General features: G+C 44.6%; 3 protein-coding genes and 3 non-coding genes across 6 annotated transcripts; all 6 read left to right on the forward strand.

The window, feature by feature from the left end:
• The first annotated feature begins 26,079 nt into the window (after positions 1–26,079).
• On the forward strand, positions 26,080–28,099 carry LOC123167407 (WAT1-related protein At3g30340). The gene is made up of 6 exons (XM_044585243.1): positions 26,080–26,325; positions 26,416–26,478; positions 26,608–26,724; positions 26,823–27,225; positions 27,322–27,473; positions 27,665–28,099. The coding sequence occupies exons 1-6, from the start codon at positions 26,135–26,137 to the stop codon at positions 27,789–27,791; spliced, it is 1,053 nt and encodes a 350-aa protein (XP_044441178.1). The 5' UTR covers positions 26,080–26,134; the 3' UTR covers positions 27,792–28,099.
• Positions 28,100–28,676: 577 nt separating this feature from the next.
• On the forward strand, positions 28,677–30,746 carry LOC123167406 (WAT1-related protein At3g30340). The gene is made up of 5 exons (XM_044585242.1): positions 28,677–28,893; positions 29,049–29,228; positions 29,722–30,139; positions 30,241–30,392; positions 30,528–30,746. Exons 1-5 carry the CDS (start codon positions 28,703–28,705, stop codon positions 30,685–30,687), a joined length of 1,101 nt encoding a protein of 366 aa, XP_044441177.1. The 5' UTR covers positions 28,677–28,702; the 3' UTR covers positions 30,688–30,746.
• A 12-nt stretch (positions 30,747–30,758) lies between these two features.
• LOC123167408 (pectinesterase inhibitor 8) lies at positions 30,759–31,915 on the forward strand. Its single transcript, XM_044585245.1, has one exon. The coding sequence runs from the start codon at positions 31,087–31,089 to the stop codon at positions 31,690–31,692; it is 606 nt and encodes a 201-aa protein (XP_044441180.1). The 5' UTR covers positions 30,759–31,086; the 3' UTR covers positions 31,693–31,915.
• Positions 31,916–37,028: 5,113 nt separating this feature from the next.
• Positions 37,029–37,100, forward strand: TRNAG-UCC (transfer RNA glycine (anticodon UCC)). Its single transcript has one exon. It is a non-coding gene; the product is annotated as a tRNA-Gly (tRNA).
• Positions 37,101–60,446: 23,346 nt separating this feature from the next.
• On the forward strand, positions 60,447–60,518 carry TRNAG-UCC (transfer RNA glycine (anticodon UCC)). The gene has a single exon. It is a non-coding gene; the product is annotated as a tRNA-Gly (tRNA).
• Positions 60,519–61,510: 992 nt separating this feature from the next.
• TRNAG-UCC (transfer RNA glycine (anticodon UCC)) lies at positions 61,511–61,582 on the forward strand. Its single transcript has one exon. It is a non-coding gene; the product is annotated as a tRNA-Gly (tRNA).
• Positions 61,583–72,089: the final 10,507 nt, after the last annotated feature.

Below are 72,089 nucleotides of genomic sequence, written 5' to 3' on the forward strand. Positions count from 1 at the left end.
TTTGAAGATGGACTAAGCTCAAGGTTTTGAAAAACAGTCACAGTATTTTCCATGAAGAAGACCTACAGGCAAAAAAATTGAGAACTCGTGGCCAGTACTTACTTGACAGCGTCGTCCTCCTCACTACTGCCAAGATATCATAACTATTTAACCGTGCGACCAAAACTCCACAAGCTCCAGTGTCGATTGCAACGACCCAAGACGAAAATAGAGCTGCCTCCTGTCTTACTCTCATCTATTATATACTTAAAATAGAAGTAAAACAAGCAATCACGTTCGTCCACATATGTTAAATTATATTGATCGTTAATTTTATAGATTAATGGTTCAGATTTAAAGATACAGCGTTACATACAAATATAGTCATCTACAAATAATTTGGCACATCACGTAAGAATAGTATGACACGTATTTCATCCAAGTCATATGTGCTTTCTATAAAAAAAACAATCACAGATAAACGTACGTTGCCATCGGCAAGTAAGGCTGCCAACAGCTGAAAAGAAAACACGGCCGCCAACGGCTAATCAAAAAGGAAAGTACTGCTCCCTCAAAAAAATAAAAGGAATACACGGCTGCCAAGGAGTCCTGGTCCAGCGCTGCCAAAAGGGACGAGTTCGATCACAATACCACATGTATGATGATGACATCTCTGATTTTAGGAAAACAAATACCAGCATATTATTTCAGCAAATTAATCATTTGATAATATTTTTTACTTTAAGGGAAAATCAATCTAGGCTACTCCATCAGTCCTTCATGTTGAGATAACAAACATTTTTTACACATGGGCAAAAAAAAACTTTCTCTATTTTGGGGAAAAAATCTTTCTCTGCCGAGATAAAAAATGTAGATGTCTACGTACATGGAATATAGTGTGGGTGTAAACAAATATAAAAACAAGTTCTTCATGTTGAAATAACAGACATTTTTTACACATGGGCAAAAAAAACTTTCTCTTTTTTGAAAAAAAAATCTTTCTATGCCGAGATAAAAAAAAGTAGATGTGCACGTATATGGAATATAGTGTGGGCGCGAAAAAATATAAAAACACTTTTGTTTAATAATAAAGTATTATAAGATGTTAGCAACTCATACTAAAAATATGTTTACATCTAAGTGCCAAAAAATTATATTTATATTCTTGCATTATTTTTACGAAAGAATTATGACGCGTGTTCTAATTACAATGGCTAACAGTATAAACTATCAAACTTTTCATGACAAATACTCATGAGAAGGACCACGTGAGTGCCAAGAAAAAGAGGGACACTTAAAGTGTAGCACATGTCCATATCTGATACTTGGAACAGGGAAGGAGAGTCCTGGCAGCAATGCATGCGCTAATGTCATCATGACATCAACAAAAATAGGGTCATGTAAAGGGTAATACATGTCCATATCGGACACTTGCAGCACGGACGGAGAGTCCTGGCAAGAATGCATGCCTAATGTATTTTGGGGAAAAATATTTCTCTGCCGAGATAAAATAAGTAGATGTGTACGTACATGGAATATAGTGTGGGTGTAAACAAATATAAAAACAAGTTCTTCATGTTGAGATAGCAGACATTTTTAGGCATGGGAAAAAAATATTTCTCTGCCGAGATAAAAAAAAGTAGATGTGCACGTATATGGAATATAGTGTGGGCGCAAACAAATATAAAAACACTTTTGCTTAATAATAAAGTACTATAAGATGTTAGCAACTCATACTAAAAATACGTTTACATCTAAGTGCCAAAAAACTATATTTGTATTCTTGCATTATTTTTACAAATGAATTATGATGCGTGTTCTAATTACAATGGTTAATAGTATTACTATCAATTTCATGAAAAATATTCATGAGAAGGACCACGTGAGTGCCAAAAATAAGAGGGACACTTAAAGTGTAGCACATGTCCATATCTGATACTTGGAACAGGGACGGAGAGTCCTGGCAGCAATGCATTCGCTAATGTCATCACGACATCAACAAAAAGAGGGTCACGTAAAGGGTAATACATGTCCATATCGGACACCTGCAGTACAGACGGAGAGTCCTGGCAAGAATGCATGCCTAATGTCAAGATTACATAAGGAAACAAGAAAATTACCGATTCAAGACCTACTCTACAATTGGGATGTCTACCTAACGACCCTAACTGCGTAGGGATAGGTAAAAGCATAAACTGTTGGACCAAATACAGTTCTCGATTTTGTTGACTTATTATATTCTCTCAAAAAAAGTCATAGGCATGCATGACTTCTCCAAAAATGGTACTGAGGTGGTAGATTACGAGGAATCAAAGAGAATATACACGTATACGTACCACGCACTAGACATGCATGATGTCTCTAAAATAATAAGTACATAGTAGGAGAGAATACTAATTTTAAGGAGAAAGACAGGCTTAGGCATGGACAGTGGGTAGTCGAACAATCTAAGCTAAGGATCTGGAGCGTACATACAATCTAAGCTAAGGATCTGGAGCGTACATACATGCATCTCATTGAATAAGAGAAGCTGGATAATTGACAACATGCTACTGTGCAAGTGACCATATCGTACCATAGGAGAAAATAATGTTTTGAGATGGAAACCTCAAAACAACATGGTCACGATGAAAAACAATAGGCTACAAGGACAGTAAGTGAGAGAGAATGATCAAGCGACATAACAATTGGCTACAACATATGAGTCACTATTTTAGAAACTGGGCAAAGTATGATGCCACCTTTTAAAAATGCTAGAGAGGAAGCCATTCGTTCAATGGAAGGTTATATATTGTTGGGATTATGGTGCGATACAGTGATTCGTGAGAAGAAACTGACTGAGGACAAGAAGAACATGTAACACATGACAATTACTAAGTTGTTATGTAGTGGGGACTACCGATAAGATGTGTCGTTCGAGGACGATAGCTAAAGACATGTGGCTAAAGAGCCATTAAAAATCAAATGAGAGGGAGGTTCCATTGATGACTGATTTATTGACACAAAACAATACGTAATATGTGAGAGTATGAAAATAATGCCTTCATGCTTGGTGGAGTTTCTGCAACATGTCTAATAGTTGTGAACCAAGGAATGAAGTTGATGCAAAGGGACAAATGATAGAAATTTAATAATTCAATGTGACATATAGACAAAACATTAAATAAATTATAAGTGGTTGAATTTGAAAATTAAAATATGTAAAAATAATAACTAAAAAGCAACATAGCCACTATAATGTGCGGGACACCTAGCAAGCAATTTAGTTCTATATGAAGTAAAAAAAAATCGTTTCTTGATAAAAATATGAAATTTGACTATACAATGAAACAAAATTAGCTATTTAGAATTACATCAATATAAAACTTATAGGTGATATGTAGTTGTAGATTGGAATTTTTTTTAAAGATTATTTCCATGGATGACATGCAATATGTAGTGATGGAAGAAAAAAAAGGCAAAGTAACATTCAATATAAGTATCAAATGCATGTAAATATTACCAAAAATATAAGTATGACGTGCATGTTTACTAGGATTATATCAAGCAAAAATTGTGTGGAAAATAATTGGCTAAGAAACAATGCCAAGCAACTTGGGTATAGGGTTTTAATCATGTATGCACTATCATATCAGTATAAATGTAGAAATCTAGCCGCGCAAATGCGCGGGTCACTCCGCTAGTTCCATGTGACAAGAACATTCAAAACTAATCTGTGATTGAATTATTAGGAGGACAGTGGTATCCTCAACCCACTAGAATTTAAGTCCTAAACTTAATATTGATGCTCGCATTTTTCTGAATTTATTTCAGGTCTTCCGACGTTGTGCGTTCAGCGGGAGCAGACGTTCTCGTCGACTACAAAGGCGTCTGTGGTGACTTTGTTAATCTCAAGATGAATGTATGTGCGTATGTATAAGCGTCTACATCTGTACTTTGTTAGAAAAAACATGGCAACCTCCTGATGAACAAGAGGTCGTCAGAGGTGAGAGAAACCGACGACCACGAGATGAAACACCGAGCCTTTCTCTCATGATGATGGCTGTGACGCCCCTGATTCCACCGTACACTAATCATACACGCAAACGTGTACGATCAAGATTAAGGACTCACGGGAGGATATCACAACACAACTCTAGACACAAAATAAAATAATACAAGCTTCATATTACAAGCCATGGGCTTGAGGGCTCGAATAAATAGCTCGAGAGTCAGCGGAAGCAACAATATCTGAGTACAGACATAAGTTAAACAAGACTACCTTAAGAAGGCGAACACAAAAGCAACAACGATCGAAGAGGCAAGGCCTCCTGCCTGGGACCTCCTAACTACTCCTGGTCTTCGGCGGCCTCCAAGTAGTAGTATCCGTCGGCGGTGGCATCTGGCTACAGGGATCCACCATCTGGTTGCAACAACCGGAAAGAAGGAAGAAAGGGGAAAAGGGGTAGCAAAGCAACCGTGAGTACTCATCTGAAGTACTCGCAAGCATCAGATCTATACTAAGTATGCATTGGTATCAAAGGAAGGTGTGTATTTGTGGACTGAACTGCAGAATGCCAGAATAGAGGGGAAAGCCTAGCCTATCGAAGACTAGCATCTTCAAGCAACTCCAAGCATCATGTAGCATTCAGAAGAGTATAGAATTGTTGGGGAACGTAGTAATTTCAAAAAAATCCTACGCACACGAAAGATCATGGTGATGCATAGCAACGAGAGGGGAGAGTATTGTCTACGTACCCTCGTAGACCGAAAGCAGAAGCTTTTATCAACGCGGTTGATGTAGTCGTACGTCTTCACGATCCGACCGATCCAAGTACCGAACGCGCGGCACCTCCGAGTTCTGCACACGTTCAGCTCGATGACGTCCTTGCCTTCTTGATCCAGCAAGACGGGCGAAGTAGTAGATGAGTTCCGGCAGCACGACGGCGTGGTGACGGTGTTGGTGAAGAACAATTTCCGCAGGGCTCCGCCTAAGCACTAAGAAAACTATGACGGAGGATAAACTAGAGGGGACGGGGTTGCCGGCACACGGCTTGGTGTTTCTTGATGTGTCTTGGCTGCTAGCCCTATCCCTCTACTTATATGTTGAGCCTTGGGGTCGAAACTTGGAGTAAAAGCCTCCACAAAGTCGGTTTCACCCGAAAGGCAAGAGTCCTTCTCGGACTCCAGGGCCAGACGCCAGGGTTCCCGCCGTCTGGACCCAGACGCCAGGGACCCTGGCGTCTCGCCCCTGGACTCCGCAAAACTTCCTTTTGCGCTTTCCAAAAACCTCATGGGCTTTCCCCTTTGGCCCAGATAAAGTGTTCTCGTGCCCAAACATTTCGGGAAACATCCGGAACCCCTTCCAATGAATTTCGGAACCCTTCCGGAGTCCAAACACTATTATCCCATATATCAATCTTTATCTCCGGACCATTCCGGAGTTCCTCGTCATGTCCGTGATCTTATCCGGAACTCCGAACAACATTCGGTTACCAACATACATAACTCATAGATACTATATCGTCAACGAACGTTAAGCGTGCGGACCCTACGGGTTAGAGAACTATGTAGACATGACCGAGACACCTCTCTGGTCAATAACCAACATCGGAGCCTGGATGCCCATATTGGCTCCTACATATTCTACGAAGATCTTTATTGGTCAGACCGCATAACAACATACGTTGTTCCCTTTGTCATCGGTATGTTACTTGCCCGAGATTCGATCGTCGGTATCTCAATACCTAGTTCAATCTCGTTACCGGCAAGTCTCTTTACTCGTTCCGTAATACATCATCCCGCAATTAACTCATTAGTTACAATGCTTGCAAGGCTTATAGTAATGTGCATTACCGAGTGGGCCCAGAGATATCTCTCCGACAATCGGAGTGACAAATCCTAATCTCGAAATACGCCAACCCAACAAGTACCTTCGGAGACACCTGTAGAGCACCTTTATAATCACCCAGTTACGTTGTGACGTTTGGTAGCACACAAAGTGTTCCTCCGGTAAACGGGAGTTGCATAATCTCATAGTCATAGGAACATGTATAAGTCATGAAGAAAGCAATAGCAGAATACTAAACGATCAAGTGCTAAGCTAACGGAATGGGTCAAGTCAATCACATCATTCTCCTAATGATGTGATCCCGTTAATCAAATGACAACTCATGTCTATGGCTGGGAAACATAACCATCTTTGATCAACGAGCTAGTCAAGTAGAGGCATACTAGTGACACTCTGTTTGTCTATGTATTCACACATGTATTACGTTTCCGGTTAATACAATTCTAGCATGAATAGTAAACATTTATCATGATATAAGGAAATAAATAGTAACTTTATTATTGCCTCTAGGGCATATTTCCTTCAGTCTCCCACTTGCACAAGAGTCAATAATCTAGTTCACATCGCAATGTGATTTAACATCTATAGTTCACATCTTTATGTGGTTAACACCCATAGTTCACATCGATATGTGACCAACACCCAAAGGGTTTACTAGAGTCAGTAATCTAGTTCACATCGCTATGTGATTAACACCCAAAGAGTACTAAGGTGTGATCATGTTTTGCTTGTGAGATAATTTTAGTCAACGGGTCTGTCACATTCAGATCCGTAAGTATTTTGCAAATTTCTATGTTTACAATGCTCTGGACGGAGCTACTCTAGCTAATTGCTACCACTTTCAATATGTATCCAGATTGAGACTTAGAGTCATCTGGATCAGTGTCAAAACTTGCATCGACGTAACCCTTTACGATGAACCTTTTATCACCTCCATAATCGAGAAACATATCCTTATTCCACTAAGGATAATTTTGACCGTTGTCCAGTGGTCTACTCCTAGATCACTATTGTACTCCCTTGCCAAACTCAGTGTAGGGTATACAATAGATCTGGTACATAGCATGGCATACTTTTGAAGGAAATATGCCCTAGAGGCAATAAGAAAGTATTATTTATTTCCTTATATCATGATAAATGTTTATTATTCATGCTAGAATTGTATTAACCGGAAACATAATACATGTGTGAATACATAGACAAACAGAGTGTCACTAGTATGCCTCTACTTGACTAGCTTGTTAATAAAAGATGGTTATGTTTCCTAGCCATATACATGAGTTGTCATTTGATTAACGGGATCACCTCATTAGAAGAATGACGTGATTTACTTGACCCATTCCGTTAGCTTAGCACCCGATCGTTTAGTATGTTGCTATTGCTTTCTTCATGACTTATACATGTTCCTATGACTATGAGATTATGCAACTCCCGTTTACCGGAGGAACACTTTGTGTGCTACCAAACGTCACAACGTAAATGGGTGATTATAAAGGTGCTCTACAGGTGTCTCCGAAGGTACTTGTTGGGTTGGCGTATTTCGAGATTAGGATTTGTCACTCCGATTGTCGGAGAGGTATCTCTGGGCCCACTCAGTAATGCACATCACTATAAGCCTTGCAAGCATTGTGACTAATGAGTTAGTTGCGGGATGATATATTACGGAAGGAGTAAAGAGACTTGCCGGTAACGAGATTGAACTAGGTATCGAGATACCGACGATCGAATCTCGGGCAAGTAACATACCGATGACAAAGGGAACAACGTATGTGGTTAGGGGGTCTGACCGATCAAGATCTTCGTAGAATATGTAGGAACCAATATGAGCATCCAGGTTCCGCTATTGGTTATTGACCGGAGAGGTGTCTCGGTCATGTCTACATAGTTCTCGAACCCGTAGGGTCCGCACGCTTAAAGTTACGATGATAGTTATATTATGAGTTTATATGTTTTGATATACCGAAGGTTGTTCGGAGTACCGGATGTGATCACGGACATGACGAGGAGTCTCGAAATGGTCGAGACATAAAGATTAATATATTGGACGACTATATTCGGACACCGAAAGTGTTCCGGAGAAGTTTCGGATTAAACGGGAGTGCCGGAGGGTTACCGGAACCCCCCGGGGAAGTATTGGGCCTTAGTGGGCCTAGAGGGGAGAGAGAGGGCAGCAGCCAGGAGGTGGCGTGCCCCCTCCTAGGAGGAATCCTAGTTGGACTAGGAGAGGGGGGCGCAGCCCCCTTTCCCTCTCCCTCTCCCTCTCTTTCCTTCCCCCCCTCTTTTCCTAGTTGGACTAGGAAAGGGGAGTCCTACTCCTACTAGGAGGAGGACTCCCCCCCTCTCCTTGGCGCGCCTAGGGCAGCCGGCCTCCCCCTTGCTCCTTTATATACGGGGGCAGGGGGGCACCTCTAAACACACTTGATATACGATATTTTAGCCGTGTGCGGTGCCCCCCTCCACCATATTACACCTCGATAATACCGTTGCGGAGCTTAGGCGAAGCCCTGCGTCGGTGGAACATCATCATCGTCACCACGCCGTCGTGCTGACGAAACTCTCCCTCAACACTCGGCTGGATCGGAGTTTGAGGGACGTCATCGAGCTGAACGTGTGCTGAACTCGGAGGTGCCGTGCGTTCGGTACTTGATCGGTCGGATCGTGAAGACGTACGACTACATCAACCGCGTTGTGATAACGCTTCCGCTGTCGGTCTACGAGGGTACGTGGACAACACTCTCACCTCTCGTTGCTATGCATCACCATGATCTTGCGTGTGCGTAGGAATTTTTTTGAAATTACTACGTTACCCAACAGTGGCATCCGATCCTGGTTTTATGCGTTGATGCTATGCACGAGTAGAACACAAGTGAGTTGTGGGCGATATAAGTCATACTGCTTACCAGCATGTCATACTTTGGTTCAGCGGTATTGTGAGATGAAGCGGCCCGGACCGACATTACGCGTACGCTTACGCGAGACTGGTTTCACCGTTGCGAGCACTCGTTGCTTAAAGGTGACCGGCGGGTGTCTGTCTCTCTCACTTTAGTTGAACCGAGTGTGGCTACGCCCGGTCCTTGCGAAGGTTAAAACAGCACCAACTTGACAAACTATCGTTGTGGTTTTGATGCGTAGGTAAGAACGGTTCTTGCTAAGCCCGTAGCAGCCACGTAAAACTTGCAACAACAAAATAGAGGACGTCTAACTTGTTTTTGCAGATTTTTGAAAAATGGGAACTTTTTTTGAATCTCCCGAACAAAATTTGAAAACACCAACATTTTTTTAAAACTCCAGAACAAAATTCGAAGCACGAACAATTTTCTAAATCCCAGAACGAAATTTGAAAACATGAACATTATTTAAAGAAACTGAGAACATTTTCTAAACTCGCGAACAAAATTTGAGAACCCAAATATTATTATAAATTTGAGACAATTTTCGTAATGCTGAAAAAAAATTGAGGAGTTGTGAAATTTTGAACAATTTTTGAAATGCACAAACTTTTTTTCTGAATACAATTTGAAAATGAGTTTTTTTTTAAATTTAAGAACGTTTTCCAAAAACACAAAAAGGACAAAAGAAAGAATAAAGAGAGAAAAGAATAAACAAACAGGAAAAAAGAAAGGAAGAAAAAACATTCAAGAACCTACTAGAAGGTTCCTAAAAGCGGAAAAACCAGCTGGAACCTTCCAGCAGGTTCCCAAAACCGGGATAGGTAGCAGGCTTCTAATGGGCCGAGCCGGTCCATCTCGTTCGATCGCTATGAAAGAGTGTGCGATACCCGGACATTTTGACGCAGCGTGCGTCGTATAGGATTTTCGGGAGCCACTAGTTAACGAGCGTTCCTTCGGGAGCCTCGCAACGATGAGCGCCACTTGGCACGCTCTCAGCCATTCGCCACGTGTCGCGCTCTGGGCGCTCCGTCCGGATTTTGTTTTTTTATTTTCCGCACGCTTTTTCGGCTATTTAAACGGTTTTTTCCGGTTTTACAACGTTTTGGTTTTCCACCGGTCTTCCTTAACTTTTCGACAAAAAAAATTTCGAAATTTTTTTTAGTGAAAAAACGCATTTTTTTCCTTTCGCGAGAGTCACGGCCGTGCCTCTCGGGAACGAAAAAAACGCGTTTTCTGTTTTTTTTCCTTTCGCGAGAGCCACGGTTTTGCTTCCGCGAGAGGCACGGGTGTGCTTTCGCGAGCCTCTCGGAAACGACAAAAAAACGCGTTTCTTGTTTTTTTTTCGTTCGCGAGTCACGGTTTTGCTTCCACGAGAGGCACGGGTGTGCTTTCGCGAGAGTCACGGGCGTGCCTCTTGGAAAGGAAAAAACGCGTTTCTTGTTTTTTTTCCTTTGGCGAGAGTCACGGATTTGCTTCCACGAGAGGCACGGGTGTGCTTCCACGAGAGTCATGGCCGTGCCTCTCGGGAACGGAAAAAGGCGCGTTTTTTGTTTTTGTTTTCCTTTCGTGAGAGTCACGGTTTTGCTTCCGCGAGAGGCACGGGTGTGTTTTCGCGAGAGTCACGGACTTGCCTTTTTCGAAAAGGGAAAAAACCGAAACCCGTGCTCCCGGTTCAGTTTTTTCGTCCTTTTTTTGGCCAGTTTTTTTCGTGAAAAAAGGTTCGTCAAAACCTATCAACATGGGATCTAGTTTTAAAGATCTCGACGCGGGGAATCCAACGCTGAAAGCGGTTTGAGATTTGGACACACCGTTTGAGAGATAAAATGTTTTGAATAAACGGATCTACGAAAAAAGAGAAAACTCCCAGGTTGCGACAAATGGCGCGCTGCATGTGCGCCACTTGTCATAACCTTGGGAGTTGGAATGATCTTTACAACGAGTACTCCTCAACTAGTGATTTCGAGGATTTTCCCCATCTCTTTGCGTCAAGAAATCGACCTATCGCACAAGACCTCCCCCATGGGCGAGCCCATATTGGGCTAGGTACCGTCACCAATGCATATCTTCGGTTTTCAAAACAAAAACGTTAAAAAAATCTTAAGATTTTAAACAGAAATTTTTCTACACTTTTGTAAACATTTATTTAAAATAGGGACATTTTTGAAATGTGTGAATATTGATTTAAAAAATATCTCAATTTTTTTTAAAAAATATGAACATTTTTTAAAACGTTGAAATTTTAAAAAACACTTACTTAAAAAAACGTGATCATTTTTTAAATTTTGAGGAAAAGAATTTAAACTGACAAAATTTTATAAGGAAATAGATTCGAAAAAAGTAAAAAGAAATGCCAAAACAGGAAAAAAAAAAGTAAAAGAAAAAAGAACATGAAAGAAATAAAAAATAATACTGGTAGAGAAAACAACATCTATATCAATATAAAAAGATCCATAGGGGCAGATCCAACTGATCTCGGCCATCGAACTAAGTCAATCCAACGACCTATACTGCTCCAATGGCGACTTCTTCTCTTGTCTGTCCTTTACGCAAAGCGATCTATGGTCTCAACAAGCCCCGATAGCGTCGGTTTTTGAAGAATAAATAAGCAAGGAAGGAAAGAAAGAATAGGGTTGTCGCTGATACGCTGTTTGGATTAGATGTCGCAATATCGGTTGTAGTATTTCCGCTCTTTCTATAAGAGCGTTAAACGTGTTTAACATGCAATTAATATCATACCAAATATTACACTAATCACGTGATTAACACACAAATAATATAATATCTAATATCCATGTGCAATTAATATATTTTCTAAATATTAACGTGTGTTGCACGTGCGCATTTACTAGTAAAGAAAAGGAAACGAAAAACCCGGACAAATAACATTCTAGAACTTTCCTAAAACCGGAAAAACCGAGATGCCAACTGGCTCGGCCGAGTTTGGTCGGCACCTTGCAACAACGAGCGGCAAACAAGATTCACCAGAATTTTTTTTTTTGAGACAATGATTCACCAGCAGTTAAGGCAGGAAGCAGTTAAGGCAGGAATAAGGAATCATCTTTAAGTGCCGGCCCAAATTTACATACAGCAGTAGTCCCAAGAAGTCCATTAACATGGGAAATCAGGAACTGCCTCCACATGGCTCAATTGGTCCAAGTCTTGACAACAGAAACTGAACTCCTTTTCTTTGTGGCTTTGTATGTATGAGCTTTACATGGGAAAAACAATGTTGGTTAGTGTTTTGCTACTTTCTAAGTCTAGCTTCCCAATACAAAAAGACCAGAAGATCTTCTAATAATGATAATTTAATCAGCGAATTTTGTTAGCATCTGATTAAAGCTAGCGATGAGACCGACATGCACTAGGCTCTCAGATGTTAAGGTTACTATCCAATCTGCGCTAGATTGCAGTGGGCACTAGGTTAATCATATCAGTTAGTTAAAGTTCTCTTTTTACAAGATGCTCTGATATATACACTAATAGAAAAAGGGTCAAATGTGAAGCACATTAGTGCCGGTTTGATTTTGAGCCGGCACTAATGTGTCCATTAGTGCCGGTTCCAACGGCTAGCCGGCCGCTCTCATTAGTACCGGTTCATGGCGAACCTTTAGCACCGGTTCGTGACACGAACCGGTACTAAAGTGAGTGGTGGCAGGATGTTGTCAGTCTGGGGCCCCTCAGCACCTTTAGTACCGGTTTGTGTCACGAACCGGTACTAAAGGTCGTCCTACATAAACCCTTCGTCCACCCGAGCTCGCTTTGTTCTTCCCCTTTCCCCTCTCCTCTCTGTTCTTCCCCTCTTCCTCTCGAGCTCATCACACATTTTGCCCAAAATTTGTCAAGATTTGAAGGCCCCCATCCATTCAAATGATCACAAAGGTTAGCAACTTTGTCCTTTCATCTCTCATTGCTAGATTAACTCTTGCAATGCTTTGTATAGTGATTAATTTGTGAGTTTAGTCATTTGGGAGGAATTATATGTGCTAGTATTTGATTTATATGCAATTTGAGGTAAAAAAAATAACACTTAGTTTGCATATGTAGGTGTGGTTTACTTAGTGCCTTCTAAATCTCCGTCGTAACCACCGTCGATCGCCCGCACCGTCCAGTCGCCGGCACCACCTAGCTTGTGGTGAGCCTCTTGTTCATGAATGTTTTACATTACCAAATTGATGTTTGTGTGATTTGGATATATAGTTACTCGTATAATTATCTTACCCGTACGTTATTTGTTATACATAGTGCCATGGTTTTGATATCCGTCCCCGTCGGCCCTCGTCCTTGTTATGATTCGGATGTGGTATATTCTCTTTTAAAACTAGTTGTTGCATTTCGTGTTTATGACAAATTATGCCCATCAAGTTGACATAGATATTTTTATCTAGGAGGTATGTGAACCGGAAATTCTAACCGACCCTATTGTCGAGAGGTTAAATTTAGTTGAAAGAGAAAACGAGTATTTGAAAGGAAAAATTGAAAAGAATTGAGGGAGAGGAGATGGAATTGGAGTTGCATGTTGCCGATGTCGTCGATGATCACAAGATCAAGATGGAGAAAATGCACTTGAAGATTAGAACGATTAGAAAATATGCCATTGATAGTGAGGCTTGGTATCATTATGCTGTTGGATCAATTGTGACCTTAGTTGCGATCTTGATCGCATTTGTTGTTGCATTTAAATGCTTTAGCTAGAGAGTTATTTGTTTGTTGCATTTAAGTGTTGTATGAACTATATATATGTATGAACTTTATGTATGAACTTGTATTAATTTGTTCTTTTCGGTGTTGTGTAATGAAGATGAGCCGACAATGGATGTATGATGACTGATGCTCTCCCGAGTTCATTAATGGCGTGCATACTTTTCTGCTTGCGGCTGAGGCAAACAAGCGGGCGGATGGTTTTATGCCTTGTCCATGTGCTGTCTGTAAGAATGATCACAATTACTCTACGTCAAGAACCATTCACGTCCACATGTTTAAGTCCGGTTTCATGTCCCACTATAATGTTTGGACCAAGCACGGAGAAAGAGGGGTTATGATGGAAGACAATGATGAAGAAGAGGACGACGACAGCTATCCTGGCCATGGGTTCCCTGAATACGATGATACAACAATGGGGGAAGAAGCTGAGCCGGCAATGCGGGAAGAAGCTGAAGAAGAGGCATCAGATGAGCCAGCTGATGATCTAGGTCGGGCCATTGCCGATGCAAAGAGAAACTGCGCAAGTGATTTGGAGAAGAAGAAGTTGCAGCGCATGTTAGAGGATCACAAGAAATTGTTGTACCCGAATTGCGAAGCTAACAAGAAAAAGTTAGGCACCACACTGGAATTGCTGCAATGGAAGGCAGAGAATGGTGTATCTGACAAGGGATTTGGAAAGTTGCTGGTAATGATAAAGAATATGCTTCCAAAGGACAACGAATTGCCCGAGAGTACGTGCGAAGCAAAGAAGGTTGTCTGCCCTCTAGGGTTAGAGGTGCAGAAGATACATGCATGCCCTAATGACTGCATCCTCTACCGCGGTGAGTACGAGGATTTGAACGCTTGCCCGGTATGCAGTGCATTGCGCTATAAGATCAGCCGCGATGACCCTGGTGATGTCGAGGGCGAGCGCCCCAGGAAGAAGATTCCTGCCAAGGTGATGTGGTATGCTCCTATAATACCACGGGTTGAAACGTTTGTTCCAAAACAAAGAGCGTGCCAAGGCGATGTGATGGCATAGAGAAGACCATAAGAAAGACGGAAAGTTGAGAGTACCTGCTGACGGGTCGCAGTGGAGAAAAATCGAGAGAAAGTACGGGAAGGAGTTTGCAGATGACGCAAGGAACGTATGGTTTGGTCTAAGCGCAGATGGCATTAATCCTTTTGGGGAGCAGAGCAGCAACCATAGCACCTGGCCTGTGACTCTATGTTTGTATAACCTTCCTCCTTGGTTGTGCATGAAGCGGAAGTTCATTATGATGCCAGTGCTCATCCAAGGCCCTAAGCAACCCGGCAACAACATTGATGTGTACCTAAGGCCATTAGTTGAAGAACACATGCACATGGGGGAAGAATTTGACCTAAAGGCGTTGCTGTTCGTGACCATCAATGATTGGCCTGCTCTCAGTAACCTTTCAGGACAAACAAACAAGGGATACCGCGCATGCACGCACTGTTTGGACGATACCGACAGTATATATTTGAACAATTGTAGGAAGAACTGTACCTGGGACATCGTCGATTTCTTCCAAGCAGGCATGCCGTAAGAAAGAAAGGCAAGCATTTCAAAGGTGAGGCGGATCACGGGACGAAGCCTCGCCACCGTACTGGTGCTGATGTACATGACATGGTCAAGGATTTGAAGGTAGTCTTTGGAAAGGGTCCTGGCGGACAACCTTTTCCGAATGACGCTGACGGACGCGCACCCATGTGGAAGAAGAAATCTATATTTTGGGACCTGCCCTATTGGAAAGACCTAGAGGTCCGCTCCGCAATCGACGTGATGCACGTGACGAAGAATCTTTGTGTGACCCTGCTTGGCTTCTTGGGTGTGTATGGGAAGACAAAAGATACACCTGAGGCACGGCAGGACCAGCAACGTATGCACGGAAAAGACGGCATACATCAGGGTCATGCCAGCTACGCTCTTACCAAAGAAGAGAAGGAAATCTTCTTTGAATGCCTGCTCAGTATTAAGGTACCGTTTGGCTTCTCGTCGAATATAAAGGGAATAATAAACATGGCAGAGAAAAAGTTCCAGAACCTAAAGTCTCATGACTGCCACATGATTATGACGCAACTGCTTCCGGTTGCATTGAGGGGGCTTCTACCGGGTAACGTTCGATTAGCCATTGTGAAGCTATGTGCATTCCTAAATGCAATCTCTCAGAAGGTAATCGATCCATAAATCATACCAAGGTTAGAGAATGATTTGGTGCAATGTCTTGTCAGTTTCGAGTTGGTGTTCCCACCATCCTTCTTCAACATCATGACGCACGTCCTAGTTCACCTATGCGAAGAGATTAACGTTTTGGGTCCTGTATTTCTACACAATATGTTCCCGTTTGAGAGGTTCATGGGAGTCTTAAATAAATATGTTCATAACCGTGCTAGGCCAGAAGGAAGCATCTCCAAGGGCCATGAAAATGAAGAGGTCATTGAGTTTTGTATTGACTTTATTCCTGCCTTAAGCCGATTGGTGTTCCTGAATCGCGGCATAAGGGCAGACTGGATGGAAAAGGCATACTAGGAGGGAATCAAATAATATGTATGGACGGACATTCTCTCACTGAAGCACACTACACAGTTCTACAGAATTCTGCCTTGGTGGCTCCGTATATGGACGAACACAAGAATTTTCTACGCTCCAAACAACCGGAGCGGTCTGATGACTGGATTACACGTGAACAAACCAGGAGTTTCGCCGGCTGGTTGCAGACACGTACCATGCATGACGCCTCTATTGAATATGACATGTACGCGTTGTCCCAGTTACCATCTTTGAATATAATGACTTTCAAAGGGTACGAGATAAATGGTAATACATTTTACACGATCGCCCAAGATAAGAAGAGCACCAACCAAAACAATGGTGTCCGCTTTGATGCAACAACCAAGACAGGAAAGGAAACATATTATGGTTAGATATAGGACATATGGGAACTTGACTATGGACGTGATTTGAAGGTCCCTTTGTTTCGGTGCAAATGGGTCAATATGACACGAGCCGGGGTAACGGAAGACCCGCAGTACGGAATAACAACAGTGGATCTCAACCATCTTGCGTATGCAGACGAACCATTCGTCCTAGCCAATGATGTGGCACATGTTTTCTATGTGAAGGACATGTCTACCAAGCTGAGAAAAAGAAAATATAAGGAAGCGAATGCATCATACGATGAGCCAAAGCGCCACATAGTTCTTTCTGGGAAGAGAAACATTGTGGGAGTGAATGACAAGACAGACATGTCAGAAGATTATGAAAAGTTTGATGAAATTGCTCCATTCACAGTGAATATTGACCCGAGCATCCAGTTAAATGATGAAGATTTTCCATGGCTACGGCGCAAAGGGACACACGCGAAGAAAAAGTTTCACACCCAAAGATCTGGGATGTGATCGGCTTCACTATCATCACTTTCTTCTGTGTTTCACACCCAGGAGGGAATCTCTGTAATAGTTAGGGTAGTTATGTGTTTCGGCATTTGAAACACGAAGAAATTTTATGTGCAAACAAATTCTTTCATGCATTTACTGATTTTTTCAGCTAAATGACCCTAAAATTGAAAAGCATTTCAAATGAACTCAGAAAAGGTTGAAAGTTGGCATGATATCATAATTTCACCCACATAGCATGTGCAGAAAAGTAGAGAGGGTTACCGCAAAAACTTGATGCACTTCGTGTACAAAATGGACAATCTCTTTCGAAGTATCAGGGTTTCGGACGAAAACTCATCTGTTACAAAGGCATTTCATTTTTTAAATAACCTACGTATTACCAAATTGAATATAATGATAAAACACACTAATATTAAACATAAGAAAAAAGAATCATTGAAAAATCTATTTTCAAAGTTAAGTTATTCACAAACTAGTGATTCACACAAATTTCAAATAATTCAAAATTTAAACTATGCAAATTTGAAAACTACTGGCACTAACAGAAAGTTTGTAATTTTTTGTACCTAAATCAAAAATATTCACAAAGAAACTCTAAATACAGCAAAAAACAACTCAAAAATAAATAAACCAAAAATAAATAAAGCAAAAAAATAAGAAAATAAAAAAGCCCACCTACAGGGCCAAAGCGGCCTACATACGACTAGAAACCCAACCTATAGTTGGGCCAGGATGCAGGCAAAGTAGGAGAGGTAGGCCCAGAAGGCCTGCTTTTGAGAGGAGCTCAATGCAGTGCCCGCGCCGGGGCTTATAAACTGGTCTTGGCGCTCCTCAACTAGCGAGGTGGGACTAAACTTCTGCGCCCCTCGCCTGGCAGCGCACACCCTTTAGTACCGGTTGGTGCCACCACCCGGTACTAAAGGGTGGGTCTTTAATACCGGTTGGTGCCACCACCCGGTACTAAAGGGGGGGCGCTTCCCGCCGCTTGGCCTGGCCAAAACAGACCTTTAGTACCGGTTGGTGGCTCCAACCGGTACTAAAGGGGTGTTCTATATAAGAAAGCACTTCAAAAAAATTCAGTTTCTCATTTCTCCCTCTGCTTCTTTCTCCTCTGCCCCGTCGCCGCCGCCCCTCGTCGCCGCCCCCGTCGCCTTCCGTCGCCGTCCCCGTCGCCGTCGCCGCCCCGGCCGTCGCCGTCCCCGTCGCCGCGCCCCGCCCCGTCGTCCCGTCGTCCCCGCCCGGCCCGTCCCCGTCGTCGCCGCCCCGTCCCCATCCCCGTCGTCACCGCCCGTCTCTGTCCCCGTCGCCGCCCCCCGTCGCCGCGCCTCGCCGGTGAGCTCCTGCCCCGGCCGCCATGTCCACACACACACACACATTAGTTTTTTAGTTATAGAATTTTTTCTGTTTTTTAGTTATAGAAATATTAGAAATGTTATAAATTTTTTCTGTTTTTTAGTTATAGAAATATTTATAGAAATGTTAGCAATTTTTCTGTTTTTTAGTTATAGAAATATTAGAAATTTTAGAATTAGTTTTAGTTAGATGAATTAGATTAATGTCAAATTGTTAGAATTTGCATATAGAATTTTAGTCACCATCCAATCATTTAAAAAATGTTACTTTTTGCGGGCATATAGTATTTGTTCTCAATGATGCCCCGCCCGCATCCTCGCTGTCGACCCGTTCGCGACGACGTCCGGCTGACCCATGTCCGGGACTGGGCTCCGCCGGGCTGGCACTGGGAGGTGCTACCTGGAGGGGCGCGCCGCTTGGTGAGGAACCCGGCCTCGGGTCTCGTCGTCGACCCTGATCTCCTTTGGTAGCGTTCGCGTGGGCCACATTCGGTGCAGAGGGAGCCGGCCCCGCCGGAGGTGGTGCGTCGCCGTGTCAGGGAGGAGGACGAGCACGTCCATCGCTACATGGCTGCTATGGACGTCAGGTTCTCCAATACCTGGCAGGTTCTTTGGACAGATGACCGGAGATATGATCCTGTGATGGTTCCTTCTCTTTGGGTGTCCACCGCCCGCGTCCCAGGAACCGCGAGTGGCCTAGATTCTTCTGTAGTATTCCATCTTTATTAGGTACCTAGCCAGTGATGTATTCGATATATAATATTCGAGACGATGTATTCGAGATTATATATATTATTCGAGACGATGTATTCGAGATTATATATTATTCGAGACGATGCATATTATGTACTATATGATTCAGTTTTTCCTTATTGATTGCATCCATGCATTGTAATTTGAATACTAAATTGTTTTATATTTCTTCTGTATTAGTTAAGTAAAAGCTATGGCAGACAATACCGGCAGAGAGAGAGAGAAGAGGAATTGTTCGAGATCATACGCAGCCCTCGCAGGCTAGATGATCTGAATGAAGCAGATGGCGGCTCCCAATGTCTGAACAATACCGGGGAGGGTGATGATAAGATATTCGATCTCAACGACCGAGCTGATGAAGTCATGAACTATGATTATGATTATGATGACGCAGACAATGTTTATGATGACACAGACAATGTTGATCTTGAAATAACAAAGACTACCGGCGAGGTATATTTATATAAGCAGGCATCTGGTGATCATCACATGTTTTTTTATTTGAAGATATATTAACGAATCGATCTTTCTTCTTTCAACCCTCCGGATCGAGCAAATCTGCTTCTACAGACAGCAGGACAAAGCGAGGCCCGGGCAAAAAGTTGAAGGAGGGTGTAAAGTACAACATCGACTCCATCAAAGCTAATGGCGAACCCCTCACGCCTAAGAACATTGCGAACAAGTGGACTCGTCAGTGCGGAGTTCTTGTGAAGGACCAACTCCCGATCTCCATTCAAGAATGGAAAGAGCCAAAAACTAAACGTCCAGATGTTACTTGGGTCGACGATAGAGCAAAACAAAAGCTTTGGGAATCTCTGATGGAACATTTCACCCTACCAGATTATTTCACTGATGCAGATGTGCAGAAAGTCAAGGACGCTACTCTTAAGAAGATGGCAATTGCATTCAACACCCACAAGAAAACTGTATGGGGCAACTACCGCGCTGCAGAAAGGAAGACTCCAGAATTCAAGGGAACACTAGAGAAGCAAAGAGAACACTGGCCCGCTTTCGTGAAATTCAAGGAATCAGAATTATCTAAGGAACGGTCGAGAAAAAACAAGGCCAATGCCGCAAAAAAGATGCAGTTCCATAGGCTGGGGCCAGGTGGCTACGCGGTGGCAATGCCTAAGTGGGATAAGTCTGAGAAAGAGATGGAGGATGCAGGGGTCACTCCGGTTACTAGTAGCTGGCCCGGCAGGTGCAGAACTTGGTTCTATGCGCATGGGGGGCGTTGGACCCGAAGACAGGCCTGGTTTTGAAGAAGGCAAGTCCAAAAGGAGCCGAACAAAAGTTACTTGACACAATAGAAGATGCTCGAAATGGGGTGTTCACGCCCAACAGAGAGAACGACGAGCTTACGCACGCCCTGGGAAATCCTGAACACCCGGGAAGAACACGAGGCAAGGGCGTTATTCCCTGGTATGAGGGCTTTTCGGAATGGAACGGCGACTACAGGACCCGTGCAAGAAAGAAGATGGAGGACGAGAAGAAGAGGAAGCTGGAGGAGGAGGAGAGGAAGCAGGACGCAGAACGCCTTAAAGGCCTAGAAGAAAGGCACGCGGACTTGGCACTCAAATTCTAGCAGCAGCAGATCGACTCACTTAGCCAGGAAAGGGGGTCTCAGCAACGGCAGCAGCAAGCGGATGATCGTCCAACATTGGATAGCACCGTCCCATCCATGCCGAGAAGCAGCGTTGGTTCCGCCCCGAGCGACGCACTGCTGGATACATACCCTGTGGATGACATCATAGAGAACACTAACTGTGAGCTACACTTCAAAATGAAGAACATATCCATGAAGGTGGCGGACGCCGTTGCTTTTACAATTACCCCCTAAGCAACCTTCCATTGCACCCCAATTCCAGCGGGCTATGCTCGTGTCTTGGTTGATGAGGTGGTGGACCCATATTCGGGCTACAGCTTGACATTCCTGGAGGTGACGACGAGCACACACTGGGAGAGGCCATACATCGTATCATCCTATGGAGAACGGATCGCATCGTCTTTCGAAGTCCACCGACACCGCGTCTGCCGACTCCTCCTCAAAGTCCGCCACCGAGTCAGCAGACTCCCGCTCCTCCAAGTCCACGAACGCGTGAGCCGACTCCTCCTCGAAGTCCGGCACCGTGTCAGCAGACTCCCGCTCCTCCAAGTCCACGAACGCATGAGCAGACTCCTGCTTCAAGTCCGGCACAGCGTCAGGCCACTCCTCCTGTTTCAAGTCCGACACCGTGTCAGGCCACACCTCCTTCTTCAAGTCCGGCACAGCGTCAGGCCACTCCCCCTGCTCCAACTCAGCCACGTCAGCCGTCTCCACCGCCTCAGCAATCGCAGAAGAGACACGCCGCAGCTATGGTGCGTAGCGGTACGAGTCGAGGTAGTACAGGAAGTACAGGCGGAGACAAGCGATATAAATATGGTCCAAGCCTCACTCCTCTTCCTCAGAGGCCTTACGACATGACCGAGGAGCAAAACACAGCCATAGTGCGGGCCCAAGTGGACGCCCATTTTGGACCGAAACCGGCACCGCCGTCAAGGGAGAAAGTGCCTGAGAAAGTTATGGACCACTTTATTCATATGGCAAGAAAACCAGCTCCCAAGCCTGTTGACTCAGACTATGAGCGCCAACTCAGGAAGCTACATCAAGCACGACTAAAGAAGGAAGCGAGCTCGAGCTCGAGCCAACAAACAGCTGTCAAAAAATGCGGGAAAACCGTTCCCCAGCTGGGAGAACAGGCGGCGCAATCGATCCCCCCACTTGTTGTGCCAACAACACATGAGAGTACGCGCGCCCAATATTATTGTGGGCAAACCGTTAACGTTCCCCAGCTGGGCGATGTGGTAATAACCGGGGAGCATATAATGCAGGCTGAAATGCTCAAGATCACTGTTGGACAACTCGATATCGAGCCCATGTCTCCGCTTAGAGAGGAGGAAATAAAACGGAAATATGCCCGGGGCCAACCTTTGGTCAAGCCAGACGAGGTCAAGAACCTCCCAACGAGAATGTATGAATTGCATCAATGGTACATGAACATTACCAAGATTTCCAATCGAGAGTCCCTCATGGTGAAAGTCGAGGAAGATCATTACTTCCATAAGCTAGCTGTGTCCGTTGAGTATTCAGAACTATTTCAGTTATTCAATCAAGATGCACTCGACAAATCTCTCGTCAGTTGCTATTGTCTGTAAGTGATTTCTTTCTGTAATTTAAGTCTCAAGCTAGTTTAGTGCTCATTGATCGATCATTACCTGTAATTATCCTCACTATATTCTTTTCTGTGGTATTATGCAGGATGAAGATCTATGAAATGAAAAAAGCTGGACGCTATGGCATTGGGTTCATTGACCCAAATACCGTTAATGAATACACATGGAAATTGGAATGGTATAGACAAGATGTAGAGAATAAAATGCTAGAGTTCTTGAAGCGCCTCAATTCCAATGAAGATATACTACTTCCTTACAACTTCGAGTGAGTCACACTGTCTTGTACTACAAATTCTGTTTTTGCTTACTAGCTAGATGTTAATAAGTGTATAGGGTTTAGGGTTAGTTGATTAGTGTTATGCACATGCCCGCTTAATTTATACATGCAAACGTATGCGCATGCAGGTACCACTGGATCTTGTTAGACATTAAAGTTGAAGAAGGAAAAGTTGAAGTACTGGACTCACTACTTAAAAAAGAAAGTGACTACAGCATCGTGAAGGGGATAGTCAACGGGTAATTTCAATCATTATTAACTATATCTCGGCCTATTTAGTTCGTCATTCCTGATATGAACTATTTAATAACCCCTTTATTAATTTTCTTTGCCGGCGGGCAGGGCTTGGGCAAAGTTCATCAAGGTGACTCCAGGCAAATGGCGAGAAAAGCTGTTTTGGTATCGACCCAAGGTAAGTAATTAAGTAGTACTAGCTAGCTAGCTACCATCTCTTTAATTCTTGTTTCAATACCATTAATTAATTATCATGCTTGATTAATTATTACCTGATTAAATTCAATTCTCGTAAAGGCCCTGAAGCAGGCGTCGGGGACTGATCTGTGTGCATTCTACGTTTGCGAGAACATTCGCATGATGGCGTCCGAAAGGAGCATATCTCAAAGACAGGACTGTGTACGTTTGTCAGAACACTATTCACAAATTTTTACACCATTATCGATATCTAGTCACACAACTAATACACATGCATATTGATCTCCTTCTTAACAGTTCAGAGAGGTGCGGGAGCAGCTCCTACCAACGGAGCGCATACTAGCACTTCAAGAGGAAATAGCGGGATTTTTGCTCGACCAGGCCATAGGTCCCAAAGGAGAATACTATTACCCGCTACCGCCCCATGAACCACTTGTCATCGTGCTCCGAAGGCACCAAGGCAACATGTAAGAGAAATAGACGTTCGATTATATATATATATATATATATATATATATATATATATGATCGGTTCTAGGAGAAAATCTATTTATATATATGCATAACGTGTACAATATGTAGTATCGTAAAATACCAGCAAACAAAAAAAATTAAATGGAAAACACAAAATTAATGGAAAAATAAAAATTAAAACCAACCCCCCCCCCCCAAAACTGGTCTACCATCACCCGGGACTGGCTCGTGCCACGTGATGGCACTTTAGCGCCGGTTCGTGCCGAACCGGTAGTAGGGGGGGGGGGGGCTTTAGTCTCCGCTAAAGCCCTGTTCTGCACTAGTGATACAATATCATTATATTTTCTTCATCTCTTCTTTTCTCAAAATATATACATTTTCTTCTTCTCCAAAAAAAATACAAAAGGCAAATTGTTTATTGTGTCAAATTGTCGGTCTGCCGCACAGGCATCTGTTGGGTGCGTGTGTGTGGGGGGGGGGGGGGGGGGGGAGCCCATGTAGCAACGCACTATAGAGAGCACTATAGAAAAATCTCTGGGTAATACCGCCAAAAAAGCTCTGGGTTATGTGTTTTTCTAGTTTCCTCAGGTTTTTGGTTTTTATTTTTATTTTCTAGGAGAAACATTTTTTTTTATGAACAGTTAATAAAATTTGCTAATAATTTTTATTAAAATTTGGAAAAATAAATAAAAACCGAAAACATTTTCTGAATTGAATTTTAAAAAAATTCAAAAATTTAAATAATTCCAAACTTTTTCTTAAAATTTTAAACCATTTTTGAAAACATGAACAACTCCTGATTTTTGTTGGAAAACTTGAAAAAGAAAAATATAAGAAAAAACAGAAATAAATAAATAAAATTGTACTAGAAATTGATGCAATGAGCGTAAAAAAGGAATTGCCCTTAAGACGGGAATTCAGAATCATATTTAAGTGCCGGCCAGCCATTTACAAATAACAGTAGGCCCAAGAAATCCAATAACATGGCAAATCAGGAACCGCCTCCACATGGCTCATTTGGACCAAATCATGACAGCAGAAACTGGTCTCCTTTCTTTGTGGCTTTGTATGCATAAGCTTTACATGCGAAAAAACAATGTTGGTTAGTGCTTTGCTACTTTCTGAGTCTAGCTTCCCAATACAAAAAGACCAGAAGATCTTCCAAAAATCATAATTTAATCAGCGAATTTTGTTAGCATCTGATTAAGGCTAGCCATGAGACCGACAGGCACTAGGCTCTCAAGAGTCTCAGATGTTAAGGTTAGCATAAAATCTGTGCTAGATTGCTGTGGGCACTAGGCTAATCATACCAGTTAGTTAAAGTTGTCTTTTTACAAGATGCTCTGATACACCCAATCATTATTATTTTTCTTCTTTTTTATCAAAAATAAATAAATATTTCCTTCTCCAAAATAACAAAAGGAGAAAAGGCAAATCTTTCCTTCTATTTTTTTGACACAACTTCTTTTTACAAGATGCACACTGATATATGAAAACAGTTTATTCTCACAAAATGCAAATGACAAGTTTCTCCTTTTCTTTTTTGACACACAACCTTTTTTTGTGTCAGGTTAAAGGCAGCTTTTTATCAGCATGGAGGAGAGTCAGCACTTTTCTCAGCCATAGGCCAAAGCCAGTGCCTTCTCTTTTCTTTGCTTCTTAATTTGCTTTTGCTTAGGGCATGTACTGTGATTGGGACAATACCCTACCGTTCCCCATCTAACTGTCCTTGCAAGCAGCTAAAGCCTAGTAGGATATGGCTGCAGATGTGGCTTAGATTGTGATCTGCGTGCAAATCAGTTGATAAAGATTCATTTTGCTTTGCACTCTCATGAATCACCATCCTATTTCCTGAACAATGTTAATTTGCTAGTGGTATGTGATCCAGTAAGTTACCTGAACATGAATGCTATTCTCCAGGTGGGCATAATCCAGCATCTTGTCTGAATCCAATACCTCGGAGGTAACATCGTTACCGCTGAAAGCGACGAGTGGGCGGGCGCTCGCTGCACAATGTGCGCGAGCAAAACCTCGGGGAATTTTATGTCACCGCACTGGTCTGGATCTACTACCGGTTGTCGGCGACGAAGATTTTTCTTATTGCTGCGTCTAGGAGCTAGCCTGGCATTGCTGGCCGTTTCCTGATCAAGAAGTAATGTGCAGTTGCAGCAAAGTGTAGTTCCGTCATGTGCGCCAATGCCGCATCATACCGACAACCCGCTTTCGCCGTTCCTCTTCGCAACTGGGAGCTGCTAGTCTCTCGGCCTCGCCAATTCCCATTATCAAGGGAGATGGATGAGACAGGGAGCTTTCATACTAGGTGATCACCCCACTAACAACTCACCATCCTGCTTTCCTCTGGATTGGATCGGACGGGACAGCACCGCCTTTTCTGGACAACTGAATAGCTCTGCACCCTTACCATGATGAGAATAGGGTCAAGTTTGTAGCCCAAACAAGAGCCTGCCAAACCCACCAAAGTGTGCAAACAGTGGAGTCTTTTCCACTGTCACTGCCAACTCAGCAACGGAGGAGATGCTTCCACCAAAATCAAAATATCTTTGCGATTCGTGCCAGTAGCTTCTCATGGCACTGAAGGAAAAAGAACATGTCGAGATGGACCGTTTCATGCCAATAAGTAATCACATTATGTGTTATCACTAGCGCCTTTTCTTTGGGGGGTAAAAGGGTCATTTCTGCGTATCCTCCGTGACATCTCTTTAGTTTTCAGAGGGATCTCCGTCTGGTAAAATATGCCTATAAGTAGTCCATGACAAGGGCATCATCATGGCAATACAAGTGAAGGTGTGTCAAAGATTCATTCGGCAGCGCAATGTGGGGGATGGCGCGCATCGATGAGTGGAAACCGGTGATCGCAATGCTGATCTTCGACCTCATCTCTGCCGTGACAACGGCCCTGATCAAGGCGGCGCTCGAGGAAGGGCTCGACCGTCTGGTGCTCATCACGCTGCGTCAACTGGTGGCCACAGTCTTCCTTTCTCCAATCGCATTTTTCAAAGAACGGTACTACATAAATTTTGAATTGCAGAAGATGACCAGCAGAGTTCAGAACTCATCCTAGAATATGATGCTACTGTTGTTTTTTCCTTTCAGGAACACACGGCCTAAGCTCACACTGGAGATCCTCGTGTACCTCTTCTTCAGCGCAGCGTTAGGGTACGGTTGGCAAACATAGCATCACAGCAATCACTTCCTCATATTAGTACATCAACCCGGTTATATAATGTTCTGCCAGAAATGATTCTGTTTGATTCATCATTGACTTTCCTTTTCCTCCCATTTTAGCGCCGCGCTCTCTCAGTATACCTTCTTCTACGGGCTGCAGTACACAACAGCAACGTTTGCCATAACTTTCACCAACCTGGCTCCTGTGCTGACTTTCCTCATCGCGGTCTTGCTCAGGTGTGTGCGCAAATTTTCAAATTTACCTGGCACCTTTTTCATGCACTTTGTTCTTGCTAATATCTGAAACCCTTTGGGAATACTGCTCATGGATGCAGGGTGGAGTCACTGAACATGAAGAACAAGGCAGGAGCTGCGAAGATCATCGGGACACTCATGTCGTTCGCCGGCGTCATGCTCCTGACCCTCTACAAGGGTGTGGCCTTGACACACCAAGCAGAGCCTTCAGGCCAGCATGCAGAAGCAGCAGCTGCAGCAGAATCTGGCAAGAAGAGCTGGACCCTGGGCACTCTAGCATTACTGGCAAACTGCCTGTGCTTCTCCTTTTGGCTCTTGCTGCAGTCCAAGCTCACCAAGAAGTACCCAGCACTCTACTCCAGCACCGCATACATGTTCCTCATCAGCTCCCTGCAGGGCGGGGGCCTGACGGCGGCGATACAGCGGCGGGCATCGGTCTGGGTCCTCACAAAGCCAGTGGAGATTGTTACAGTACTATACACAGTAAGATCTTTTTGTTGCAGTTTACTGAAAAAAGGATTTAAGAGAACTCTGCAGAGAGTTGACTGAACCAAAGAACACTTGTTTCATATGTTGCAGGGAATTTTGGGGTCTGGAGTGGGATATGTACTGATGACATGGTGTGTGGAGAAGAGAGGGCCAGTGTTCACTTCAGCCTTCATCCCCATCATCCAGATCATGGTGGCCATAATTGATTTCTTCTTTCTCCATGAGAACATCTACCTAGGAAGGTAAACCTGATTTGCTTCAGATTATAAATCAGTACAATCTCATGATCATTCATTCATTCATTTCTCATACTGAAATAAATAATGCTTAATCTTTTCAGTTTAGAGTGAGTCTATCCACTTATGCACTTGCAGAACTGCAATGGCTGGTCCAAATGGCATCACCTTTTGTATTTTTTGTTTTGGCCTTGCAGTGTACTGGGATCCATACTGATGATAATGGGCCTCTATATTCTGCTGTGGGGAAAGAGCAGGGATGCCTCGGCGACAGTACCACCTGCCAAAGAGGAAGAGGATAAGGAGAAGCAAATCAAATCATGAGGACCAAAGCTATGCAATTCTTAGGTTGAAAAACTATGGCATATATTCCTCCTTAGTTTCCTACGCCTACGTAGTTTAACCAAGAGGAATGGTATACAGTACTGTTAGTAATGCAGTTGTCGTATGCGTTTTCGCTCGCACAACGAGACGATACGTCGGGCTAATTTCTGCCTAAATGTAGCCCAAATTCTTCAGGTGATAAAGAGCGGTGGGCATAGGTTGCCCATATCTCAGTACGTTAGAAGGTCACATCTGTCACACTGAGCATGAAAAGAAATAAAAGAAAAGAAAAGAAAGTATTCTCCGCACGATTTTTGTACGACCACCCCACGGTCCTGTGGGGGCGGCTATATCGAATCAATGCTTTGCGATTTGATTTGGACTTAAAGAAACGGTTTGCTCATCAAAGAAGAGACAGTGGGCATTGGATCTTCGAACTTTCTCATGGGAAGGCATTCCCCTAAATTGGTCCTTGTAGGTCCTAAAACGGGCTCATGCCAAAATTTTCAGTGCTAAAACAGCATCCAATGCCCTACAGTGTAGAAGGCCATGCAGGAAGGATCACAAGCTATATTTTGCTTGCCAGAAATTGGAAAAAAGAGGGGCAGAGCCTTACTTTGTTCCTTCACACTGTGCAATAAAGAGGCAGCTATTCGATTCAGCTGGGTGCGCAATTTGCTCGATGCGGCAAATTTTCCACAATTATTCAGACATTAAGAGAACAAACGATGTGCTCCTCTCCCCCGGGCCATGTTTTAGCTCTCAGTCACGTGTGCGAAAACGAAACCGCGAGTCGGAGACATGGCTTCGGATGCCATTTTCCGGACCTTCGCCTGTCACCACCCCTATAAAAACCATGGCATAAGCAGAAACAAATTGCTCATCAGATCATCGAGGCAGACGGACTGAAAATGTGGAGCGCAGGATGCGTGGAGCAGTGGATGCCGACGGCGGCGATGGTGGCGACGAACGTCGTGATCGCCGTCATGACCGCGCTGCTCAAGCAGGCGCTGAACCAGGGGATGAACCGGCTGGTCCTCATCACTTTCAGGCAGATGCTGGCCACTGTATTCCTTGGCCCCATTGCCTACTTCAAGGAAAGGTATCATCATTACTATTATCAAAAGCAAAGGCAAAAACAGATCAGCATGGTGATAAAAGCAGCTGCTAGTACTAGTACCAGTAGTCGTCGTTGGTATTTCACTGTCGCTGATCATGAGCTTGCGCTGGCTTTTTTTCTTTCTTTCCTCCTTTCAGGAAGACAAGACCAAAGATCACTGCTGAAATCTTTGGATACCTGTTCCTGAGTGGAATCCTCGGCCCGGTGCTGCTTCAGTACACGCTCTTCGTCGGGCTGGAGTACACGACCGCAACATTTGCTGCGACTTTCGGCAATCTGCTCCCGGTGGTTACCTTCCTGATATCACTCGCTTTCGGGTGGGTAAATGTTCCTCCTTTGTTTCTGTGCCAGAAAGTCATTTTCTTACATGCAGGTCAAGTGCAAAGTTTCATATCCTACTATGTAGCACTATTATAAGTTTGAATTGATTCCGTTTGAACACTTTTAACATTATTTCCATTAATTAAACTACTACAATAGCAACTTGAAATGCACCAAGACCCTAATAGCTAGTTTGATTCTGCACTATTACTTTTAAAAATCTGTTTTCATCAAATCTACCACATAATAGCATCTTGAACTGAACCAACAGCAAAAGAAAAAGACTTCGGCTTTACGGACCACATCGATAAGTGATAACTTCACCTATTAACAGAAATTTAACACATGATTTCCTAAACCATGTGAATCAGAATCAAACACTTTTTCAGAAGCTAAGTTGCATTGCACACTCATGAGTCATGATTTGTAAAAAAAAAATACTAGAACACCAAACAAATTAATTTAAATTTCATCCATAATTTGTGCTAGGTATGAGGCGCTGGAGGTTCGGAGCAAGTCCGGGAGCGCCAAGATCTCCGGCACGCTGCTGTCCCTCACGGGGGCCATGATGCTCACCTTCTACAAGGGCGCGTCCCTCACCCACCACCACCTCCACCACCTGCCTCCGTCGGCGGCGGCGGCCGGCGAGGAGGAGCAGCACCGGAGCGCGGTGCGGTGGGTGCTGGGGTCGGCGTCGATGCTGGCGAACGTGGTGGGGTTCGCGGGGTGGCTGCTGCTGCAGCGGCGGCTCACGCGGCTGTACCCGGCCGTGTACTCGGCCACGGCGCTCATGTCGCTGCTCAGCTTCGCGCAGGCGGCGGCGCTGGCGCTGTCCACGCAGTGGGGCGCCGGCGTCGCCGCCTGGCGGCTCCGCGGCACCGTCGAGATCGCCGCCGTCGTCTACTGCGTACGTGGGCACGCGAGATCCGGTCCATACGTCGACTCCTGATGGTTAAAGATGAAAGATTTTGATTTGGGGATTGATTTGTTTGGATTTGGATTTGGCAGGGGGTGGTGGCGTCCGGGGTCGGGTACCTGCTGCTGACCTACTGCGTGGAGAAGCGGGGGCCGGTGTTCACCGCCGCCTTCAGCCCGCTGGCGCAGATGTTCGTCGCCGGCATCGACCTCTGCGTCCTCCACGAGCCGCTCTACCTCGGCAGGTCCGTCCGCCATTAAACTGAACCCACACCCACTCTCTGAACACTGTTGTTTTCCGTCAGAGTGCTCTGCATCAGACAGTGAGCTCATTCAGTGTCGAATTGTCGATTGATCTGATGATGATATGGTGTTTGCAGCGTGCTGGGGTCGGTGCTGGTGATCCTGGGCCTCTACCTCGTGCTGTGGGGCAAGAGGGAGGAAGCCGCCGTCGTCGCCGCCGCCGCCGCTCCGGCGAAGACGGTGGAGGTAGCAGCAGCTGGCCACGGAGACGTGGCAGAGCAGCAAGAGAGCGTGTGACTCTGAACTGAAGTTTTGAACTAGAGAATCTGATGGACTGAAACTAATCAACACTATACCGTAGGAAATTTGGATGAGAATGAGATGTTGTGATGTTGTGGCCAGTGATCTTAACATGAGAATGAGATGCTCTGGTGAAGATGGAGATGAACTATGAGATGTTGAATGATGGTGTCAGATCAAATCTATAAATAGGATCCCTGATTTGGCGATTCACTATGTGTCGTTCGTTCATGTCCGGATTAGCAATGGTCGATCTCCGGCGAGCTGAGCCGTTCAGCCTGTCAGTCTTGGGCATGGCCGACACCTGTGTCGTCCTCCATTGACGGGCTGTCACTCCACGTACGAGCTCATAAATAACCATGGCGCAGAACCACGCTCCTGCACGATCGAGGTAGCATGGCGAGGAAGCAAGGAGGACGCGGCCACATCACGTCCATGGCGGCAGCGCTCGCCGTGGCCGTGGCGGTCCTCTTCCTGGCCGGGGCGCCGCGCACGGCGCAGGCGGCGGTGATGGCGGCGTCGGCGGGGATCGAGGAGGCGTGCCGGGGCGCAGCGGACCGGGACGCGGCGGTGGACTACGAGCACTGCGTGGCGTCCCTCTCCTCCGACGCGGAGGGCCGGGACGCGGCGGACATGCACGCGCTGGCGGCGGCGGCGACGCGGATGGCGGTGGAGCACGCGGCGGCCACGGAGGCGCGGATGGAGGGGCTGGGCGAGGCGGAGGGCAACCCCCGCGCGCGCGCCAGGCTGGGGCGCTGCACGGAGCTCTACGGCGCGGCCGCCGACGTGCTCCGGGACGCGCTGGACAACATCCGCGCGCGCGTGTACGGGCGCGCCGTGGAGCAGATCGCGGCCGCGCTGGGCGCCGCCGAGCGGTGCGAGGACGCGTGGAAGGGCGAGGAGGTGGCACGGGGCGGCGGCGGCGTGCCCGTCGCCGGGCACGACAAGGAGTACGGCCGCCTCGCCGTGGTCGCGCTCGGGATCACCAGCGGCATCGCGTGATCGCCGGCAACTCTGCCACGTGGAAGACATCCGTGCTCGACTGACGTAAATAAAGTGCAATGGGAATATAATAAACAAATAAACCCTTTTTTTCAGCAGAGTGAATAAAACCCATGAGTATCAAAGAAGACGATCGTGATATAAAATGTAAAATGTACTTAGGAAAAAGTGATACGGCTAATGTCTACTAGGGGATGCTATGGGCCGTTCAATTTCTCCGCTATGACCACCTAGCGACAATTACAAGCACTGAAGTAAGCCGAAGGCGCGTCGTCGTCATCGCCCCTCCTTCGTCAGAGACGGGCAAAACTTGTTGTACTAGGCAGTTGAGAAGTCGTCATGCTAAGAGCCCATAGGACCAGCACACCAGAACAACAACCGCCGCTGATGAAGAGAAATTTAGTTCAGAAGGATCCAACTTGTAGACACATGAAGCTGGACGAACGGAGACCAGATTCGAGTTGATCCACCAAACACAACTACTGACCCAATCTTGCGATATCCGTTGGAGATACACCTCCATACGCCCTCCGACGAAGCTAGACGCATCATCGGAACTAGGGCTAAGCGGGGAGAACTTTATTCCATCTTCAGAGAGCCGTCGTCATCTCGCCTTTGTGAGCAGGACATAAACCGTAACAAAACTCAAAAAACATGTAAAAACGAAGCCCTCCCACCGGCAAGGACCGAGATCCACTGCGCCACCATGCCCCTAATGACACAGGAGAAAGGGAAGATTGGTGTCGCTGTCAATCGATGGGATGCCGGAACCCTAGTCGCCTGTTCCCTTGAAGGAGAGACGAGGGGATGAGAGGCGCGTATGAGAGCAACCATACAACAACTAGCGAATAGCGAATATAAGATAGCTTATTAAACGTGATGTGAAAATAAAGTTGTGCCATTGATTAAAAGAAGTGAATACAACCCCCAACAAGGACCATATTACAAGAGCGCCCCAGATGACACGTGCCACTCAACCACGCAGGGAGAGGGCCGCGAGTCTAGCCAGCGTTGGGAGAGCCGACCGACGCTGCTCCACTTGGAAGCCTTGGGAGAGCCTTGCCACCAAGATCTTGTGCATTACTGTACATGGGAGATCTTGGGAGAGCCGATCTTGTTGGTAAGGTTGGAAAAATCAGGACTCGGCACACCAACCAAATCGCCAAGAAAGTATTGCGAAAAATTAATCGGAAGCAGTGTGTCATTAGTTATCTGGGCTGAACCAAACGCGTCATTAGTTGATGCACGCGTTGGCGGCGGATGGCGGTGGAGCACGTGGCGGCCACGGAGGCGTGGATGGAGGGGCTGGGCGAGGCGGAGGGCAGCCCTACGGCGCCGCCGCCCCCGTGCTCCGGGACACGCTGGATAACATCCGCGCGTGCGTGTACGGGCGCGCCTTGGAGCAGATCGCGGCCGTGCTGGGCGCCGCGGAGCGGTGCGAGGAGGAGGCGGCGGCGGCGATAGCGGCAGTGTGCCCGTCGCCGAGTACCGCCGCCTCGCCGTTGTCGCGCTCGGGCTCACCAGCGGCATCGCCTGACCGTCGATCGGCCGCTTTTGGCACGTGCGAGACATGCGTGCTCGACTGACCTAGTAGTAAATAAAACGAAATGGGATTAATAATGAATGAATAAACCCTCTTTTATCAACATGGCTGCATAAGATAGTTTGGTATGTGCAATGTTTTTACATTCGGCGTTATCAATGGAAGACGAGTGTGATAATAAAATGTAGCCATGTGGTCTTCAAGAAAAATCGATGTGATCCTTACAACTAGCGAATCTAAGACACCTTAAATGTCGTACTAAGTCTTACATTATCTCGTACAAAAACGTCTTACATTATGAGACCGAGGAAATATTTTTCTTTTGCGAAATAAAGGCCTGCCATCGATTAAAAGAACGGAATACAACCCCTACAAGGAGCATATTACAGCAAACACGTGCCACCCAACCATGCAGGGAGAGGGCACATGGAGGGCCACGAGTCTAACAAACATTGGGAAAGCCGAACGACGCTGCTCCACCTCAAAGCCTTGCCGCCGACATTCACCATCAAGCAGAACCTTTAGCCGGACACCGGTGATGAAGATGATGACCAACAACCTAAAGGAGGATGAAGACGACTTCGTCAAGCGGCCTCTTGAGACACATGATTAGTTTTTTTTTGAGAATCACCGGGGGAGAGGAGTCCCTCCACCTGAATATATTACTCAAAGTGGCCAATATGCCAGGAGAGTGATCCAGTTTATAAGAAAAACCGGATAAAAACCTAAAATAAGTTGACCCGTTTATAAGGAAAACCGGGCCGAAAACCGTATAACAAGGTTACAAGGAGAAGGGAAGAACAAGACACCCAACAAGGGTGGGACCTAGCTAGCAGACTAAAAGGACCATCACCACGGCAGACACAAGTAGTTATGGGGTGTTGTCGAGGGATCACAATACTGAGACTTTGCGAGGAACCTAACGCACCGCATTGCGTGCATACCGAGCCCCACGGCACAACTCAGGAGCAACCACAACCAACGAGTGCGAAAAGCACGAACCTTGACTGGGTGCCCCGCCACGTAAGATCGGAACGATTAACAATTTGGGGAGGCATCTAGCGCCATCAAAGAGCAAAGATGAACCAAGACATCACCACGAGCACGACACTCGCCGCAATACATCGGCCGCCACGGGAGAGTCTGAGCATGCATAGCGAGACACCTTCACGAGGGGGAAACAGATGGCCGCCCTGCGTCGCCAAAGGCACCGCCACCAAACCCCAGAGAACACCACCAAACAACCACCGTCGACTCCAAGCCAGTCGCACCACCACCACCACCACCACCATTGGACCCTCCGACTGTTCCCAACTTGGCCACACCACCACCACCACCAAACGCTGCCCCCTCAACCACACGCAGGCACAGAAGCCGCCGTTTGGGTCTCCAAGATGATGCCTCCAGGGAGGTAGTGCCGACAAGGACACAAGACCGTCATCCGATCCGACAAGCCAGATCTTAGGTTTTCACCCGGATACCACAAAACAAAGCACTGCAGGTGCTGGCGCTCCACAACGACACCTCCTACGAGGAAAACGATGTCCACAGACACCATTGCCGCCGACATCGACATAGTCGATGCAAGGTTCTCACCTGGAGTTTGAGCACATACTTACAGCAAGACGGCAGCTGACCACCACCACCATCGGGCCCCTCCGAGACGAAGAAGCACATGAATCGTCGCAGCCAACCGCACCCCGCGGAGACCGCATACGACCAAACATCAGCACTAGGCACTAGAACCACCAATGGCCGTCCGAACGCAGGGCCACCGGACGCAGCGCGAGCCGCCGAACCTAACCGAGCACCATGCCGGCGAGGAGCAGAGGAGCGCTGCCCGAGGCCAGGAACCACCATGGTCCCGGCTGTAGCCAAACATCAGGAGCACTAACACGCCCCACGCGCGCCACCGTGCACCTGCCGGAGACCAGATCCGAAACGCCATAGCACTGACCAAAGGCGGGGGAGATCGAAAACCGGCGCAGCAGTCCACCAAGCACCACGAACAACACCCACCGCCACCAGCCTCCACCACTCCCGCCTCCACCACCCAGCAACACCACCTCCCCGGCTGGCCCCACCTGGCGGCCCAGCCAACACCGGCCGGATTTGGGAAGGTAGCCCCAGATCCGCCCCCGCCCCAGGCCAGTCAGCGCCCGAGCAAGCAGCGACGGGCCGCCGCACACAGGGGGCCGGGACTGGCCGGCAGGGACACTGGGATGACGCCGACGAGCGCTGCCTCCGCCCGCCTTCGAGGCCGGGCGCCCGATCCAATCTGACGCATCCTGACGTCCCTCCTCTGACGAAACGGTGGCCGCACGGTGGAGGAGAAGCGCCTCGCCGCCATCATCCCCGGAGCGCGCGCGGCCTTTGCCGGCGGCTTCCTCAGGTGGCGGCGAGACTGGGTGCGAGGGAGGGAGTGGAGCGGCGGTGCGAACAGGGGCGCCCCCCGTGTCGCCCGCTCTTTGAGACACATGATTAGTAGATCATCAACGCCAAGGATCATGTATAACAACATGCGCCAGAGAGGAATAAGCCCCTTGGATGGGCTGTGACCTCCCTGTAGAAGGTGAAGCAACGTTGAAGACCTGCTTGCCGGGGATGTGCGTCCAAAGACCACAAAGTGGGCCTCCAGCTAAGGAGCAGTAGATGTAGTATGATAAAATCTCCAGCTCAAGTGAAAAGAACCGTTGCCCATCCATGGAAGAAGAAAGAGTATGCAACGATTCCAAAGAAACTTGTTATGTCAGATTCATAGAAACCAAAAGTGAAGCACAAGATCTGCACGAAAAGATTTTTGTGTCTCCATAGATCGGATGGGGATAAACTAGTACTAGGAGATTAAGGGAAAGGGAAAAGGGCAACAATCTAGTAAGATCCCAGGCACAACCCTTCGTCGACGGCTTGGCACCACCATGGTGCCAAGAATCAAAAGGGCAGAAAAAGGCTGGGAAATCACTAGGTGGGAAGGGAGGTTATTTAGCAGGGCATCTCTAGGACGAATCGAGCCAAAGTCGTCGACGAGAAAGGCCACGACAAAGAACAAGCCGAGGACGACCAAGAGAGGAGCTCGACGGTGCCTCCACCCCGTCGAGTAACAGCCGAAATCTAGCCACGTCGGAAGCAAACATAGTAAGAAAGGAACCTACAACTAATGCACAGGACAGGAGTGCCCCCCTCTCACCTCACCAGCCGGCGAGGCCGCCAGATCTAGTGGAGAGAGGGGTCCTCCCCTATTCTTTTCCTCTGTGTAGTTGACCACCATAGATAAAATGAACGTTCTACTAAAAGAAGAAGATAAAATGAACGTTACCATAGTTCCTAGAGTGAATTCAAAGTAAGAGTGGGAAACATCTTACGACACTGTTTGGTTCGTCGAAAAACTTGCGGCTTCCGATTTCATCGGTTTGCAAAACAGTAGCTAGCGTTTGTCTCGCCGTCGACGTTTTCCATAACAGCGTTTTCCGATACAGCGATTCATAAAATCAAAACCGCCCGATCGGAGGTGATTAGAAAATCATGATTTGACCGCATGAACCAAACAAAGAACGTATTGTGAAAATTAATCGGAAGCAGCTTATCCCGTTACGGCAAACCGAATGCGTTACCTGGGTCGAACCAAACGCGTTGTTAGTAGATGAGGGCATCAATTAGTTATCAGTTTTTGCCAAGTTTGTCGATGTACATTCTGTGAGAGCAAGCCCAAAAATGTTAGCGGACTCATGCTAGGTAGTGTGAAAACAGCAACTTCCCTGATAAATAAAAGTTCATCTAAATTATTGTCACCAGTGCGTCTGTAGTCCAACGGTTAGGATAATTGCCTTCCAAGCAATAGATCCGGGTTCGACCCCCGGCAGACGCAATTTTTTCCTAAGGTGCTGCCACTTACTTGTTCCATGATATTGACTTTTTATTATACACGGAAAGTTTTGAAGCGGACGCTCTGATTTTTTCTATCTATACTTTTAAGGATGCTAGATAATTGTCCATGTGTCATGATTTTCTTTGTTTTTACATCATTGGTTGATGTAGATCCGTCATCTGATACATCCAACTGATCATTACAACTACAGGAACACAAACATCACAGACATCTCTGAAAACTTTAATGAAAGGAGTCCAGAACCCACCGTAAAAAAATACTCTCTCTGTTTACTAATATAAGATGTTTTGTATATTTTAATATGGGATACATGAAGACTGAAATAAGCCAACAAATACACTAAATGCGTCTATATACATCTAACTCAGAAAAATGTTAGAACATCTTATAATAGTGAATGGAGGAAGTCCTATATTTTCATTTTACAAGGCAAGGTACGTAGATATGTAGAGTCATGATGTCACAGTTTAACCAAGCTTTGCTGGCCAGGAGTCATCAGGTCACGTTTAACCAAGCTTTGCTGGCCAGGCAAGCTTGGCGCTTGTTAACCTTCCCTGATAGCTTATGTGCTCGGCTACTTAAAGCGAAGTACTACCCAAATGAAAGATTGGAGGAAACCCGTCTCCTACGTGGCAAGGTATTTGTCATAGACTGGAACCGTTAAAAAACAGGCATAGTATGGAGGATTGCAAATGGCCAGAATACTCGAATCTGGAGAGACCACTGGTTGGTGCGTGAACCTACTTGGTGGCCTAATTACACACAAAAAGAAGCTTAGCCATAGTTTGGAAGGCCCGCATTCCCCCTAAGATAAAATTTTTCTTGTGGCAAGCCTTCCGAGGCCGGCTGCCCTCGGCTGATCAGATTCGTAAGAGAAACGGGCCGGGCTCCTAGTTTTGTGCTCTTTGTGGTGACGTGGAAGATTCGGATCATATCTTTTTTCACTGTCACTTGGCTAAGCTTATTTGGAGTTGTGTGCGGGACTGGCTTCATGTGTCTTGAGCCCCTGCCTCCTTTGCCGAGTTGCGCAGCCTAGCATCCAACCTTTCCGGTGTTTATAGACGGATCTTTTGGGTCGGCTTGGGGGCTTTATGCTGGTCTCCGTGGACTACTAGGAACAAATTTACTATCGAGCACGTGTTTCCGGCTAAACCGGCTGACTGCTTATTTAAATCGTGTGCTTTCCTGCAGCAGTGGAAATCATTGACTAAGGCCGACGACCAAGAGGCGCTATCTATGCTGATCGACAAAATCCGGACTACGGCGTCTCAGTTATGCAGACAACAGCATGATGCTTGAGGGATTCTTTTGGGCCTGAGTATTTAGCTTAGTTGGTTCCTTTTATTCCGGCCTGCGTGCCGTGTACTGACGTGGGAGCCATGTACCATGACTTTATCCTAGTTGTCTTGCCCAGCGTTGGGGCTTGGGTGTGTTTGATACGTTTCGGTGTTGCTGTTGCTACCTGCCTTATGGCTTTATTTATAAAGTCGGGCGTATGCCTTTCCTCTAAAAAAAAAGAAGGTGTCGTTTCAAGTGGGTCTCAGAACTGCTCGATCATAATGGCGTATGGGACCACACAATGCTTCAACAGTTTTTCTTACCAGTGGATATATGTGAGATTATTAAGATCGGGACATCACCAAGGATGGGTGAAGATTTCATTGCTTGGGCACCTGAAAAGTCGGGAGTATTTTCTGTCAAAAGTGCATACCGGCTAGCTTCGGATGAACAACAAAATTTATTGGGATCTCGGAATTTCTTCAGGATGAAAACTCAAGATCGTTGATCGGGCGACGACAACGCTTGTGCATTGTTTCCTTCTTGGAGGCGTCGCTTATGGAGAAGGTTTATTGCGGTCCAAGTGTTGTCTTGGTGTGTTGCTGTTGCGAGTGTTTCATCACTGCGACGGGGTCTTTGTTTTATATTTCTCCTTTTTTTAAAAAAATTTGTGCTTGGCTGTGTGCATCCTGAATGTCTTTCGACATCTCGTTGGTGCAGAGGCTGAGCGTAATTGGTATCTTTGCGATATTAATATATTCCCCTTTTAAGAAAGAAGATGAGTTTAGACACAATATGCATCCGGATGGATGGAGTAGCCTAAAATAAAGTGCATTGGGACTGCGCTCCTGGAGATCATTAAGGATCCAAGATTCCATGTATACGTAGTGCTTGTCTCGCTGAATTATATGAGCAAAGATCTCGAGATTAAAGAACGTATATCTCGTGCGGCTGCAAATCTTTGCATTCCCATTTAAAATATATCCCAGTCTCTCGCTATTTATAAACTTGCAGTCCTTGTACGTCTCACACATTTGGATTCCAACTATTTCTCCGTTTCTTTCTACTAGGGCTCCAACTATTTCTTACCGGAACCTTACACGCGACTAGAACTGAGTTTGTCCAGCAAGAGATTTGCCAATATGAGAGGGAGCAGCCCAGTGCAGGGGACGATGATATACTTCATCGGATGCCTTGTCGCGTGTGCACAGTGTAAGTACTACTTTATGCATCATCGCCGTCATTAGCATGTCGTGTTAATTTCTTGCAATTAACTTTTCGGAACATACATAACATATAGAGTACGTCTGAGGTACTGCATACTGATGTTAAATATAATATGTAGGTGGTCTCGATAATAAGCAAATGGTGGTCAACCAAGATGGTCATGCGGCGAACACAAGTAGCAACGCTACCATCGTCAAGTCGACGTCTGCAGGCGAGAGCAAGGTAACCTTGCAATTTTGCATCCGCCGTTTCTTTTGTCATTTGTCAGATGGGTACCATGGTACGTGCTACTGCTGCCAGCTTAATGGTGACCGGTGTTTTACGAGGCGGAGTCAGTGCCTAGACCACTGCCCTATCTGCGACCCTGAATGCCCACCTTCATTGGGGCCTAAGGGATAGAATTCCATATGCTCGATTAATTTGTTCGTCTGTAATAAAAGGCGCCTTATTTGGTTTGGGCAATTGGGTTTCAACCAAACATTGGAGGGTATCCCGCATGTTTCTGTGGAGATTCAGCAAGGCAGAATTTGATGATAGGAATCCCCAGTAATTTGTTGTCTTGCATATTTAAAATGATAAAATCCTTTGGCCGTAGTGCTTTGGCATGGTCTACCCTTGACAGCCGCAATCCCGCCTTTAATTTAGGGCAATTCCCAATCAATGGTGCCACGTCCTGTTAATTTCTTCCCTCGCGCCCTCATGACAGCCGCAATCCCGCCCTTTGATTATGGTGATTCCCGGCCCGTCAATTGTGTCATGTCTTCCTCGATAATTCTGAGATTAAATGCTCGATCGGTTAATTTCTTCCTCACCCACAAAAATATATATATTTCTTCCACCTCTTTTCTATTTCAATTTTTCGTAATTTTTGAAGGACCCGGACTTTGCATCTGATCCGAACGACTCAGTAGCCGCTTGATCAACATCGTGCACACGCGCTGCCGCCCGATTATTTTTCTTCTCCCGCGGCGACTCTTCATCGACGTTCCACCACATTGCTTGCCACAGCCCCCAGGAGCCCAGGAGCACCCTCTCTGAATCACACGCTTCGTCACCGGTGCCCACCAATGAGCAGCTCCTCCGCCGCCTGTCCCTCCCCTCCCTCTTCCCATCTCATACGTCTGTCTCATCTGTCGCTGCAGCTCAAGGAAGATCCAACTCGGTCACCGTGGATAATGGAGCCGAGCTCGACCCAAACCACCGCCGCGCTGCCGGAGCTTCCCACCACCGGATCCGACTCAGTCACCGTGGATAATGGATAACTCACTTACAAACATTGTGGTAACTTTTTGACCCGACAAACAAGTTGTTGAAAAACATATCCTAGTTATTTTTGTGTAAAATAGCATGGTAATACAACATAGCTTAATATTTTGACATAGGGAAAAAGTTGTTGAAACCCATCGCCGGAGACTTTTTGTGTAAATAACATGGTAATATTCGCACCATAGATTTGATAACTTGCGTATGAACACCATGCTAACTTTGACCCCGGGGGTAGTTGATTTTTTAACTGATAAGCCCGATAAATTCTATGTAAATCTCTACTCCTAGTGTCTCAGTACGTAAGTCGTTCGTTCGTTCCCACCGTCCCATCGATCTCCCCACCAGGCGATCCCTCCCCCCACCGATTTTTTCCTCCCACCGAAAACCGAGGCCGGTTTTCATTCATGCATCACAAGAACCAAGCCAAATTTTCCATCCCCTTCCATATAAAACAACAAACCTTCCACCTTTCCCTTTCATTTACGACAAAGATCAAATCAAATCATATGGAATCATCCTTCCCTTCCAGTCAGGAGAAGCTTCCATAAACAATAGTTTAATCAAATATTTTATATGGATACCAGAAATGGCCATCGGGTATTTCCGTGGGGTTGAACCCGATCAGATTGAAATCATAGGTCATACGGTCTGTAGCATGCTGTAGAAGCGAATTGCTTGGTTGTTGTACGCAATCGCTTCCATCTTTGTTCCCTAATATTTCTTATGAATCATAACAATAATGAGGAAACAAAACTGTTTATCAAACATGTATTTTAAAAATGTGAGCTATAAAAATGTGGGCTATCAAGTAGTGATGATTAATGACTTACAAGCTGATCGAGTAGTATGCATTGAAGGTACAAGTTCCCATGTCATTCTCCTTGATTTGAGCCTTCCACAGGACCCTAGCATGAATGATCCAGCAATTTTGATATATATGCTCCATTTGGACACGATGAAAAGTCAAGTTCCTGTGCGTAGAATAAAAAGAACGGATGAGGTAAATTGCTGAGCGGTGATGGCAAACGGCCGTACAATGTGATTATTCTATCTTGCCTGTTCATCGGAGGGATGATGGGTTGACTGACGATAGGAACCGGCGGCGATGCCATCACCCTCTTAGAGGTGATCGATCCATATGAGTTTACCATGGTCGTGGAGGAGATGGCTTTTCCTCTGTAGAAAGATGGAGACAAAAATGGTGCTGCAGAAAGATGGAGACAAAGATGGTGCTGCGGGGCTTTTTTATAAGCATAGTGGGCGGCAGGAAAATGAAAAATGGTTAAGAAAATTTGCTTTTGGGCGGGCGGCGGGAAAATGAAAAATGAAAATGGTCAATAACCGGATCTTTAATATTCGGCAACCTATTGAAAATTGTGTATTTATCAAGGAAACAAACACTTCAAAATCGGTCTGTGATCAACCCAGCTGATTTGTGATTTGTGATTCACAATATATTTAATTAATGCAAATTTGTGATTTATGATCACTTGCCTTATCAAAACGTAACTGATTTCTCACATGCGTATACAATCTCAAATTCTTTCCGTAATATATTAATTAGGGGAAATTGACTTTCTTCTTCGAGAATATTTTTAACCTTACTGATATTCTCATTAAGTTATTTTCCTTTTTCCCATTTATATTATGTGCATGTCTCGAACGACCAATTATTTAATAAGGCTAGCTTGGTTCGAGACGTGCAGAAAGTAATCTATCCGTAATGATTTCTGTTGGCTCACTTTAAAAAAAAACTGACCGTGTCTGTTTTTGTAAGTACTGCGGCAAAACTTCAGTATGATATATACCACAGTAACTTAAACAACAATATTTTTTTAAACCAAACACTTGAAAGTATGCAGTACTAAGGCTACGCTTGGCAGCAAAGAATTTTTTGAAGTTTTCGGAGAATACAATAGTTTTTCTAGAGACCCGTAGTTTTAAATACTTTGACGTGTTTGGTGTCCAAAAAGACTGAAGTTTTATAAACCGTAGTATTTCCATAACTGTGACGTTGTATCGAAAAAAAGAGGTCCAACCTCTTCTTTTTCTAAAGAGAACACGAGAGAACGTCGTGGAGAGAGCTGCTTGCTACCTCCGATGTGTGAAAAAAAAATATGTCTGAAAAATAATAATATGTTATATGTCTATCTTGGAACAATACCATGTATATTTTTGCTATCTAAATAGTTTGCGAGTAAGCACTTGTATCGCTGCTGCCATTGCTAAAACATGACATTGGGCTGAGAACAAACATGCAACTTAAGACAATCTTCTGTTCTTCTCAACGTGTAGTGATAAAAGAAAATGACAATAGCATGTTTGCTGGGATAAATAAAAGAAAACTGAAAATCACATTGTCATCGAGCATAAATAAGAGACAACAAGCAAATTAATAACCCTTCAGTATTTGACTCCGAACGATTACATTGGCTAATGCTCTTAAGGAGCAATGAAACGACTAACATACTAAGATATATAAATAACACTGTAGACCTCCTCATGCTTGGTCCTTTGAAGGTGGTGGTGGCTTCTTGTCGCATGCTTGGATATGCTTCATGACCATCTCCGTCAACTGATTTATTTGGTTAATCAAAGTTTGCACCAACATGCTAGTATGCTGTTGTGCCTGCAGAATCTCATATATAGTTGCTGATACCCCAACCGTCTTTTCTCTCTGCATTTGACCCCGTGTCATGCTGCATATCCTAGCCTGAGGGGACATGTGCACGAGGGATGTTTTGCACCTCACGACGTCGGATTAGGTTATCAAAGTGGTTTGTGGAAAGCATGGATGGGAATTGAATAGGCAGGTTATGACTATGCATCTTCAGTTTCTTACACTTTGGTGCGGATCCCTCACCAACATAACGATCTCGATGCGTTTCTTCCTCATCTTCCAGTTGACCAAGATCATCAGGGTGAAGCTGCATCGTTTCTTCCTGATCTTGATGGTTATCCCTCACTTTGGTGCTTAATTTGACCTGTCGTCATCCAACAGTTCCTCTGGCTTCAGCATCGATGGGGCTGAGGATAACCATCAAGATCAGGAAGAAACGACGCAGCTTCACCCTGATGATCTTGGTCAACTGGAAGATGAGGAAGAACCGCACCGAGATCGTTATGTTGGTGAGGGATCCGCACCAAAGTGTAAGAAACTAAAGATGCATAGTCATAACTTGCTTATTCAATTCCCATCCATGCTTTTCACAAACCACTTTGATAACCTAATCCGATGTCGTGAGGTGCAAAACATCCCTCGTGCACATGTACCCTCAGACTGGGATATCCAGCGTGACACGGGGTCAAATGCAGAGAGGAAAGACGGTTGGGGTACCAGCAACTATGAGATTCTGCAGGCACAACAACATACTAGCATGTTGGTGCAGACTTTGATTAACCAAATAAATCAGTTGACGGAGATGGTCGTGAAGCATATCCAAGCATGCGACAAGAAGCCACCACCACCTTCAAAGGACCAAGCATGAGGAGGTCTACAGTGTTATTTATATATCTTAGTATGTTAGTTGTTTCATTGCTCCTTAAGAGCATTTGTCAATGTAATCGTTCGGAGTCAAATAATGAAGGGTTATTAATTTGCTTGTTGTCTCTTATTTTTGCTCGATGACAATGTGATTTTTAGTTTTCTTTTATTTATCCCAGCAAACATGCTATTATCATTTTCTTTTATCACTACACGTTGAGAAGAACAGAAGATTGTCTTAAGTTGCATGTTTGTTCTCAGCCCCATGCCATGTTTTAGCAATGGCAGCAGCGATACAAGTGCTTACTCGCAAACTATTTAGATAGCAAAAATAGACATGGTACTGTTCCAAGATAGACATATAACATATTATTATTTTCCAGACATATTTTTTTCAGACATGGTAGGTAGCAAGCAGCTCTCTCCACGACGTTCTCTCGCGTTCTCTTTAGAAAAAGAAGAGGTTGGACCTCTTTTTTTAGATACAACGAAAATGTCACAGTTTTGGAAATACTACGGTTTATAGAACTTCAGTCTTTTTGGACACCAAACACATCAAAGTATTTAAAACTGTGGGTCTCTAGAAAAACTAGAGTATTCTCCGAAAACTTCAAAAAATTCTTTGCTGCCAAGCGTAGCCTTAGTACTGCATACTTTCAAGTGTTTGGCTTAAAAAAATATTGTTGTCTAAGTTACTGTGGTATATATCATACTGAAGTTTTGCCGCAGTACTTACAAAAACGGACGCGGTCAGTTTTTTTTAAAGTGAACCAACAAAAAAATCATTACGGATAGATTACTTTCTGCACGTCTCGAACCAAGCTAGCCTCGTTAAATAATTGGTCGTTCGAGGTGTGCACATAATATAAATGGGAAAAAGGAAAATAATTTAATGAGAATATCAATAAGGTTAAAAATATCTTGAAAGAAGAAAGTAAATTTCCCTAATTAATATATTACGACAAGAATTTGAGATTGTATACGCATGTGATAAATCAGTTACGTTTTGATAAGGCAAGTGATCATAAATCACAAATTTGCATTAATTAAATATATTGTGAATCACAAATCAGCTGGGTTGATCACAGACCGATTTTGAGGTGTCTGTTTCCTTGATAAATACACAATTGTCAATAGGTTGCCGAATATTAAAGATCCGATTATTGACCATTTTTCATTTTTCATTTTCCCGCCGCCTGCCCAAAAACAAATTTTCTTAACTATTTTTCCTTTTCCCGCCGCCCACTATGCTAGTAAAAAAGCCCCACAGCACCATCTCTGTCTCCATCTTTCTGCAGCACCATTTTTGTCTCCATCTTTCTACAGAGGAAAAGCCATGTCCTCCACGACCATGGTAAACTCATACGGATCGATCACCTCTAAGAAGGTGATGGCATCGCCGCCGGTTCCTATCGTTAGTCAACCCATCATCCCTCCGATGAACAGGCAAGATAGAATAATCACATTGTACGAATGTTTGCCATCACCGCTCAGTAATTTACCTCATCCGTTCTTTCTATTCTACGCATAGAAATTTGACTTTTCATCATGTCCAAATGGAGCATATATATCAAAATTGTTGGATCATTCATGCTAGGGTCCTATGAAGGCTCAAATCAAGGAGAATGGCATGGGAAACTTGTACCTTCAGTGCATACTACTCGACAGCATGTAAGTCATTAATCATCACTACTTGATAGCCCGCACTTTTATAGCCCACATTTTTTAAATACATGTTTGATAATCAGTTTTGTTTCCTCATTATTGTTATGATTCATAAAAAAATATTAGGGAACAAAGATGGAAGCGATTGCGTACAACAATCAAGCAATTCGATTGAACAACATGCTACAGACCGGTATGACCTATGATTTCAATCTCGTCGGGTTAAACCCCATGGAAATACCCGATGGCCATTTCTGGTACCTAGCCATGGACTTTGTCGTCACACTACATGTTAGGACCGAGGTTATGATGTCGGCGCAACGGATAACGTCGACAATTTGCCCCCGTGCTTCCCACGGTTTGAAGTCATATTCTCGCTACAGGACAAAAGCATCACTGGTGCATAATCCTTAACTTTGGTCTTGCATTTTACTCCGTACAACTCAGTGCCTCATTGTGATTATATTTTTGCTGATGTGGTTCCTATTCTTGCCTATGTTGGTAGGATACAATATCAGTGGGATTTAATATATAAACGCCACGTCCCTTACCTCGAGATTGGTCTCATGAACTTTTGGTAAGCATCATTTACAATTTGCACGTTTCCATATGCTTTTTTTGTAGTTTTATTGCTGCAAGCATATACTAACATTTGTATTTGGTTGTAGACGGCAGATAATTTTCTTACGTGTACGTGAAGAGCACGTTGGTCATCACTTCTACCATTTGCAATGCACTGATAATCTGTTCGAGAAGCTTGTTGTTACTTACATACAGGTAAACCAGAGGCAGCAATGCTTGCAAACTATGAGGGAGAGCACATTCTTCTTCTCTCTCTAACATTAATGATGATGATCATCATCTACAAGGTAGGGGCTGCGTTCTATTTTAAATTTGTTGTCAATGTATTTTTTCCTGTAATACTATGTCACTAAAACACTGATTTTTATCGTAGATATCCAAGAAGCCAGCCTCATGACACTTGATGAAACACGTGCATACATCAAGGATATTGTTCAAGCTAGGAACAATGGATGCTAGAATATCTGTGTACACAAGTGCATAGTTTGTCTTAGATATACAAATGTATGAACGCTTTGCATGCAACATTTCGTTGCCAATTGTCACATTTTGAAGCGTCTTACATATACAAATGTATGAACACTTATGTCTTGTTGGTTTAATAATATGTCATATTCAATAAAAAATCTATTTAAAACTGTCGTCACATTTCGTCGCCATATACTGTGAAGTCCTGAACTATATATTTGATGATCAAACTGTCAAAAATGGACTTCAAATGGTAACATGTCTACTATCATTCTCTCTACACGTATGAATCTCTTTTAGTGTAGGTTCAAATATATTTAATATACAGTGTAGCGCAAAAAGGAAAAGACGTTGACCTTGACAGATGTCATCGCATGCTATCAGGAATTATGGCATTCCAAAGAAAATATAATTAATTTTGTACACGGAATCAAGAACTGCCATATGCATCAGCCAGATGATCGTGTTGAGTAGGACAAAAATAGAGAAAAAAAACGTTGTGTTTCTTTCTATATCTCGGACGCCCGTGTTTGACATAGATTAGGAAATATATGTGGTGTTTCTTTCTATATCTCTGGAGGTAAAGTTTGGAAAGGAGACATAGATTAGGAAATATATAATCCGGCGTCGATTCATTTGCCTGGTGGAGCATGCAACCAAAATAAAATTATGGCATATTATCCTATGATTTTTGTTATGGAAACTTGTAATTATGGAAGGATATGGGGCACCTTCCGAGTACATGCCCTACGATTCCTCCCGGCCCTCATCTTATACTCAATATTTCCTTTTCTGTTGTATTCACAAAATAAGTGGGCTGAAATATAACGGGATTGGGAAGATATTATCTAATACTGGGAGAAAGATCTGATCCGTCCACAATTGAAAATAATTTCTACAAGGAAATGAATAATGGCTTTAATTAAACGACGTTCATCATTTGGAAGGCAATATTAACTCTCCAAAAAATTAGATGTCACAAGAACAAAATTATCAACTCCATTTGCGTCCTATTTACCACCCACCCAAGTTCACAAATATCCCATCAACAATTTCCGATCAAGAACGAATTTTCTATCCCATGGAGGCAATCATTGGGAACGCTGCGCACGCACCCCAAGAGGGTGCGCCCGCGCCCCAGGAGGATGTTCCCGCACCCTAGGAGGATGTGCCTGCGCCCATGGATCTTCTGCCCCTACCAATGCATGCCGTGGAAGATAAACTCCAATACATATTTGACTTTATCATTGGCGTTCGAGACGAAGATACATTAAAGTAAGTTTTCTTATTATACATTCTTTTGCTATATACAAATCATGTTGGAACACTCTGGTACACAGAAAACTAAGATAGCTAGACTGGCAATCCTAAAACATTCATATGTACATGTATACTTTTTTAGTTGAATCCTTGTACACGAACAATGTCATGCAAAGGCCATGAATTCAGGTTCTAGATTTGATACGTGTAGATACATCTAGGTGAGGACAATCTGACCTCGTGCAATGTCATGCAATCTAACCATGAATTCGGTTTATAGGTTAGTATTGCTTGGTCTCGTCCAAATTGTAGAGAGAAAGTTAAACTAGAAGAGAACCATTGATATTTGCAGCCAGTACTAAGGATTTAATCTATATTGATAGATGTCTTTTGCTAAATGTTGTTGTGCATTTTTTTTGTGCAGCTCAATACGGATAAGAAGCGCATGGTCGTACCAGATCGAAATCAGCCTCCGAATGATCCAGGACACCCTTTTTTTCATAAAAAACTTCATCCCGAATGCTTCAACCTTGTTGTTCGTAAGCTTGCGAGCGCTAAAGTAGAGTGGACCGCAGGCACCAACTGGGTTGGAAGCAAAGATTATTTCGACTTGCAGTTTCATGCTCAGTCACAGGCCCTGAGGTACTCCTGGATGACGCAAGGAGAGCGCATCACGGCGCTGATTAACTATGCTGTGGTCCAGCCTCTTCCTAAATATGATGTGTTCAACTTTATAATTGTAAGAGACGCTCATTCTTAAAGTTGATTTTACTTATTATAATAGCAATTGACATGTGTCAACCTGCCACAGTATCTACTACCGTTGACTCTATCGGATTCCTCATACGGGTTACTTGTAGTCAACCGGCTGAGGAGGAGGGTTGTCATGATGGATCCATCCTTCAACACGTTTGATCCTGAAGAGAGCACTCATAACATATTGATGAGGAAGGAAATCACATTGCTGAAGGAAGAATTCAGCAATGTGTTGGAGATTAGGATCCCTGATTGGAATACCCAAATCATGGATTGGGAACAAGATACCATGTCCTGTGCTGCTCGTCGGTAATCTACTAAATTGATCGCATACATAAGATGCAGACCATTATAATGTTTAATATTTATTTTTTGTGTCGCAGCAAACACTCTGGCTTCTTTGTCCTACAGGAGATGGCCCACCAGATTGGTCGTTTGCGTAGCATGGGCTGGATGAACACTAGCGTAAGTACATATATGATGAGTTGATGTGTGCTAATTATTATCCAACCAGTTTATTAAATGATTGAGTTTTTGCACCTTTCCTAGGATCCAATACAGCTCAGACACCAACTGACGGTCCAGATGCTAATGGTGAAAGACAATGAAGCCGCTGGAAACATCCCGCAAGAGATTAGAGCGGCCTTGAGGGTTTCAGCTTTGTTAGGGATCGAATTGATAATTATCTATTTTTGATATAAATAATTAGATAATAACTTTATGGGGTCTTCTATATACGTACGTTTAAATTTTTATGATGTTTTGGTATTATTAAACTATTCAAACTTTATGGTGTTTTGGTATTATTGAAGTTTGGTTTTACTACCATATTGTTGGATTATTAATTGATTTTGTTGCAACGTCATCAACGAATCATTCGTTTGTCTGCCATGAATGAGCAGTGAGCCCCAGTTGAGAAGATGTACGGGGCTAATAGGGTTTGACGCAAGATGAGATGAGTCGCCAGGGTTTAATGTTTTTCCTAAATTAGGCAAATGCATGTGCGTGCACCGGATATTTACATCGTTTGGCGGCAACATTGTTCCTCCACCTGTTTCTGCACCTACTGTCTTTGCCTTGAAGATGTACAAAACGGAAATCGTTACATCTATCAATGCTCGCAACCAGCTCACAACCCCCTATCACTTCCTCTACCATTGAATTTTAGACACGCTATCATCGTGTAGAACATTCAAAAATATTTAAAAAAAACAATGGGCCGACACATTAGTAAGTTATTATACTTCTATAATTCCTACAACTCCCACATGAACGCACGAGCAGCCCTAAATAGTAAAGTCCATCCAGGATATGTCAATTAGAACTCTAAATATCCTGAACTACATATTTGATGACTATACATTTGATCAAACTGTCAAACATGGTAACGTGTCTACTCTCTTTCTCCCTACATGCATGAATCTCTTTCCAAGAATCCTTAAAATCCTTTCCTTCCAAAATGTGATAGTATCCAATCTCCCGGTGTGGCCTACCATATGTCTCTCAGCCCCCCTGAATTCAATGGGTTGCCCAGTGTGGCCATTAATTTTCCCTTAATCAGATTTGCTTACAAGGAAAGTTAAATTTTGCTTGTTCCGATCCGGAAAGGGAGACGTATATTAGAGATACATAATCCGGCGTTTATTTATTTGCCAAGTGGAGTATGGAATCAAAATAAATGCTTGTCCTATTATTAGCAAGGTTTTGTAATGGAAACATGCACGGATGGAAGGATAAGGGGCACCTTCCAATCCATACAACATCATAATGCCTCACCGACCTGGTGCCGGACGATTCCCCTCCGACACGCATATATATGGTCCGGCTGTGAGTCCACCATCGTCCACTGCCCCCTCGCTCGCTCATCCTGGTGCTAAGAAGATGTTCTGCCCGCGGCAATGGCTGCAATTGCGAATTTTGATGGAGTGAACGACGCAGTCGACTACATCTAGAACTACATCATGCTTTCCTCAGACGAGGAGCAATTAGAGTTTGTTCTGACATCCCTAAACTACATCTATACTTTATTTGCACTTGTTAGCTGCAGTTCACTACCATTATAGTTTGCATTATTGACTTCTTATTTTAAACCCGAGTAAAAATCTGTTCTTTCACCTAATCCATGTCGATGAGTTGGTCACGTTCCTAAGCTGTTGCATGCATGCACTGGTTAGGATCATGCGATCCTTTCTAAGTACATAAGGTTCTACAGATCTAACGTAGTGGTTGCAAAAGACTGGGCATGCGCTAATATTATCCTTTTACATTACACCACATTATTTTAAACTACAGATTTTCTATGAGCCGTAGTACAAAAATACATTACAATCAAACATATCACAGTAGATTTGTTTATCTTAAGCAACGGTACTTCTGTCCTCAACAGACACTACAACTCCAATTAGAAGATACATACATTTCAGACCACACTAAAGTTATGAAAAAATGTACTCTTGCTTGCCCACACATTCAAGTACTACATTTTTATGATACCCTGTTTTTCTAACAACTTTGCTATCATGCCAGTTTGTTGCTAAACCCGTCAAGGTTTCTAACTGTTATGTTTTAGTAAAAAAAACTAAAATATTGTGCTACCAAACGCATACTAAATGTGCACCATTTTGAATGCAACGAGTGATATCTACTACTATGAAAGTACGTTAAATCATATAAAGGTTTTTGCCTGTACATACTATGGAATTACTAAATATTATTTGATCACCCATGTACTACTGTTGGATGTGGATTTGGTCACTTGAAGTGAGATGTAGTACAGGGACCTGGCACGCGCGAGCAGCCACGGACGCAAAGACACTTGGGAAACGTTTGAATTTATGTTTTGTGCTAAACCTTGTTCTGTTTTTGTTTGCAACACAATATGGATAAGGATCCCTCGTCCATTCCTGATCGAGTTTAGTCTACGGACTATCCAAGACACCATGCGAGGTGATCGATGGGTCCATCCGAGTTGCTTCGATCTTGTAGTGCGTAAGCTTACTAGCGACGCAATACAGAGGAACGCCGGAACAAACTTTGTTGGATCCACACATATGTTTGATTTGCAATTCCATGGACTAGCACGGGTGGTGAGTCAGACCTCCTTCAGCCAAGCTCAATGCACCAACTTGTTGATTAACACTGTCATTGTACGGCCGTTGCCCAAATACAACGTGCTCATGTCCCCGTCCATTGTAAGGATTTTCATTCTTAAAAATTAGTGTGTATACTATCTGTTCGCCATTAACTTTGTATACCCATTGCAGTACCTATTGCCGTTGTATTTGGCGGATTCCTCCTACGGCTTACTTGTAGTTAATATTGAAAATAGGAGGACTCTCTTGATTGATCATTCCAACGAGTCATTCCTAAGCTCAGAGGACTTTCATGACAAAGAATTGAAGAAGGAAGCCCTGTTAGTTATGCAATAATTTGGCAATGTATTGCAACAGGAGAGACCTGGTTTGAATCCCCAACTCATGGATTGGCCACAAGATCATACCTATATTACAGCCGCGCGGTAATAGTTTAAATTGGTCATGCACATTATAGCCACACTGATATAGGTTCTAACATATGGAGTTTTTTTGGTCACAGCCTGGACTCTGGATTCAAAGTCCTACAGCAGATGGCCCACCAAGATGATACTCTCGGTCATAACATGTCCAGGACTGAGGTAGGTGCATATATAACAAGTTCACGTCTTCCATATTTTTGTTAAATATAAATGTATGTTCTTCCACTCACATAGGTTTGCTGTGCAATTTTTTCCCAGCAATTTATTAAGTTATTATTTTTTGCATCTTTCTAGGATTCAATACAGCCCAGAAAGAACCTGCTGGTCCAGATGCTGACGATCAAAGTCAATGAAGCAGCTGGAAACATACCAGCTGAAATTGGAGCGGCTTGAGGGTTTTAAACGACTGACTATGGACGTGTGCATGTTCAAATGTCGCAAATAAATGGCTACTACAACTTTCTTAGGGATCGAATTGAGAATTATCCTTTTGGCAATATGAATAATGTATTGGATTATATATATGTAGAGAATAAACTGTTTGATGGCATCATATAATTAGATTACTTTTTGTCTTCTATTTATGAAGTTTAGAGGAATTGATCTTGGCACCCTCTAGCTTCGTATTCGCTACAACATTGTCTACTTGTTTTGGTTCTATCTATATATTTTGGCTTCTATATATATTTTGTACTATAATACCCGTGAGGTCAGGAGCAGGTTTGTTGCTCCAGGTGAAGCGGAGGCATTTTGGAATGGACCATGGCATGTTCAGATGGTTCTCAAAGACCGGCAAGTGAGGTTTTCAGTCATGCCTCGCATCATATACTAACTCGTATCGTATAACTCCATCCATACACCCACTGCTATACGATACGAGGTTTACTTTGTCGGAAATCATCACATGCCAGCTATCGAATAGTCAACTTAAAAACATGATGGTTATAAGGCACGTACCTTCAATCGCCTTTAATCTTCAAGTTCGCACATGATCCACATTTCTCTGTCATGCTCATGATGTTTCTGATAACGCGCTGATTAACTTGTATGTGTTCCTGAATAGAGTAACCAAAATAAGTCCCCGCCAAGGTGTTTTCTTATTGACTACATAAAGTACAAGACGGTGCCAGCATTTTCCGACAAACAGTATGCATTACCAACATTTTCTAGTTTGAGGGGGGAGGAAGAAAATTATTATTAAGCTACTCTAAGGGAGTCACATCTTTTTCAAATATAATGTAATTGAAAATATTTTGTGTTCTATGTATGAACTTTCTCTAAACAGAATAGCCATATAGGTTATTTATGACGTTAAATAACAATAAAATAAAAGAGGCACTAACGACTGATTCAGAGGAGGAAAAAATAGGCATATGCATCTCAATAGGTATTACACATGAAATGCAAGAAAGAGTTGTAAGCTGATCTAGATCAAATTTTGTACTCCGCTTATTTATCTGGGACAAGTTAGATTATTATAACGTACTTGGACAATTCTATTTTGATGGAAAATGTTATGAAGGTGTATATTAGCTGTGTAGGTTTTGATAAGATTATGCAGAGATTACATAGTCAGAAAAGGGCAAAGTGGCATTCAATCAATGATAAATTGTTTATTTAATGAATACAGTAATTTAATTCTTTAGTAAGTTCTGATTTCTGACATCTTTTCTAATTTATTAATAGGTGTGCATTTGATAGAAAAAGGATAAACATCACATGCAATCATAATATGTGACATGATATGGCCATCATCATCTTGTGCTCATGATCTCCATCACCGAAGCATCGTCATGATCTCCATAGTCACCGGCGCGCCACCTTGATCTCGATCGTGGCGTCGTTGTCGTCTCGCCAAAGTTGCTTCCACGACTATCGCTACCGCTTAGTGATAAAGTAAAGCAATTACATGACGATTGCATTGCATACAATAAAGCGACAACCATAAGGCTGCTGCCAGTTGCCGATAACTTTACAAAACATGATCATCTCATACAACAAATTATATCTCATCACGTCTTGACCATATCATATCACAAAGCATGGACGTCATCTACTTTGTTGTTGCAAGTTTTACGTGGCTGCTACAGGCTTCTAGCAAGAATCGTTCTTACCTACGCATAACCACAACGATTTTTCGTCAAGTGTGTTGTTTTAACCTTCAACAAGGACCGGGCGTAGCCACACTCGATTCAACTAAAGCTGGAGAAACAGACACCCACCAGCCACCTGTGTGCGAAGCACGTCGGTAGAACCAGTCTCGCGTAAGCGTACGCGTAATGTCGGTCTACGCCGCTTCATCCAACAATACCGCCGAATCAATTATGACATGCTAGTAAGGAGTATGACTATTATCGTCCACAACTCTTTGTGTTCTACTCGTGCATATAACATCTACGCATAGACCTGGCTCGGATGCCACTGTTGGGAACGTAGTAATTTCAAAAAAATTCCTACGCACACGCAATATCTATCTAGGAGATGCATATCAACGAGAGGGGAGAGTGTTGTCCACGTACCCTCGTAGACCAAAAGCGGAAGCGTTATGACAACGCAGTTGATGTAGTCATACGTCTTCATGATCCGACCGATCCTAGCACCGAAGATACGGCACTTCCGCGATCTACACACGTTCAGCTCGGTGACGTCCCACAAACTCTAGATCCAGCTGAGCGAGGGAGAGTTTCGTCAGCACGACGGCGTGATGACGGTGATGATGAAGTTACCGACGCAGGGCTTCGCCTAAGCACTACAACGATATGACCGAGGTGGAAATTTGTGGAGGGGGGCACCGCACATGGCTAAACAATCAACTTGTGTGTCTATGGGGTGCCCCCTCCCCCGTATATAAAGGAGTGGAGGAGGGGAGGGGCCGGCCCTCTCTATGGCGCGCCCAAGGGGAGTCCTACTCCCATGGGGAGTAGGATCCCCCCTTCCCTAGTTGGAGTAGGAGAGGAAGGAAGGAGGAGAGAGGGAGAAGGAAAGTGGGGGGGGCACCCAATTCGGATTGGGCTTGGGGGGCGCCCCCACCTTGGCCGCCTCCTCCTCTCTCCCACTAAGCCCCCATATACTCCCTGGGGGGTTCCGGTAACCTCCCGGTACTCCGCTAAATGCCCGAACTCACCCGGAACCATTCCGATGTCCAAACATAGCCACCCAATATATCGATCTTTATGTCTCGACCATTTCGAGACTCCTCGTCATGTCCGTGATCATATCCGGGACTCCGAACAACCTTTGGTACATCAAAACACATAAACTCATAATACCGATTGTCACCGAACGTTAAGCGTGCGGACCCTACGGGTTCGAGAACTATGTAGACATGACCGAGACTCATCTCCGGTCAATAACCAATAGCGGAACCTGGATGCTCATATTGGTTCCTAGATATTCTACGAAGATCTTTATCGGTCAAACCGCATAACAACATACGTTGTTCCCTTTGTCATCTGTATGTTACTTGCCTGAGATTCGATCGTCGGTATCTCAATACCTAGTTCAATCTCGTTACCGGCAAGTATCTTTACTCGTTCTGTAATACTTCATCCCGCAACTAACTCATTAGTCACATTGCTTGCAAGGCTTATAATGATGAGTATTACCGAGAGGGCCCAGAGATACCTCTCCGAAACATGGAGTGACAAATCCTAATCTCTATTGATGCCAACCCAACAAATACCTTCGGAAACACCTGTAGAGCATCTTTATAATCACCCATTTACGTTATGACGTTTGATTGCACACAAAGTGTTCCTCCGAATATTCGGGAGTTGCACAATCTCATATTCTGAGGAACATGTATAAGTCATGAAGAAAGCAGTAGCAATAAAACTGTAACGATCATAATGCTAAGCTAATAAATGGGTCTTGTCCATCACATCATTCTCCTAATGATGTGATCTCGTTCATCAAATGACAACACATGTCTATGGCTTGGAAACATGACCATCTTTGATAAATAAGCAAGTCAAGTAGAGGCATACTAGGGACACTCTGTTTGTCTATGTATTCACACATGTATCATGTTTCCGGTTAATACAATTCTAGCATGAATAATAAACATTTATCATGAATTAAGGAAATAAATAATAACCTTATTATTGCCTCTAGGGCATATTTCCTTCACACTAGTGCTCAACTGAGAATAGTTGGCGATGTCGAATCTCACTCTGCGCCTTTCAATAAGTTCTTCTTTGGCGGAGTGCCTGGCCAAGACAGTAGGTTGTCCCGGCTCTCGGAAGCTGGTGCCGGTGATTACAACGCCGTCGGCCTGAGTTTCTGACGGCTTAATTGGACTCGATGATTCAGTGCTCAAAGGATTGACGTTTGTGGGATCACTGGAGAGGTCAGGAATTTCTGGTGGGACATCATGGATAGTCTCTTCTGGTTGTTGCACGGAGGCTTCAGACACTGGAATTTGTTGCTCCGGTTCATGGGCTTTAGGGTCTTCAGCCGGCTTGGTCATTTTTGCTTTCTTGCTAGGCTTTGCTTTTCCCCTGTAAAGGGTTGCGAAGGTTAGTACGAAGGCAAGGATAAAGTGATAGAAAATAAAAAATTCTTACCCAAGGGTAGTCTTGAAAGCCGGTAGCTGAGTCTGCGATGAGTCGCCAAAAGAGGAGTGAGAAGTACCCTGGTAATTTGAATCGGAAGAATTAAGCGGCTAACGAATAAGACCTGCCAAAGGATAAAAAGAGTTTAAATTTGAAAAGACCTCGTTTGGACGTTTCCACGGAGCTGGAGTATTTGGTAAACCAGAAGATAACTCTCCACCTCCGCTGGTCCGAGTCTGACGACGGCTCTCGTGCTGCTGCTGCTTCAAAAGAAAGTGAGGATCCAAATGAGCTAATGGGTGTGAAAACCTTACTTTCCGGGTTACTTGACGAATTTTGTGTCTTGGCGAAGGCTCTGAGTCGGAGGAAGTAGTAGTTACCTCTTCTTCGCCCGCTTGACTGGCCCCCCGTGTCATCCTGATGATAATCAGTTCAATAAGATAGTTGAAAAAGGAGCCAAGGGAATCAAGGGCTACCTCCGACTCAGAACTGTCGTCTAGTTCAAACATCTCGGAGGTACTTGGTTTTTTCTTATTCTTTTTGGCGGTTCTCTTGGCCGCTTTCGCTTTGGACCTGGCTTTCTTGGCGGCTTCATGGTCATATTCCTTATTCCAAAAATCGGATTCAGCCTGTGAAAATCATCAAAGTTGAGACAACAGAACATGGGAATGATAAGACAAAGTAAATAGCTTGGAGACTTACAGCAGGTGGCGGGTTAAGTTTGCAGAAAGGGTTCAGTCCCACTTTACTGTAGCTTTCGAGGCTTTCGTTCAGAAGGGTCTTGGTCATTTCATTGATTGCATTATCAGTTAAACTTCCGGAGTTATAGCGCAGTGGATCTCTTGCATCACCCGCATAATCACACATTAAGCCGGGTCAACGACTCAAGGGTATGATTCTCCAAGAAATCCAGCATCGAACCAAGTCAACCCCGGTTAACCCATTTCCCAGTAGGGCTTTGACCTTTGCAATAGTGGTTTTGATCTTCGCACGTTCAACAGTTGTAAGCTTTTCAGGAAGATGATGTTTCGGGTCAAGCCGTTGGACACGGTAACCCGGCAGTGGATTCCCATCAGCCGGAGAAGTGTCTTTACAGTAAAACCATGTTTGGTTCCAATCCTTGGGGTGACTCGGCAGGCAAGCATAGGGGAAGATAGCATCTCTTCTCCGTTGAATTGAGATCCCACCAAGTTCTAAGCTGGGGCCATTGGTAAATTTGTTTTGCCGGTTCAGATAGAAATATTCCCTGAAGGGTTCAACACTGGGTTCTTCTTGAAGATATACTTCACAGAAGACTTGAAAATTACAGATATTTGACATGGAATTGGGTCCGATATCTTGAGGATGAAGTTGAAAGAAGTGCAGAACATCTCGGAAAAACTTGGACCCAGGAGGGGAAAAGCCTCGGTTCATATGATCAGTAAAAACAATGACCTCACCATCCTGCGGATGAGGTTTTGTCTCATTGGGTTTGGGAGCGCACCAGTGAAGGATGTTTTTTGCTGGTAAAAAACCGACTTTGACATAGTCCTTGAGTGTGTTCTCAGTGACTATGGAGGGAACCCAATTGCACAAAGTAGTGGCCTTCGGCATCGTAAGGGAAGAAGCCTGGGAAGAAAGAAAATTAGCCGGTTTAAGTTGATCTGTTAAGCCGGAGATAAACATTATAGAATATGTTGATATTGGCGGTTTAACGGGGCCTAATGACATATGACTACTTATGACCGGTGATGTAAGCCGCCATGACAAGCAATGAAATTGAAGATCTATCAAGAGCATATTCTACTATGTGTTGGACAAACAAGTTTTGCAGATTGGTGTAATCAATTTCGGATCTAACGCTGTTTGAAAAAGAAAATAAAATCAAAACCTATAAAACAGCACCGGAAGAGCTAATGCATTGGCAAGATTTCTGCATCTAGGACACATGTTCAGTGATTAAGCGAAGGGATAGAAATAGGTTCCGCGTGTTTTTAAAGCCATCTTTGGATCAAAGTGAAGATTAAATAGAGATATGACGAAGAATGATGATGAACTCTAAGAACTTCAGAACCCTAATGGAGATCTATGATGGGCAAGATGAGGTACTTACTGGATCCGATGAACAACGGAGAGGAGTTGCGGATTTTTCTCTGGTCTCGTTCAGGTTGATGCAGCGGCCAGGGTTGAGGAAGTCGACAAGGCCGGTGGCGGCGGTGCTCAGGTGCGCAGGTGCTTTGCGAGAGAGGGAGGTTGAAGACGACAAGGAAAGGGGGAAATGAGAAGCCTGCCTGACCCTATTAATAAGGGAATGGGTAACATGCGGACGCGAGAATTGAGGAGGTCAATGAATGATTATCTAGTGACTCGGACGCCTCGATCTTTGGGATGACTATTAAAGATAAAGATCTGTTAAGATTTGTTGGGCATTTTGTATTAATATTTATGACAGGTGACGTCACAGCGGGTTACCGCAATCCCAGGGAACGACGTCATGGCGGGTTACAGTATCTCGCAAAAGAACGAATGAGGAAGGATTTTTTAAGTATGGAAGATTGATATGAACAAGTTCAAATCAACATGGGGCCTAATGTTGGGGATATAGCTATTGAGTGTAACATGCCCAAGAGGGGCCGGGTTATACTCATGGCGGTTCATAAAAGAAAAAGCCCATGAGGATATTAAGGATGGCGGTTCACAGAGCAGGCTGCTAAGGGCGAGAAGCCCAAAAGCGACTTAAGACCCATAGGTGTAAACTGTCATGTATGTATGACTTGTATTGTAAGAAAAGTGTAACTAGTCATCGAGCCGGACACGTTGTCTATGAGCCGGCCGGGACTTTGTAAGCTACCGGGTGTATATAAAGAGGTGACCCGACGGCGGGTTAAGGACAGGAAACTACAGATCGAAAGCTAGGTCAAGCGGATTCGCTCCCTAGTAATCAAAATCTAAGCAATACCACCTCAAACTGGATTAGGCCTTTACCTTCACCGTAAGGGGCCGAACCAGTATAAACTCCCTGTGTCCTTTGTCCTGTTTAACCCCTTTAAGCTAACCTAGTGTAATGGCTCCATGACTAAGTCCTCACACTAGGACATATGCCATGACTATTCCACGACAAAATGCGTCGTTAGTAGATGAGGGCATCAAATAGTTATCTGTTTTTGCTAAGTTTGTCGATGTGCATTCCGTGAGAGCAAGTGCAAAGATGTTAGTTGACGCATAGTACTAGGTAGTGTGAAAACAACAACTTACTTGATAAAGAAACTTTCATCTAAATTGGTGTCACCATTGCGTCTGTAGTCCAACGGTTAGGATAATTGCCTTCCAAGCAATTAACCTGGGTTCGACTCCCGGCAGACGCAATTTTTTCCTAAGGTGCTGCCACTTACTTGTTCCATGATATTGACTTTTTATTATACATGGAAACTTTTTAAGAGGACGCTCTGATTATAATCTATCTATCGATACCAATATAAATAGACCTTGTCGGGCAGATTCAACAGATCTCGGTCATCCATTAGCGTTAATCCGACAGTGTCCTAATGGTGAGCAACTAAACACGTTTAGCGCTAAACACGTTTATTGCTAATCAATCCTTTCTCTCCCCGACCCCCTTCCTTACGTACCCTTTCACACGAAAGGAAACTGCCATAGCGATTACGTACCCTTTCATATGAAAGGAAACTGCCATAGCGATTACGTACCCTTTCACACGAAAGGAAACTGCCACAGCGAACCGTCGTGCGATCCGCTTCCTTACATACCCTTTCACACGAAAGGAAACTGCCATAGGGAACCGCCCCAAGGCGCTGCCCCATCACCTCGCTTCAGCGACGCACACCGCCCCCATCGCCTCGACCCGCAATAGCTTCAAGGACGCCTACCTCACATCTCCGTGCCGCCTCTACCCATCGCCTTTCCTCGCCTCGGCCGTAGCGACGCCGCCGCCGGCTGTCGGGGATGCCGCCTAGACCACCTGGCCGACTGGCGGGGGCGCGTGGGAGGCGTCGCTTGGACCGCCCATCGCCGTCGGACCTGTCAGGGACGCCGCACGGCCATCCATTGGTGTCGGGCTGTCAGTTGGTGTCAGGCTGTCGGACCATCATGGACACTGCCTGGACCGCCTGCCCATCCCTCTCCGTCGGGCCTAGGTCATCAGTGCCGCCATCAGGGGACGCCGCTGTCAAACACGCAGCCGCCCGGCCAGAGGTCTTTCATCTCTACTTTCTTCATTTCTTCCGGAGAAGATTAATTCATGTTTCACTGAACAGAAAAGCAGCCTGTATGCATTAAAAACTAAACCCAAATCTGGCTTCGTAAAACTGAACCAAAAGCAACCTTATGTGCACACATTGCGTCTGTAGTCCAACGGTTAGGATAATTGCCTTCCAAGCAATAGACCAGGGTTCGACTCCCGGCAGACGCAATTTTTTCCTAAGGTGCTGCCACTTACTTGTTCCATGATATTGACTTTTTATTATACATGGAAACTTTTTAAGAGGACGCTCTGATTATAATCTATCTATCGATACCAATATAAATAGACCTTGTCGGGCAGATTCAACAGATCTCGGTCATCCATTAGCGTTAATCCGACAGTCCTTATTGTCCTAATGGTGAGCAACTAAACACGTTTAGCGCTAAACACGTTTATTGCTAATCAATCCTTTCTCTTCCCGACCCCCTTCCTTACGTACCCTTTCACACGAAAGGAAACTCCATAGCGATTACGTACCCTTTCACACGAAAGGAAACTGCCATAGCGATTACGTACCCTTTCACACGAAAGGAAACTGCCACAGCGAACCATCGTGCGATCCGCTTCCTTACATACCCTTTCACACGAAAGGAAACTGCCATAGGGAACCGCCCCAAGGCGCTGCCCCATCACCTCGCTTCAGCGACGCACACCGCCCCCATCGCCTCGACCCGCAATAGCTTCAAGGACGCCTACCTCACATCTCCGTGCCGCCTCTACCCATCGCCTTTCCTCGCCTCGGCCGTAGCGACGCCGCCGCCGGCTGTCGGGGATGCCGCCTAGACCACCTGGCCGACTGGCGGGGGCGCGTGGGAGGCGCCGCTTGGACCGCCCATCGCCGTCGAACCTGTCAGGGACGCCGCACGGCCATCCATTGGTGTCGGGCTGTCAGTTGGTGTCAGGCTGTCGGACCATCATGGACACTACCTGGACCGCCTGCCCATCCCTCTCTGTCGGGCCTAGGTCATCAGTGCCGCCATCAGGGGACGCCGCTGTCAAACACGCAGCCGCCCGGCCAGAGGTCTTTCATCTCTACTTTCTTCATTTCTTCCGGAGAAGATTAATTCATGTTTCACTGAACAGAAAAGCAGCCTGTATGCACTAAAAACTAAACCCAAATCAGGCTTCGTAAAACTGAACCAAAAGCAACCTTATGTGCACACATTCAACAGTTATTAAGCTTCATTACCAACATGCGCTATGAAACAACCAGGTTACACAATGATATGAAACTTTTGGTAGCAGATGGGTAGTGGATCAGTTGTGCTGATTTCAATGGATTGTGCTTAGATTTTTGGATTTCTCTTTTAGCGGCCAGAGGACAAGGTATGTGCCCCCTCCCCTGGTCACTTGCATATGCCTTTAACTATGTTGGATTAGTACAATTTTCAACCCATTTGAAGGAAGAGATGGACCTGCCGCTGGTGGTGCTTACATAAACTATTTATTTTGATGCTACTTTTTAAAAAAAAATTCAAGTATATCTTCAAGCCAAATTAAGATTACACGTGCGTTGCACGTGCGCATTTACTAGTACTTTTAAGGATGCTAGATAATTGTCCGTGTGTTACAATTTTCTTTGTTTTTACATCATTGGTTGATGTACATCCGTCCTATGATACATCCAACCGACCATTAGAGCATCTACACAGACGTCCGGACGGACGGCTCGGTCACTGACTGGTCGTGTCTTAGACGGGCGCCTCAAATGCCTGGACTGACCGGCATCCCTTATATCTAGCCCAAATATGGGGGCGCCCGGACGCGGCCACCACGTTGGAGTTGATAGACCTACCCCACCTCAAATTGCACCAAATCCATCCCCTCGACCTACCGGATCCATTTGCTCTCTCCTCTCTTCTTCCTCCTTCCCACCGCCCGTCTCACAGCTCCATCGACACGCGCGCTCCGTCGCCTTTCCAAGCCTCTGTGCCGCCAGCACCGGCACCGCACTCCTCTCTCCCGTCCTCGCCGCCGGGGACGTCGTCACCGGCCCGGATGCGACCGCGGTATGTTCGGCAACTCCCGGGCTCCCCCTTGCACTCTATGTGTTTGAGACATAGTCCAACGTGGTTTTTTGTAGGAAAACAATGAATTCTGATGGTTCATCTGACGAGGAGTATGGACCGACATAGCTTGATCAAATGATACAAGATGAGTTCTTTGATTCGTCGGATTCGGGCGAAGAAGTGGACATGACCATGCTGATGAGCATGCAAGAGGAAATGGACCGACAAGTAGAGCATATTCTTAACTTCAAGGGCTCAATCAAAGGGAGAAGAGTGATCAATCGGGATAGGGTGTCCGGAGCACGACTACTGTGCTAGGGCTACTTTACTCCGAAGTCCGAACCCAACTTTCCGATATGATCTATGGTTTCATCACCATTTTCGCATGCGGAAACCATTATTTTTGCGCATTGTGGAGGGAGTGGAGGCACACGATGACTACTTCAAGCTCATAAGGGATTGTTGCAACAAACTTTCTTTCTCTGCTAAGCAGAAGCGTGATTGCTCTGAGGATGCTTGCAGTTGGTACTGCCACAGATGCCGTTGGTGAGATAGTTAGGATGGGGGAGAGCACATGCCTGGAGAGTGAAGACTACTGTCGAGTTCGCCCACGCCATGGTGCGGTGTTTGGAGCAAAGTATCTGAGAGAACCAAATGCGCAGGACACAGAGAGATTGTTGGCTATTAGAGAGGCCAGAGGGTTTACAGGGAAGCTCAGATCAATTGATTGCATGCATTGGCAATGGAAAAACTCCCCCAAGGTTTGCGGGGAATGTATCAAGGGCACAACAAAGAGGTCACCATCACATTAGAAAGCAGTTGCATCACATGACTTATGAATTTGGCATGACTTACAACATCAACGTGCTTCAACGATCTCCGATGTTCATGAGGCTTTACAATGTGGAATCACCGTTGTGCAACTACACCATCAACGGCCATGACTACAACATGGGATACTATCTTGCCGATGATATCTATCCTCAGTGGGTGGCGTTTGTGAAGACAATTATTTCCGAACAACATGGCAAGAAAAAAAGCCACTTTGCAACAATGCAGGAAACAGGTAGGAAGGATGTGGGGAGGGCATTCGGAGTGCTTCAAGCTTGTTGGGCAATTGTTAGTGGTGTTGCAATGATGTAGGAATCAAAAACTTTGTGGCAGCTCATAACATGTTGTGTTTTGTGTTAGCTTCAGGCTGTGTGTATCCTGAATGTCTTTCGACATCTCGTTGCTGCAGAGACTGGGTGTAATTGGTATCTTCGCGATATTAATATATTCTCCTTAAAAAATGATTTTAGAGACAATATGCATCCAGACGAAGAGTAGTTTAAAATAAAGTGCATTGGGACTACGCTCCTGGAAATCATTAAGGATCCAAGATTCCATGTATACGTAGTGTTTGTCTCGCTGAATAATATGAGCAAAAATCTCGAGATTAAAGAACTATATCTCGTGCGCTTGCAAATCTTTGCATTCCATTTAAAATATATCCCGGCCTCTTGCTATTTATAAACTTGCAGTCCTTGTCTCACACATTTGGAGTCCAACTATTTCTTTCTTTCTTCCTACTAGGGCTCCAACTATTTCTTACCGGAACCTTACACGTGGCTAGAACTGAGTTTGTAAGTACAAGAGATTTGCCAATATGAGAGGGAGCAGCCTGGTGCAGGGGACGATGATATTCTTCATTGGATGCCTTGTCGTGTGTGCACAGTGTAAGTACTACTGTATGCATCATCGCCGTCATTAGCATCTCGTGTTAATTTCTTGCAATTAATTTTTCAGAACATACATAACATATACGTCTGAGGTACTGCATACTAATGTTAAAAATAACATGTAGGTGTTCTCGATAATAAGCATATAGTGGTCAACCAAGATGGTCATGCGGCGAACACAAGTACCAACGCTACCAACGTCAACTCGACGTCTGTAGGCGAGAGCAAGATAACCTTGCAATTTTGCGTCCGCCGTTACTTTTGTCATTTCTCAGATGGGCTCCGTTTTACGTGCTACTGCTGCCAGAATAATTGTGCCAAGTGTTTCAAGAGGCGGAGTGAGTGCCTGGACAACTGCCCTACCTGCAACCCTGAATGCCCACCTTCATCGGGGCCTCAGGGATAGAATTCCATATGCTCGAATAATTTGTTCGTCTGTAATAAAAGGCACTTCTCTGTGGAGATTCAGCAAGGCAGAATTCTATCAAAGGAATCCCCAGTAATTTGTTGCGTTGCATATTTAAAGAGATCAAATCCTTTGGCCGTAGTGCTTTGGCATGATCTACCCTTGACAGCCGCAACCCCCCCGTTTAATTTATGGCAATTTATGGCGATTCCCAATCAATGGTGCCACGTGCTGTTAATTTCTTCCCTCGCGTCCTCATGGCAGCCACAATCCCGCCCTTTGATTATCGTGACTCCCCGTCAATTGTGTCACGTGTATTCCTCGATAATTCTGAGATTAAATGCTCAATCGGTTAATTTCTTCCTCACCCACAAAAAGTGTATATTCTTTCACCTCCTTTGTATTTCATTTCTTCGTAATTTTTGAAGGACCCGGAATTTGCATCTCATCCGAACGACTTGGTAGCTGCTTGATCCACATCGTGCACACGCCCTGCCGCCCGATTATTTTTCTTCTCCCCCGGCGACTCTGCATCCGCGTCCCATCGCATTTCTCGCCGCACCCGCAGGAGCCTCGTGCGGAAGCGCCTCCGCCTCGTTACTCCAGTCCTGCTGCCAGGAGCCCAGTAGCGCCCTCTTTGCCTGCAGGGCCGGCCTTGTGTTTTAGGAGGCCCTAGGCGAACTCAGTAACATGGGCCCCTATGTCCTAAGGCAATATATATGTATGTGTGTGCTTGATACATACGCATTATTATATATATAACTTATTAAGAGTAACTTTCAACCATACACCTTTAGTTTAAAATTTGACTATAATAATTCGACTGACTCCATACAATAATAATAACCAAATTCGAACTAACTCCATCGAATAAGAACCAAATTCGACTGACTTCATCGACAACAATAATACTTCAGTGCTTCCGAAAACATTTCTTTGGGCGTTTCTTGATGCAAAGTCATTAGGGCACAATCAAGATCAACATTGTACAAGATATCCTTCTCAATGCAGCACATAACTACTTTCTGTCAACAAACACACCATTACTTAACTTTTTTGGAGTAAATAGTATATGAAAACTGTCTACCAATGGTGTCCTTCTCGAACTCCAGATCTGGTAGTCTAATAGGTCCCTTCTCAATTAAAATATCGGATGATTGGAATCCTAGACATACATGGATGAATAGTTGAATAATACTTGAATATGTACATATTAAATAAAGAATAAAATATACAAATGAAATTGTCAAATTGGGGTTGGGAGCATGGATCAGGTCATCAGGAACATGGATGGATCATGGATACATACTGATTCTATGGTGTGCTCACGGCGTTGCAGACTTGCAGCCTTCCCGGATGCCGGATGGCCAGTCTGCCGGACTGCCGTGCGGCGGCAGTGCGCGCAGCGGCAATAGCCAGCGGTGGCAGACGAGAGGAGGAAGATGATTAGACAGATGAACCGACTAGAGGAACTGACGAAGGAAAACGAGCAGGTAGCCGTGCCTCGCATCTGGCACCGATCGGGAGCGTGACGCTTCGCTAATCGATAGCTAGTTATCTAATGGGGCATGGGCCTAGCTCATCTGGCCATCTCGCTTGGTTTCTTTTGTAAAAAATTACCTATTTTTTGCTGGGCTATAGTATACATGCATACTACATCATGGCCCCCCCTTTGCCTGGGCCCTGAGCCGTTGCCCCATCGGCCATACCCCAGGGCCGGCCCTGTTTGCCTGCCTCTGGCGCCGCCGTGGAGGTGTAGCGCCTCGTCCCGTCCGAGAGCTCCTGTCTGACGCTCGTTAGCGTGAAGCAGAGGAGCGTTCGCGGCAAAAATATCCAGCACCAGCAGGAGATCGAACCCATCACGTCCCGCTCCGGAACTCCACAACCTAACCAGTTGAGCTGATAACATCTACTAGTCCGGAATAAGGGCGAGATTTTAAAGTACCAAACAACTTCTGAATTTTTTCAAACAATTCAAGAAAATCAAGAACAAAAGAAGAAAATTCTGAACAAATTTTGACTAACGCGAATCCCTTTTTAAAACCATGAATAAATTTTAAAATTCGAACAAACTTTTCAAACGTGAACAATTACTGAAAAGTTGAACACAAATTTCGAAATTCTAAAAAGAAGAGTTTTTTAAAATATACATTGAACATTTTTGTAAAATATGCTGAACAATTTTCAAAAAAATACTGAACATTTTTGTGATATATCCAAACAAATTTAGAATATACATTGAACAGTTCTGTAATGTATGTTGAACAATTTTAAAATACACACTGAACATTTTTGTGATATATCCCCAAAAAATTTAAAATATACATTGAACATTTCTGTAACTAGTAAGCGTGCATGTGCAACGCACGTCTCTGCAGTGGCATGTGGGGGCAATGACCCTACCGGTTGAGGGCGCAAGGCGTGTTGAACCAGTGGACGTCGGGGCGGCGGCCCCGAGAGCTTTGCAACTTCGACGGCATGGACCTCATGCCGTGTGGGTTCCAACTACTACATGCATGTGGAATGCTTGTCTCTTCATCGCCGCGGGAGAGTGCCTCATGATTTCTTTCGGACATGGAAGAGCGACTTGTTCAGTGGAGCGAGTTCCCTAGCTAGTGTGTGTTTGTGTGATTGGCGTTTCTTGTGGCATTACGCTGTCCTAGAGTGGGCTTGGCCCTTTTGTTTTGGTTTTCCGTGATTAACTGGACAATCTTCTGCTTAATCAATGAAACGTCAAATTTTTTGCTTCGTGTCAGAATTTATTTGCACTCATACTCATTTACTCAACAAAAATCCAGATATATCTAATGTGTTTCTTTACCAGTAAAGAAGGCATGCTAAGCAAAAAGGATAATACCCATGCCTGCTTTGAAAATCCACCCTAGATAAAATCGAATTTAGAAGCAAGACCATAAAAACCTAGAAAGTACAATTTCCTATACTTACAAATTCATGACGTCCTTCTTCCAATTTCCAGTGAATCATGTTCATAACTTTAATCCAAATTCATTGCCAAGCCTTTGGAATAATATAAAGGAATCATCTACTGAACTGGTGGTTATACATCATACCAAATTCTAGAGGAATAATATAAAGGAATCATGTTCATAACTTTAATCCAAATACATTAATAACACCAGAGGAATAATCCTATAATCTGGCTTCAAATAACACCATCCGCTGAATTTAGTTACATTTTTACTAACCAAAACAGTATAAGTGAAGATAGAAGGGAAACCGTTATTTCTGAATTTAGACATATTTACATGCTATACTTTATCTGGATATAAAGAGAGGAAATATACAGCATGAGATGGAATAGTGGAGCGGAGCGCCCGCATCAGCGGTCAATCTATGGTAGGCAAGTGAATGATGCGGTGCCGTGATTGCTATTCACCGGTGATGAAGGGAAGCGGCGGATAAACAAAGGAGATGCCCCTGGCCGCCGTGTCTCTCCCCTGGGAGCCCTCCCGTTTGACGCTCGCTGTGTCAAATAGTCGAGGAATTGCACAGGGCGCTCCTCGTAATCTTGCGCGCCAACAGGGCTCCAAACAGTTGAGAATTCGCACAGGGTAACTTGTTAGTATATCAAAAAAGAAACTAATGATGCTACACTAACTCTACCCTGCTGTAGCAAACGTGCAAGCTTACACCAGTGCAAATGTTATTCACATATTACTCTGCGATTCACATGAAAAATATAGAGACAAGGCCCTAAACATGCATGATATAGACGTCCAGTAAGTAAAATAGCTAGAGTCACACACACACAAAAATCAGAGAAGAACCTTTAGGTAAAATCCTTATAGTTGATGGGAAAGGCCCCACAAAGCATTGAAAGTTGCAAATTTAGCAGAGCATATAGAACCATGCTTTATATTGTCTGAGAGAACACAACAGCCAGACATCTTTTAAGAAATATCAGTCAGATTATAAACAGAGTACCTTGCTAGTTGCATAGCCTCCTTCAGTACCATTTTTATACATTATTTAGTAAGGCTCCCTAATTCAAATTATCCTAACAGAACAGCTCATCATTGTATGCATAATATGCACATAAATTAGAAAAAAAATCATTCCAATTAGTAAAATTTCAATAGGCCAGTCTTTGATTTTGTCTATCTTTACACTGCAGATCAACATCTCAATTTAGTCAAATTCTTCCTTTTGAAGTCATGGGACATGCTGAGTAGATCATTCCAATTAATTTCCTTTTCTGAGAATCTATTCATTAACATTAGAGATGACAACTACTTCTGATTGCATTTTGCAAAATAAAAGGTAAAGGACTCAAAGCAGTTGTGATTAGATCTCAATCTCTGGAAGAGTTTATCTGATAACCTGCAGAAGACTACATAATCTGAAACGTAAATATATATCAGTGCAGCAGGAGACAGCTGAAACAAAGAATCTAATATGTGCATAGTTAGCCTAATAGTTGATAATTCATAGATTATTTGTATCAATTGGCGAAGGGAGAACTGAAACTGCTAGTTGAAAATAATGTATAAGTCTCTAGCACTAACATTGTTCGGAATTATCACCTAAATAATTACTAATTGTATAGATAGCATAACTAAAACTACTGGAGATTTATCTAATAAAAATTTATTTCAAAGTCTTAAGCCACACAGGAGATCGAATTTGAAAGCACATGTAGCTTATAGGTAGAGCGCAAAGCTGGTGTACTGCAGGGATTCAGGACGCTGTAGGAGATGCACACAGGACACCACCCCTGTTGGTTCCCCTCGCTCCTGTATTTGCATGATATGGTCATGAGCAGTGCTGGTAGATGGACACCAACAGTATCAATTTTTCTTGATCAAACGTTAGGGATTAATGTAATTTATAAAGAGGCTTCTGTGACTGCTTGAACGGTTTGTACAATAGGGCAAAGATTTCAGGATAATTGATCACTTGGCTACACTGTGACGACAGGAGTGACAGGCCACGAATTCCAACAGACAAGAGAGTAGGTGGTGTATACCGCAGAGCGTCCGCACCTTGGATGGATCGGCCTAGGCCTTCTTCAGAGCTCAGCGCTGAAGCTCCTGGTGATTGGAGTGATCCCCGTCGGTAGCTGGATATTGCTATTGCAACGAACAAGACCAGGTTCAGTTCAGGGAAAAGAACGGAAGAAAGAAAAGCAGGACTGGGATTCGATCCTTGCGCTGTTTTTCTTACCCCTCGAGGACGTGGGCAGGGACGATGTTGCCGATGTCGCCGAGCACCCACCTGCTTCCTCCCGCACCGGGGCCTTCAGCTTCGCTGCCGGTACTGCGGCAGCTGGACATCATCAAAGAGAAACATGATTAAAGATGAACGGTGACAATCCAGGCACGAACAGATGAACCGATGACCCAACGATTGCGGCGACCAAGAGGAAGTGCAGGCGGCTTGCCAAGGGAACAACGACGGTGGACCATGCGATGACCCACGGATATGATTGGGATCCCTTGCTGCAGGCCATGGAGGCAGAGGAGGATTGGGCAGCGGCACGTGAAGGGGATGTGGGGCGCCCGTCGTTGTTACCGCCCGGATCTGCGCCACCTCCGTCCGCATGCCCTCGGCGCCCGCTGGCTCCACCGCACTGACGAGTGCCACTGAGGAGGAGTAGGAGGACGACGTGGGCAGCGAGGCGAGCGCCCGCCGGCCACGTCGGAGAAATCCATCACTGCGGCCGAGCCGCTGTGTTCCGCACTGCCGCCGCTGCTCGACAGCGGAGAGGGACACCGGCAACGCCGATGCAGGCCGAGTCCGCTGCATCCCGCACCGTCGATGCTGCTCGAGGGAGGAGAGCAACCCCGGCGACGGCGAGGATGGGAGAGGAGGGAGAGGGAGGCGGGGAACGATGAGTGCTGGTGGAATCGATCCGCTTGTTGCGGGGGGGGGGGGGACGCGGGGCGCTATTTGGCAGACCGTGGCGTCTGCTCGGCAGAACATTTGATCTCAGTTGTTAATCTGGATAGCAGACCATTGATATAACATGGGCAGTAGGATATGTTTAAGTTGATTTGATCGAAGGGTTCTGGATATCTCGTGTACAGTTTGTTGTGTGATTTTAGGGGAATTTTTGTTTGCTCTTTTAATAGTAGTATAGATGTACGCTGAACAAAATTTGAATTGTGAACACAATTTTAAAACATGTGTTTTCTTATGAAATCATGAAGAAAATAAGGAATTTTAAACCTTTTTGGAAACAAAGGATGAAAAAAACACGAAAAAAACAGAAACAGAAACAAAAAAAATGAAGAAACAGGAAAAGTCAGAAAACCGGCAAAGTGTAAAAAAAAAGAAAGAAACCGGTTTAGGGAACCTTCTAGGCAACACTTTAATTTTTGAGGTGGGCCGGCCCGTCGCGCGCACCTCCTCCCGCGCTTCAGCGAAGCCACCTCGCCTGGACGCACACGGGCGTCAAATAGGATCCACCGTCCCGTCCGCCCGTGTGCTCGATGGAGGGGAGACAAATCTCTCACAAGTTGACCTGAGCCAGCCATTGGCAGCATCCAGATCCCTTTGCCGGGTGGCGGCTACTACTC

Source organism: Triticum aestivum, chromosome 7D (assembly GCF_018294505.1).
Source record: "Triticum aestivum cultivar Chinese Spring chromosome 7D, IWGSC CS RefSeq v2.1, whole genome shotgun sequence".
Lineage (NCBI taxonomy): Eukaryota > Viridiplantae > Streptophyta > Magnoliopsida > Poales > Poaceae > Triticum > Triticum aestivum.

Excerpts from the sequence above, each read along its gene's own strand:
- LOC123167408 (XM_044585245.1), top strand. The coding sequence starts at position 31,087 with ATGGCGAGGAAGCAAGGAGGACGCGGCCACATCACGTCCATGGCGGCA.
- LOC123167407 (XM_044585243.1), top strand. The coding sequence starts at position 26,135 with ATGTGGGGGATGGCGCGCATCGATGAGTGGAAACCGGTGATCGCAATG. Across the intron at positions 26,479-26,607 it reads TTCTTCAGCGCAGCGTTAGG|CGCCGCGCTCTCTCAGTATA; the intron begins GTACGGTTGGCA and ends CTCCCATTTTAG. Across the intron at positions 26,725-26,822 it reads CTCATCGCGGTCTTGCTCAG|GGTGGAGTCACTGAACATGA; the intron begins GTGTGTGCGCAA and ends TCATGGATGCAG.
- LOC123167406 (XM_044585242.1), top strand. The coding sequence starts at position 28,703 with ATGTGGAGCGCAGGATGCGTGGAGCAGTGGATGCCGACGGCGGCGATG. Across the intron at positions 29,229-29,721 it reads CTGATATCACTCGCTTTCGG|GTATGAGGCGCTGGAGGTTC; the intron begins GTGGGTAAATGT and ends AATTTGTGCTAG. Across the intron at positions 30,140-30,240 it reads TCGCCGCCGTCGTCTACTGC|GGGGTGGTGGCGTCCGGGGT; the intron begins GTACGTGGGCAC and ends TGGATTTGGCAG.